Source organism: Chelonia mydas, chromosome 23 (assembly GCF_015237465.2).
Source record: "Chelonia mydas isolate rCheMyd1 chromosome 23, rCheMyd1.pri.v2, whole genome shotgun sequence".
In the NCBI taxonomy this organism is placed as follows: Eukaryota; Metazoa; Chordata; order Testudines; family Cheloniidae; genus Chelonia; species Chelonia mydas.
The window spans coordinates 9465700-9533831 of record NC_051263.2 but is presented as its reverse complement, the minus strand read 5'-3'; the positions used below and the strand labels follow the sequence as shown (position 1 = coordinate 9533831).

Here is a 68132-nt window from a genome sequence, read left to right as displayed (position 1 = left end):
ACCAGACCTGCCAGCTGTCTGCAATGGGAGCGTGTCAAAGCCCAGCTACAGGTGTTGCCTTGCCCCAAGATGAATGCCCCCGACTCCCTGAGGCATTTTGGCTTTCCGAGTATTACCCCTCACTGCAGAGATCCACTGGGACATGCAGTGCAGTGACAGCCTCTGTGCTTCCCCCCACATACACACTGTGTCTAGATGAGAAGCTGGCCTGGAACCTTTCACACATTCAGATAGAGGGCTAGCGCCCTTTTGGCCTCTCGTGCATGCAGCTGTTTGGGGGCTCACACTAGGGGACAACAAGGATCCTTCTGGCCCTGGAATCAATGAATCACTGACCTGGCAGGGGCCCTGGGGAAGAAGCTCTCCAGCTGTCTCTTTGGATCAGGAGGCAGCTCAATCACCCTCCTAGCTGACGTTATGGCTATGATACAAACTGTTTCCATGGAGAAACGATGTCAGGAACATTCTTCCAAGGGCTAAAGCAAGGCCCCATTAACTGGGTTAGAACCACACTAAGGTCCCAAGCAGGAGGCAGATCCCTGCTGGGAGGGTGGGTATTGACGAGACCCTGCAGGAGCCTTTAGCCACAGCGTGGCTAAACACAGGGGTTTTGCTCCACTGGACCATGGGACGGGAATTCCTGCCAAAAGCGCCATTGCTGAGGAAGAGGAGAGCTCTTGGGGTTTGAGACGTAAGAGAGACTCCAGTATGGGCTGCCCTGGAGCCGTGTTTCATCTGCATTCATGTGGATAGCAGCAGCTTGCTGGTAGTGTTCTGGAGTTCAGTGCTGCTTCTTGCACCCTGCTGCACAATCCAGCTCCAATGCAGGTAGATTCCCACAGCCCAGGCTGCGAGATGGAGTGGGTCCGAGTCTGGGTGCTGGATGCAACCCCTCCTTGGAGTGAGATGGTCTGAAGGCAGGGAGCTTCCTGAATACCACTGCTGTCAGGCCCAGGAAGGGCTGCTAATATTAACTAGGAGGGTGATGGAGCTGCCTTCTGACCCAAAGAGACAGCTGACTAGTTTCTTCCCCAGAGCTCCCTCCCGGCCTGGAGAGGCTCCAGGGCAGCGATTCATAGATCCCAGGGCCAGAAGGACCCTTGTGACCATCTAGCCTGACCCTACTAAAGCACCAAGTACATATATTCCTGGTCTGGACTTTATTAATGCTTGCACATTATAAACCTGATCAAGTCATGATCACTTGTACCCAAGTTACCATTAGTCGGCTTGTGTTGGGTGTGTGTGTTAGTGTCTGTGTGTAACAGGTGCATGTGTTAGCATGTATGTGTCTCTCTCTGTGGGAGCATGTTAGCACCCAAATCTGACAAGCTCAGGGAAAACAAATATAACTCTCTCCTCCCAGTGGGGTGACCCAGAGAGAGACCTATTTACCAGGGAACACAAATGGTGGAAAGACTGCCTGAGAGCGGGGATGGACAACAGGGTCCATCTCGGAGACACACATGCTCAACTGGTGTAAGGGCTTCTTTCTGCCTCCCGCTGCTTCCTCTAATCCACTGAGCCCAGAAGAAAACCCCACTGGACCAAGCTACCGTACATAAGAATGGCCATATTTGGTCAGACCAATGGTCCATCTAGCTCAGTGTCCTGTCTTCCGACAGTGGCCAATGCCAGGTGCCCCAGAGGGAATGAACAGAACAGGTGATCATCAAGTGATGCATCCCGTCACCCATTCCCAGCTTCTGGCAAACAGAGGCTTAGGAACACTTCAGAGCATGGGGTTCCCTCCCTGACGATCCTGGCTAATAGCCATTGATGCAGCTATTTTCCATGAACTTATCTAGTTCTTTTTTGAACTCTGTTATAGTTTTGGCCTTTGCAGCATCCCCTGGCAAGAACTTACACAAGTTGAGTGTGCGCTGTGTGAAGAAATGCTTCCTTGTGTTTTAAACCTGCTGCCTATTAATTTCATTGAGTGACTCCTAATTGTGTTATGAGTAAATAACACCTCTTATTCACTTTCTTCACACCCCTCAAGATTTTATAGACCTCTATCATTTCCCCTCTTAGTCATCTCTTTTCCGAGCTGAAAAGTCCCAGTCATTTTAATCTCTCCTCATACGGAAGCTGTTCTATACCCCTAATCATTTCTATTGCCCGCCCCTCCCCCCCGGACGTTCTGGTTAAACTTGGATTTATGCTGGAAATGGCCCACCTTGATTGTCATGCACATTATGGGGAGAGTGGTCAGTTTGGATGAGCTATTGCCAGCAGGAGAATGAGTTTGTGTGTTGGGGGGGCGGGGGGTGAGAAAACCTGGATTTGTGCTGGAAATGGCCCAACTTGATGATCACTTTAGATAAGCTATTACCAGCAGGAGAGTGGGGTGGGAGGAGGTATTGTTTCATGGTCTCTGTGTATATAATGTCTTCTGCAGTTTCCACAGTATGCATCCGATGAAGTGAGCTGTAGCTCACGAAAGCTCATGCTCAAATAAATTGGTTAGTCTCTAAGGTGCCACAAGTACTCCTTTTCTTTTTGCGAATACAGCCTAACACGGCTGTTACTCTGAAATCTGTATCTTTTCCAATTCTAATATATCTTTTCTGAGATGGAGCAACCAGAACTGCGTGCAGTATGCAAGGTGTGGGCGTACCATGGATTTATATAGTGGCATTGTGATATTTTCCATCTTATCTATCCTTTTCCTAATGGTTCCTAACACTCTGTTAGCTTTTTTGACCACTGCTGCACATTGAGCAGATGTTTTTAGAGAACTATCTACAATGACTCCAAGATCTCTTTCTTGAGTAAGAACAGCTAATTTAGACCCCATCATTTTGTACATATAGTTCTTATGGGCAAGCAGAATAAAGTCCAGACCAGAAATATATATATGCACTTGGTGATTTAATAATGACTGGTGCTAGGTGCTTTAGAGGGAATGAACTGAACTTGAATGATCATCAAGTGATCCATCCCCTGTCATCCAGTCCCAGCTTCTGACAACAGGGGCTAGGGACACTCAGAGCATGGAGTTGCACACCGGCCAGTCTTGGCTAATAGCCATCGATGGACTATCCACCATGATGGGAAATGACTACCTAGGAAGGAGTACTGCAGAAAGGGATCTGGGAGTCAAAGTGGACCATAAGCTAAAAATGAGTCAACAGTGTAACACTGTTGCAAAAAAGCAAACATCATTCTGGGATGTATTAGCAGGAGTGTTGTAGGCAAGACATGAGCAGTAATTCTTCTGCTCTAGCTGAGGCCTAATCAGCGCAGAGTAAAGTCTTGTGTCCAGTTCTGGGTGCCACATTTCAGGAAAGATGTGGACAAACTGGAGAAAGTCCAGAGAAGAGCAACAAAAATGATTAAAGGTCTAGAAAACATGACATATGAGAGAAGATTGAAAAAATTGGGTTTGTTTAGTCTGGAAAGGAGAAGACTGAGCAGGGACATAACACTTTTCAAGTACATAAAAAGTTGTTAATAAGGATGAGGGAGAAAAGTTATTGTTCTTAACCTCTGAGGCTAGGATAAGAAGCCATGGGCTTAAATTGCAGTAAGGGAGGTTTAGGTTAGACATTAGGAAAAAATTCTTAACTGTTAGAGTGGTTAAGCACTGGATTAAATTGCCTAGGGAGGTTGTGGAATCTCCATCATTGGAGATTTTTTAAGAGCAGGTTAGACAAACACCTGCCAGGAATGGTCTAGATCAGGGGTGGGCTAACTACAGGCTGCAGGCCATTTCTGGCCTGCCAGCCATTTTAATCCAGTCCTCGAGCTCCTGCTGGGGAGCAGGGTCTGGGACTTGCCCCACTAGGGCACTCCAACTGGGGAGCAGGGTCAGGGGCCGCTCCACACGGCTCCCGGAAGCAGCAGCATGGCTCTCCTCTGGCTCCTATGCGTAGAGGCAGCCAGGGGGCTCTGCTCGGCACGCTGCCCCCGCCGCTCCCATTAGCTGTGCACCACAGCCATGGGATCTGCAGGGGCTGTGCCTGTGTATGGGGCAGCGTGCAGAGCTGTCTGGCTGTGCCTCCATGTAGGAGCCAGAGAAGGGACATGCCGCTGCTTCCGAGAGCCACTTGAGATAAGTGCCGCCTGGAGCCTGTGCCCCAATACCCTGATCCTTCCCTCCGAAGGGCTCAGTCCCAGTGCAGAGCACCCTCTTACACCCTAAACTCTTCATCCCCATCCCAGCCTGCACCCCCAACCACAGCCCTCAACCCCTCCTGATCCCCAATCTTTGAGCATTCATGGCCTGCCATACAATTTTTATTCCCAGATGTTGCCCATGGGCCAAAAAGTTCACCCACCACTGGTCTAGATAGTACTTAGTCCTGCCATGAGTGCAGGGGACTGGACTAGGTGACCTCTCGAGGTCCCTTCCAGTCCTATGATTCTATGACCTTATCAGTTCTTTTTTGAACCCCACTTACAGTTTTGGCCTTCGCAACATCCCTGGCAAGGAGTTCTACATGTTGACTGTGTGTTATGTGAACAAATACTTATTTATGTTGGTTTTAAACCTTCTGCATATTAATTTCATTGGGTCACTCCTGGTTCGTGTGTTACATGAAAGAGTAAATAATTCCTTATTCACTTTCTCCACACCACTCAAAGTTATAGACCTCTGTAGCCCCAAACACACCTCCCTTCTCCCAGAGAGCAAATGCAACCCCCCCCCCCCCCCCCCGCCCTTCAGCTGCCAACTTCCTGCCTTTATAAATCCAGCCCAGTTCACTCCTCCACAGCTGGGCTCCTGCATTATTCAGTCCTGGGATTACTTAAGACACCCAATTCCCTGCAACTGTGGCCTGTCTGGTTAGTTGGCCTCTGTAATGGCATGGCACACACCTCTCATGAGCACCTTCCTCTGGTTAGGTGTGTCTGCAGTCTTTTAAAGCAGCCCTGTCCCTGGCATCAGGCTGTACCCCCAGAGTTTCCTCCCCAGAGGCAATGGTTTCACCCTCTTGGTCTGTTTTGGCCAGTGTTCAGCTGGGCCTCCTGACAGTTAAGTCCCCTTCTGCAGGTTTACGGATATCCAATTGTAGGCCCTTCCCCAGTGGCCTATGTGGGAGAATCCAGGCCCACCCAGAGACCCTAAGAATAGCAGCTGCTTGCTGCCATGTCCCTTTAGAAAATCAGCTTCACTTCCCTGGGCCACTTCTCCTGAACCCCAGCCTTCACCAATGCCTTACTCTTAGCTCAGGGCTCTTCCAAGTTCAGGCCCAGCAGCCAGCTCTTTCTTGCTACACCAGTCCCTACTGGCATTAAGCTCACCAATCTCCTGCAGTTCCCTTTAGCCAGCCAGGAGCACCACCTTCACTCTTCTAACTCCAGCAAGGAACTGCCTATTGCTGGCTCTGTGTCCCTTTTTATAGGGCCCTCCTGGGCCCTGATTGGCTGCTCCCTGCAGCCTCTATGATTGGCTGCTTCCCCTGCAGCTATTCTAGCCCGCTTAGAGGACCTCTCCACTGCTCCTTTCCTGAGACAAGTATGGCAGGACCTTGAGGCCTTCAGCAGGGGGCCTCTGGGCCTAGCCCACCCTATCACAGCCCCCTTCTTATCCTACATGAACCCATTCAGGGCAAGTGTGGGGTGAACACCCCATCACAGGTGGTAGATAATGAAGAGGATACGTCACTAATACAGAGCTATCTGGATCACTTGGTAAGTTGAGTGCAAACAAACAATATGCATTTTAATTCAGCTAAATGTAAATGTATCCATCTAGGAACACAGAACACAGGCCGTACTTACAGGATGGGGAAGCAGTGACTCTGAAAAAGACTTCATAGAATCATAGAATGAAGATTAGGGTTGGAAGAGACCTCTGGAGACCCCCTGCTCAAAGCAGGACCAACACCAACTAAATCATCCCCGCCAGGCCTTTGTCAAACCAGGCCTTAAAAACCTCTAAGGATGGAGATTCCACCACCTCCCTAGGTAACCCATTCCAGTGCTTCACCACCCTCCTAGTGAAATAGTGTTTCCTAATATCCCACCTAGACCTCCCCCACTGCAACTTGAGACCATTGCTCCTTGTTCTGTCATCTGCCACCACTGAGAACAGCTGAGCTCCATCCTCTTTGGAACCCCCCTTCAGGGAGTTGAAGGCTGCTATCCAATCCCCCCTCACTCGTCTCTTCTGCAGACTAAATAACCCCAGTTTTCCTCGTGTGTCATGTGTCCCAGGCCCCTAATCATTTTCGTTGCCCTCCGCTGGACTCCCTCCAATTTTTCCACATCCTTTCTGTAGTGGGGGGCCCAAAACTGGACGCAGTACTCCAGATGTGGCCTCACCAGTGGCAAATAGAGGGGAATAATCACTTCCCTCAATCTGCTGGCAGTGCTCCTACTAATGCAGCCCAATATGCCGTTAGCCTTCCTGGCAACAAGGGCACACTATTGACTCATATCCAGCTTCTCATCCACTGTAATCCCCAGGTCCTTTTCTGTGAACTGCTGCTTAGCCAGTCAGTCCTCAGCCTGTAGCGGTGCATGGGATTCTTCCGTCCTAAGTGCAGGACTCTGCACTTGTCCTTATTGAACCTCATCTGATTTCTTTTGGGCCAATCCTCCAACTTGTCTAGGTCACTCTGGACCCTATCCCTACCCTCCAGTGTAGCTATCTCTACCCCAGCCTCGTGTCATCTGCGAACTTGCTGAGGGTGCAATTCATCCCATCCTCCAGATCATTAATAAAGATGTTGAACAAAACCGGCCCCAGGACCGACCCATGGAGCACTCTGCTTGATACTGGTTGCCAGCTAGACATTGGGCCATTGATCACTACCTGTTGAGACAGCTTTCTATCCACCTTATAGTCCATTCATCCAATCCATACTTTTTTAACTTGCTGGCAAGAATACTGTGGGGGACCCTATCAAAAGCTTTGCTAAAGTCAAGATATATCACATCCACTGCTTTCCCCATATCCACAGAGCCAGTTATCTCGTTATAGAAAGCTATCAGGTTGGTCAGGCATGACTTGCCCTTGGTGAATCCATGTTGACTGTTCCTGATCACCTTCCTTTCCTCCAAGTGCTTCAAAATGGATTCCTTGAGAACCTGCTCCATGATTTTTCCAGGGACTGAGGTGAGGCTGACCGGTCTGTAGTTCCCCAGGTTCTCCTTCCCTTTTTTAAAGATGGGCAATATATTTGCCTTTTTCCAATTGTCCGGGACCTCCCCCAATCGCCACATGACCTATCTTGGATAAAATACATCAGAATTATGCCATAATCATATTGTAATAATATCACTGTGAAGAATATGGGGTGCAGTGTCACAATGGGCATGTCGGACGGTATCAAAGTGCCAAATAAAGAGGTAAAATAACCTCTCTACATGTACTCAAGATTCCCATTTATGCATCCCAGGATCACATTATCCTTCTTGACCACAGTGTTGCACTAGGAGCTCATGTTCACCACCACTCCCACATCTTTTTCAGTCACTGCTTTCCAGCATAGAGTCCCCCCTCCGGTAAGTATGGCCTGCGTTCTTTGTTACTAGATGTGTACCTTTACATTTACCATATGAAAATGCATATTGTTTGCTTGCGCCCAGCTTATGAAGTGTTCCAGATTGCTCTGAACTAGTGCCCAGTCCTCTTCATTATGTACCACTCCCCCAATGTGTGTGTCATCTGCAAACTTCATCAGTGACAACTTCATGTTTTCTTCCAGGTCATTGATAAAAATGCTAAGAAACATTGAGCCAGAAACCTGTGAGACCCCACTAGAAACACTCACTCAATGATTCCCCATTTACAATTATATTTTGAGATCAGTTAGCTGCTTTTTAATCTACTTAGTATGTGCCATGTTAATTTTATATCGTTCTAGATTTAAATCAAAATGTCCTGTACCAAGTCAAAGGCCTTAGAGATGTCTAAGTATATTACATCGACACTATTACCTTTATGAATCAAACTTGTAATTGCAACAAAACCAATACCAAGTTAGTTTGACAGGATCTATTTTCCATCAACCCATATTGACTGGCATCAATTACATTACCATTGTTTAATTCTTCATTAATCAAATCCCATATCAACTTCTCCCTTATCTACCCTGGGATCTATGTCAGAATGACAGGCCTATAATTACCTAAGTCATCTCTTTTACCGTTTTTAAATATTGTCACAACATTAGCTTTCTTCCAATCTTCTGGTACTTCCACACTGCTCCAGGACTTACTGAAAACCAACATTAATGGTCCAGGAAGCTCCTCAGCCGGCTCTTTTAAAACTCTTGGATGCCAGTTACCTGGACCTGCTGATTTTAAAATGTCTAACTTTAGTAGTTGCTGTTTAACATCTTCCTGAGATACTAGTGGAATGGAAAGAATGTTATCATATGATATGACTTCATTATCTGTTTTTATAGCTAGGTTTAGGGAAAGGCTAGAATTAGGGTGAAGGGCAGTTTTCAGATTAGATTTAAGGTTAGTTGTCTAAACTGAATGTATTTCCAATATAAAGTTCACAAAATTGTTTAGTTTATTATTTTAAATAGATTTTGCCTTAAATGGTGAGATTTAGCCACCATTTGCAGATAGCGCACACACACACATACACCCACCATACTCTCTAACACACACCTAGTACACCTAACACGTACACAGTCCCACTAACACTCTCTCACTCCCACTTGACCAGTCCTGGCGTCCTGCCCTTTACATGATCCAGTTCTGATGCTGTCATGCAACTCCCATCTCTTCCCTGGATCTGCTGCTCCTCAGGGCTTGTACAGAGTGTGGCAGGGGTGGTGGCGGGGGCAATCAGATCCCCCCAGAGCTAACACTAAGCAATGAACAAGGCTTCACATCCAACCACCCTTGTCTATATTAGGGTGTGAAATGGGTCAGGGCCCACAGTGCCAAACCTAACCTACATCCTCGCGCCCATACCCTGAGGGGTTAGGGCTAGAGTTAGGGATGGGTTATAGTTACGGATATGATTTTGTCACGGTAAAATTAAACAAAATTCCTGGTGCAGTCACGGGAAAACTGTACAAAATCAGGGTCTGGTGACGGCGGGGCTGAAGCGGAGCCCCGCCGCCCAGGGCTGAAGCCCGAGCCCGAGCGGGGCTGAAGCTGACGGAAGAAGTCACAGAGACCTGCGACCAGGTCAGCTCCTTCGCTGGGGTTCGGCCTCGGAGGGGATTCGGATCAGGGTGCGGGCCAGGGCCGGGTGCAGGTTTAAGGCGAGAGCTCGTTCTGGGTTAGCCGGATAAACGAGTGGGTTTCCCACAGGAAAAGTCCCAAACCTTCGAGTTGATTAAACAGATTTTTGGGTGGAATGGCCAGATCTGGCCACCGTTTGGTGAGAGCACCCTCACCCCCACCGGCCGCACACCCACGGACACCCGCCGGGCACACCCACGAGTACCCGCGTGTGCACAACGCACAACCCCGGGCACACGCGGACACAGCCCCACAACTCCCCCGCCCCCCCAGTCCTGCCGCCCGGCCCGCTCCGGGGTGCAGTCCAGACGCTGCCCCCCGCCCGCTCCGAGCCCCCGGCCCCCGGCCCCGCACGGCCACGGAGAGCCTCCCCCGCCCCCGGGCCACGCGCGCTGCACGCTGGGACACCGAGGCATTGTCCTGTCCCGGCTCCCAGCCGCCGCGCGCGCGGTGCATTGTGGGGGAGGAGCCCCGGTGCCCGGGCCCCCGGGACGGGAGGGAGCTCGGCAGGTACCGGGGGCCGGGCCCGTTGCACCGGGAGCGTCGGGGGTTGGGGCCATGGCAAGGGGGGCGCGTTGGAGGGGCCGGGCCCATTGCCCGGAGGGGGGCCCGGGGAGCGTCGGGGGGGCCGGGCCCATTGCCCGGAGGGGGGCCCGGGGAGCGTCGGGGGGGCCGGGCCCATTGCCCGGAGGGGGGCCCATTGCCCGGAGGGGGGCCCGGGGAGCGTCGGGGGGGCCGGGCCCATTGCCCGGAGCGGGGCCCGGGGAGCGTCGGGGTGTCCGGGCCCATTGCCCGGAGCGGGGCCCGGGGAGCGTCGGGGGGGCCGGGCCCATTGCCCGGAGCGGGGCCCGGGGAGCGTCGGGGGGGCCGGGCCCATTGCCCGGAGCGGGGCCCGGGGAGCGTCGGGGGGGGCCGGGCCCATTGCCCGGAGGGGGGCCCGGGGAGCGTCGGGGGGGCGGGGCCCATTGCCCGGAGCGGGGCCCGGGGAGCGTCGGGGGGGCGGGGCCCATTGCCCGGAGCGGGGCCCGGGGAGCGTCGGGGGGGCGGGGCCCATTGCCCGGAGGGGGGCCCGGGGAGCGTCGGGGGGGCGGGGCCCATTGCCCGGAGGGGGGCCCGGGGAGCGTCGGGGGGGCGGGGCCCATTGCCCGGAGGGGGGCCCGGGGAGCGTCGGGGGGGCGGGGCCCATTGCCCGGAGGGGGCCCGGGGAGCGTCGGGAGGCTGGGACCCGGCAGCAGGAAGGGGCCAGGCAGGGCAGGCTGGTTCAGGGTGGACGGGAGGCTGCATTTCCCCCCTGCCCAGCTGACGCTGCCTTGTGTCCCCTGCAGCGGTGGCAGTGGCTCCCCACGCCCACCCTCTGCCCGCAGGGCCATGGGGGACCTGGGCCTGGGCCAGGAGTTCCACACGTGGCATCAGTTCAGCAGCTTCTTCGACGACTGGTGCGAGAAGCACAAGGTGCTATTCATCATCGCCAGCCTCAAGCCGCTGATCTCGCTGCGCCAGAACCCGCTGCACTATCAGCCCAGCCTGGCCGCCACCCTGCGCTTCCGCTTCGTCCGCCTCATCTGCAAGCACAGCGGCACCTACGTGGGCCAGAGCACCGTGCAGCGCAACCGGCTGTGAGTGGGGCGCCCTAGGGCTCGCTGCGGCGCTGTGCCCCCCAGCTAAGTCCATACTCTGCAGCATTTAGGTTCTGCTGGCAGATCTTGCCTGCCGCTATCTTGTCTCTGCTGTTACATGGCGCTCTGCTCTCCCCCAGTGAGGCTGGGGGCCTGTCATGTTCCCCCGGCTGTGGTGGTGGAGGGGGCCCTGCCTGGGCCTGGGGGAGCTGCCATTAGCCTTGCCAGGGGATTGCTGCGCATTACTGGGTTGCGTTTGGCCTCACCAGTAGGTCTCCAGGGTGGGCCATGACCAGTGTTAATTGTGCTGGTGATGGGGCTCCCTGGCATGCCCTGGAGGCAGCAGTTTGCAGCCTGAGCCCCTCTCCCTGGTTCTGTGCTCTGTGGCACCTGGCAACACCGCCCCATGGGGCCACGGCCCCTCTCCATTTACTCCCCTCAGGTCAAGGGATGGGTTGGGCACAAGGTGCCAACGTGGGTGGCTTGCCGGAGTGACTTCCACTGCTCACATCATTGGCAACAGCGGGTGATGTCTATCTGCTTCAGACTCACCCCTTCTGCCAGACCCTAGAGGCTGTCCCTCCCCCCTCTCCCCCCCTCCTCGTATGGCTGCCCCATGCTGACCCCTCTGTTTCCCCTCCCCAGCAGCGAGAAGATCGACTGCCCGGCCTCCATCACACTGCGACTGGGCCCCAAGAAGGACCGGCTGGTGGTGATTGAGGCCAGCCTGGAGCACAACCACAAGTTGTCAGAGGTGGAGTTTGCTCACTACTTCAAGCGTCACCAGCTGGAGGCCAGCATGGGGCTGCCCATCCGCATCACCAACAGCGTGTCCAAGCGGTTCCTGGCGCCCGACCTGATCTGGAACCTGGAGGACTACAGCAAGGCCAAGGACAAGGGCATGTGCGAGCTGCTGAGCCAGCTGGATGGCCTCTTCAAGAGTGACCCGGGCGCCAAGGTCAAGCTGGTCTTTCAGGAGGACGTGGCCGTGCTCAACAGCATCTTCCTGGCCACGTCGCACATGCGGGGGCTGGTGCAGCGCTTCCCCCGCTGCCTCTACATGGACAAGGCGGCCTGCATCAACAGCGAGTTCGAGCTCTACTCGGTGCTCTGCCAGGACGGCAACGGGCGGGGCCGCGAGTGCGCCTACTGCGTGGCCCGCCGGGGTGTGCCCGATCTGGTCATCTTCATCGTGGCCTCCCTGGTGCAGAGCGCGCCTGACATCAAGCTGAAGGTGAAGTGTCTGACTGTGGGGGCGGGCATCACGGATGTGGACGCGGTGGAGGAGGTGCTGCCTTGTGCTCGGGTACAGATCTGCCGGCTGCAGGTGCTGGAGGCGCTGTACCGCAAGGCGCGCGAGCTGGCCGTGCCCAAGGAGGACAAGGTGCGCAACCTGCTGCACAACATGGCCAACGCCAGCTCGCCTCGCGTCTACAGCCAGTACCTGAGCGACCTGGAGGACGTGGCGCCGCTGCCCTTCCTGCAGTACTACCTGGAGCACTGGCACCATAACAAGGGCACGTGGGCGGAGTGCTGGGCCTTCGAGCGCAACTGCGACTGCCCTTTCCTGGAGCACATGAGCTTCCACCAGCAGAAGCTGCGCTCGGTGCTGAGCCCGCCCCTGGGGCTGGCGGCCTGCGTGCGGGGGCTGCTGGAGCTTCAGGCGCTGCGGGTGGAGATGGCGGCGCTCAATGAAGAGCGGGTGTCGGAGCTGTACCGGGCCGTGTGTCCGCCCGACAGTGCTGCGCTCATCGCTGAGGAGCTTGGCCTGGCCAAGCACGCCAACTACCACGTCAAGGAGGTGCCCGAGGGCTTCTTGCTGGATGGCGGCATCTGCTCCTTCCTGGTGAGCCGCGACCTGGCCGCCTGCTCCTGCTCCATATACGTCTCAAGCCGCCGGCCCTGCCGCCACCTTTTCGCCACCCGCCTCTGGACTGGGCAGCCCCTCTACGACCCCGGCTTGCTGCACGCCTCATCGGGCAGCGAGGGGCAGGACACCTAGCGCCAGAGGCGCAGCCCAGACTGGCACCTCCTAGCCCTGGGGCATGGCATGGCCCCACTCAGCTGCCTCCTAGTGCTGGGAGTGCTGCACAGACTGGCACCTTCTAGCACAGGGGTGCTGTACCCCCCGCCAGCGACTTCCTAGCCCCTGGGTGCCACGTGGACTGACAGCCTCAGAGCTGCTCCCACAGCACCGCTCTGGGGGTGGAGAGGAGGAGGTTCCTGTGGGCGGAGGAGAGAACTGTCTGCCCACAGGTCCAGGGTACAGGACTGGGGGGGACATGTGGGAAGGGCAAGTCCCCACGGCACAAGGCTGGGGAAGCGAGGCCTCAGGACAGTGAGAAGGGGCATGGGGGTGCCTGGGAGGGTCAGGGAATGGGGGGTGGATCTGGTTGTGGAGGTGACTCTTTATAAACTTCCCATCAATAAAATGCCTTTGGGAAAGCGCTGTCTGTGACACGGTCCAGCCAGGGTTGGGGTGGGGGCTCCCTGCGCTGTCCTCAGAGCCCCGCCCCTGCCCAGGGAAACAGACTCCTGGGAGAGAGAGGTTCCCTCTGCAGGGGCAGTGCACCTCAGCTGGGATTGACAGCGACACTGGCCAGGGTTGTGAAAGCTGTCGGGTTTGTTACTCAGCGGCACACAGCACAGGCCATCCTTGGCTCAGAACAGAGAGCTGGAGGTTAAAGCAGAGCCCATTCTGGTCAGCCCAGAGCTCAGCCGAGCCGTAGGGAACCCCATTGTTTCAGCTCTGTCTCCCCCCGTCTGACTGCCTTGGTCAGTTCCCAGGGGAGAGTCCCGATTCATTCCAGCAGCCAGCCCTTATCCCCCACCTCCCCAGTCTGTGCCCAGCTTCCCTCTGGGGCGTTGGGTGCTAGGTGTCCATGTCCTGGGGCCTGGGTTTGCCATTGTCTGCACGGGCGATTGGCCTTTCAGTGACCCATCTCAGCTCAAGCAGCTGGATGCCTTCCTACCTATGTCTCTTAGGGCATGTCTACACTGCAGTTGGACACCCGCAACTGGCCTGTGCCAGCTGACTCCAGCTACGTGCCTGTTCAATTGTAGTGTAGGCTTCTGGGCTTGGGTGAGCTCTGGGCCCCTCCCACCCTGCAGGGTAATAGAGCCTGTGTGCCAGCCTGAGCGCGGAAGCCTGCGCTGCAGTTCAACAGCTGAGTCAGCTGGCAGGGGCCAGACGTGGGGGTGTCGTGTGGACATACTCTTAGTAGGCCCTGAGAGCAAACAATCCCCACCATAATGATGTGACAGAGAGGGGAAACTGAGGCCCATATTGTGGTCAAATATTACAGGACATTCCCACTTTGTCTCAGGAACTTCACCATGGCCCCCTGTCCAGCCAGAGGCCAGCCCCACATTCAGCCTGTGGTGCCAGCGGGGGCAGCCTGACAGCCCTTCAGCATACCCCATGGATGAGCCCTGAGCTCTTGTCATTGCAGTACAGACCCAGGTTTTGTCTTGGTCCCAGAGTGCCCTGGGGCCTGCAGAGGGAGCAGGAGCAAGGAGTGGGAGCCCTCAGCTGTCACAGAATCATAGAATCATAGAATATCAGGGTTGGAAGGGACCCCAGAAGGTCATCTAGTCCAACCCCCTGCTCGAAGCAGGACCAAGTCCCAGTTAAATCATCCCAGCCAGGGCTTTGTCAAGCCTGACCTTAAAAACCTCTAAGGAAGGAGATTCTACCACCTCCCTAGGTAACGCATTCCAGTGTTTCACCACCCTCTTAGTGAAAAAGTTTTTCCTAATATCCAATCTAAACCTCCCCCGTTGCAACTTGAGACCATTACTCCTCGTTCTGTCATCTGCTACCATTGAGAGTGGTGGTACCCAAGGGGAGAGCCCCTGCCCACAGGGCCTGCTCTGTGTGTGGCCAGGGAACGAGAGGAGCCCCATTTGCCAGAGGGGGAATGGGATGGGAGCAGGTCATGGGGTCACTATCACTGTGACCTTGCACCCCTCTCATGCCCAAGATCTGCAAGTACCACTCAATCGTGACCCAAGCCCAACTGACCCAGTGCCTCCCACCCCACTAGATAACCACTCCCATTCCACAGCCAGCAATAGAACCGGGGAGTCCTGGCTCTCTCCCCCCCCCCGCCCCATAATTGACAGCAATGAGCGCAAGGCAATCATTGTGCTATAGGGACAATTGATAAAGGGGGACTAGTCACTCCTGGGGGGTGTCCCCTGGGCTCTGGTCTAAACCCAGGGTTGGGCAATGGCTGTATTGTTGAGCTGGAAGGAAAGATAGGCCCGTTGCTGGTGAAGCATACAAGTGAGACAGTGCGGGAGTGGTGAGCAGGGGACACACAGTACTGCAGGGTGAGCTGCATCGTTGGTACAGTGTGTGCATCCAAACAGCATGCACCTCAACATGGCCAGGGGCAAGGGCACACATCTAGGAACCAAGAGGAGGGGTCGCGTGCCGGATGTGGGGCTTGTGTCCTGGAGAGCAGGGACACTGCAAAGGATGGCAGGGTCCTGTTGGAATTGAACTGCCCAAGGCTCCCAGCGTGGGCTGTGGCTAAGAGAGTGAGTGCGTGGCTGGGCTGGATCAGCAGGGGGAGGGGATCATGTTAGTGAGACTGGTACTGGGTACAGCGTATATTCTGCTGAGAACAGTCTAGAGCCATCCTCTTTGGAACCCCCTTTCAGGTAGTTGAAAGCAGCACTCTTCTGTCTCTGCCGTCTGTGAGGGAAGCACGGAGCCTGCAGCGCTCTGCACTGTTCTCATGAACATTACAAACCCAGGATGTGCAGTTCTGTATGTGCAGACCGGCAGGAAGAGCCGCAATAATGGGGGACGTGAGATTTCTTCAAGGACACTTTGCTGAGGGACAGCAACAAACGGTTCAGGATTGCCTGTGGCATTCACAGTGGAGCACTGCTTCCAGGCCCGAGAAATGAGCACCGACTGGTGGCATCGCATCGTAATGCAGGTTGGGACGACGAGCAGTGGCTGCAGAACTTTCAGATGGGAAAGGCCACGTTCCTGGATCTATGTGTTGAGCGTGCCCCAGCCCCCCCGTGCAGGGACACCAGAATGAGGGCTGCACTGACAATGGAGAAGTGTATGGAGATCACGCTCTGGACGCTTGCAATGCTGGATTGCTGCCGGTCAGTGGGAATCATTCTGGAGTTGGAAAATCCACTCTGGGGGTGTGATGGGCCTCAGGGTCCTGCTGCACCCATCCCAGAAAAGGAGCAGTAGAGGAGTCCTCCAAGCAAGGTACCAATTTAAAGACTGCAGACACACCCAACCAGGAAGGGAGGTGGGCGCCACGTCATTACATGGGGCCATTGTCATGTGGCGTGTAGGGCTGTTACTCGTCTCCTGCTGCACAGGACTGTGGCTCTCAGCAATGTGCGGGACATAGAGGATGGATTTACAGCAATGGGGTTCCCAAACTGCAGTGGGGTGATAGACAACATGTACATCCCTATTTTGGCACCAGCCCGCCTCGTCACAGAGGACATCAACAGAAAGGGCTTTTTTATGATCATGCAAGTGTTGGGTGGATCATCAGTGTAGGCTGGTCAGGGAAGGTGCATGACGCACATGTCTTTAAGAACACAAGACTGTTCAGAAAGCTGCGAGCAGGGACTTTCTTTCCTGAGTGGCAGATTACCATTGGCGATCTTGAAATGCCGATAGTGATCCTGGGGGACCAGCCTGTCGGAGAGAGAGAGAGCCTGAAGTTCTGGGCCAGGTATAAGATTTGAGGCCTGAACCAGAGGCTGAGTCAAAGTTAGTCCCCATGTTAAAGTAGCTGTTTACAAGTTTACTGTATGATCTTGGCAAAAATATCACTAGTGTTGCTAAAATACAGGCCCCCCCTGAGAAGCAACAGATACGAGGTATGTGTGAAAACACTCCAGACGATTAGTCCAGGGCCATCCTGAGCTAACACCAGACAAGGATGTTTTGTCCCAGGAACCTGGAGCATGATACCAGGGGAGGTAACAAGCAGATGTCCTGAACCAGGGAGAGTTGTTTGTCTCAGTCTATAAATACTGGGGTGCCTCGCTTTCTCTCTTTGTGCGGCCTGTGGGACAGCAGAAATTCCTGCAACTGACTGAATCGCTCCTTGCCACAGGGCACTCGTGTTAGCATGCCTGTAGCTCCTCTGGGGTGCTAGGATTGTGTCTTGAGGGCACTAAACCTGGCCGAGTGCCTTTGTCAAAGAGCAGTGCCGGTAGTCATTCTTGAATAACACCGAGGTCTGTGGAATTAGCTAGGGGGAGTTTATGCTTGCATTGAGAACACTGGCTTTTTTACGGCAAAGACATGGAGCAGCTGTAACAACTCAAAGCAGCCCTGGACTGAGTCACCACAGCAACGACACTTCAGCCTTCTGCATTTGACAACACAGCCTAGCCCCGGCTCATAAAGCCGTACAGCGGCCACATCGACAGTGCCAAGGAAGGGTTCAACTTCTTCCGGCTCAGCAGTTGCAGAATGACAGCTGAATGTGCTTTTGGTAGATAGACAGGGCGCTGGCATTGTTTACTCAGTAAGTTGGATCTCCGTGCAAAAAATATCCCTGTGGCTTACAGCTGCCTGCTGTGTCCTGTGAGGTGAAGGGGGGAAAGCTGCCGGCAGGGTGAAGGGCAGAGCTGGGGTGGCTCTCTGCTGAGCTTGAACAGCCAGACACAAGGGCCAGTACAAGAGCCCAGCGTGGAGCTGTGCAGTTGAGGGAGGCTTTGAAAGCACTGTAACGGTTAGCCACAGCAGCGTTCTGTGTGGAGCGTTTTCGGGCCTAGCGCTTTGAGTGCTGCTAGGACCTGCATCATGCTTGCTGGACATGTAGAGATGTGGCTAGGTGCCTTTCTGGAGCTGTGAACTCGGCGGCGCTTGCTGCATGTGCCCAAGTCCTGCTTGCTTTGAGGGCCATTCTGCAATAAGTGTCATGAACTAATAAAGAAAACTTGATTTTCCAAAATTAGAACTTTATCGAGTGGGTAAAAAACAGTGCAGAAAATCAATGGGCAAGGAAACCCGCAGGCCATGTTAGACCCATTTTTAACATAACTTAATGGGGTGAAAATGTAAAATTAGAAAGGAAGTAAACATTACTGTCCATTTGAGTGCACATATGCTGCCCGTTGTGGGTACGCATACAGCAGCTGGGGCAAGCCGTGGTTTTCCTCCCTGTCCCCCAGCGTGGCGTAGTAGGGGTAAGGATGCGGCCTGTGGTGCCCCATGGTATGGTGAGGGGTGTAGGGAGCAGTGACTGGAGGTCTCCAAGGACTGCAAAGGGTGGAGAGTCAGATTGTTGGACCTGTAGGTCCGCCAGGATCTGCAGTGTTTGGTTTGTTACCTACCTGAGAAGTCCCATTATGTCCTGGTGCAGTTCCCTCTCCTTGTCTTGCTGGCACTCCTGGGCTGCTGTTCTGTCTGCTCTTTCCTTCTCTAGGCTGTCTGTCAAGTGGGCCATCCAGGGCCTTTGTTCACAGTCCAAGGCAGCAGTGGCTGCAGAGTCTCAGTGAATGTGTCCTCGCTAGTCCTCTTCTTCCTTTGCCTCAAGGATGCAATGGCAGCAGCTATGATGAAAACAATCACCGTACCCCTGGATTTACAGTCACAAGGGAACTATATGTTTCCAACCTCCCTTCTCTTACTCCCATAAACCCTTTTAACAAGACATGCCTATTGACACTTGAGCTTTGGAACGCCTCGGCACAGCACTGCTCTCCAGCCCCAGCCGTAGTGAGTATGGCCGGGTGGGGGGGAGGATTTTCTCTGACATGATGATGTAAAATTTTGGTCCCTATTCCGCAGGTATGAGTACAGGGCAATGGCACTGAATATTGGCACTGTTTTCCACAGGCGGTGGTGATCTTAGCTGATCTCTCACTCCTGAGGGTCACAAAGCACAGAGATCTCAGCTGCTACTGGTGTCCTGAAGCCGCCCAGGCCCGTATGCCAGTAGCCTGTGTACTGCGATGGTGCCAGGCGAACGCATTGCAGAGTGGCATGGGATAGTGTCCTACGGTGGGGGAAGAAATAAGGCAGCCCTCTCTAGAAACCTTTGGGAGAGGATTGCAGAGAATCTGCATGAACCTTTCCTGGAGATCTCTCAGGAGGATCCAAGGGTCATAAAGCTTTCCTCGTGACCCCACCTACAACCCAACAGGAGAATGAAAAGCAGATGCCAGCCCAACCTCTGTTTGTTGCACCACTACCTCTTCTCGTAAGAGTCAAACAAGGAAACATCAATAGATATGTCAGGTTAACTTGGGGAAGGGCCGGGCACCATCTTTAAATTTAAACACTGTAAGGGAAAATGCATGCACGTGCTTCCCTGCGTTCCCCTCCCCTCATCCGTGCTTGACTGGCGGGACTGGCTAGACTGTGGTCCTGGCTTGCAGCTTGGCTGGAGTCCTCCGGTGCGTCTCCCCCTCCTCCTCACTCTTCTCTGTCCGGGCTCCTCCAAAGTAACCCCAGCATGCTGGTGGGGTCTCCGCCATGGTTCCCTACAGAAGTGGCAGGTGGGCAGCACTAGATCGACTGTTGGCCTCCCTGGTCTTGTGGTATCCCTGGCGAAATTCCTTTGATTTCACGTTGCACTGCTGCTGATCCCTGTCGTACCACTGTGCAATCTGGGTGTAGATGTCCATGTTTCTGCAGCTGTTCCGTAGCTATGTATGCACAGTCTCTTCTCCCCACAGGCCCAGGAGATCCACTATCTCCTGTCTGCTCCAGGCAGGAGCGTGGAGCTGGTGTAATTCACCTCTGGCATGGCTCGTTGTGCACCTGCACGTAACAACGGTGAGCTGAGAAGCGTGCTTGCCAAGCTGGGCTGTCAGGAAAAGGCATTTCAAAACCGGAAGTGGGGAGATGGCTTCCGGTCTCTGTGAGCCCAGGTCCTGGGCAGTGGAGTTCACAGTTGTGAGCAGGGCAGTCACTGTCACAGGGAATTGGACATGGTGGGGCAGCTCCTAGAGGACTGCTGGAGTCAACAAGCATCATGTAGTGTGTATGTTCGCACTGCATCAGCCTCAGCAGGTCTGCTCCATGCTGTTGGGGGACAAGGGTTGGCTACTCACAGTAACAGGGCACACATGTCGGCGGGGGACACACGTGCAAAAATGGGTTGACGCAAGGCATCTTCTGTCAGCCTAACTTTGTAGTGCAGACCAGGCCTCAGAGGGCACGTGCATTTCCTCACTCCACCCCAGCATTGTGTAGCCTCGGGGTGCCTTCCGTCCAGCCTCAGTGCCCGTATTCCCCCGACAAGGAGAGGTTGCAAGCCAGCCGATCTCTGCCCACAGGTGTTATGCTAGTCTCTAAATCCCAACTCTTTCTTTAGGCCTTTCCCATGGGTCCCTGGCGCTGCGCTCTCAGCACGGCCATACACTTGCTGTGTTGTCACGCCTTACGGCAGTGCCCAGATGGGAACGATACAGAGCTCCTGGTATGGGCCCCACAACGGGACTGGGGGAACCAGCTTTCTACCCACTAGCCCTGCTCTCCCCTCGGCACTGGGCCAGTGTCACGACTTATCAGCCAGCCCAGTCCACAGATGCTGTCTGCTCTATGCAGGGATGGCAATGCCAGGACACACACTGTTACCCCTCTGTGGTGCTGCATCCACACTAGAGTTGGCCTCTCAGTACCAGACAAGGAGGGTAAAAGCTGTACAGTCTGTGGGCAGAGGCTTCCAACTCCCTAGAGACCCTCCTGCAGCTTTTCCCACCCTGTCATTGCTCCCTAGAGGGTTAGGAGTACTTGTGGCACCTTAGAGACTAACAAATTCATTTGAGGATAAGCTTTCATGAGCTTAGTAACACCCGTTGTTTCATGTTCTCTGTGTATATAAAATCCCCCTACTGTATTTTCCACTGCATGCATCCGATGAAGTGGGCTGTAGCTCACAAAAGCTCATGCTCTAATAAATTTGTTAGTCTCTAAGGTGCCACAAGTACTCCTTTTCTTTTTGCAGATACAGACTAATAAGACTGCTACTCTGAAACCTAGAGGGTTTGGGGGCTACACTGCATTGGGGGAGCTGGGGGGAGGGCTGGGGGAGGGCTACAGCAGTGCATTGTGGGAACTGGGGCTGGATGACAGCTTGTAGTGTATCCTGGAGACTGGCAGGGGGTGAGGGCTGCAGTGCCTTGTGGGGAGTTTAAGGCTGCATGGCATTGTGGGAAGAGGGGGCTGGGCGAGGGCTGCAGAGCATTGTGGGGCGGGTTAGGGGGCTGGGTCTGCAGTGCAGTGGTGGGACCCTTGAAAGGAGGGGAGGGCTGCGGTGCATTGTGGGAAGCGGGGGCTGGGCGAGGGCTGCAGAGCACTGTGGGGCGGGTTAGGGGGCTGGGTCGGCAGTGCAGTAGGGGACCCTTGAGGGCAGGGGAGGGCTGCGGTGCATTGTGGGAAGAGGGGGCTGGGCGAGGGCTGCAGTGCATTGTGGGGCGGGTTAGGGGGCTGGGTCGGCAGTGCAGTGGGGGACCCTTGAGGGCAGGGGAGGGCTGCGGTGCATTGTGGGAAGAGGGGGCTGGGCGAGGGCTGCAGTGCATTGTGGGGTGGGTTAGGGGGCTGGGTCGGCAGTGTAGTGGGGGACCCTTGAGGGCAGGGGAGGGCTGCGGTGCATTGTGGGAAGAGGGGGCTGGGCGAGGGCTGCAGTGCATCGTGGGGCGGGTTAGGGGGCTGGGTCGGCAGTGCAGTGGGGGACCCTGGAGGGGAGGGCTGCGGTGCATTGTGGGAAGCGGGGGCTGGGCGAGGGCTGCAGTGCATTGTGGGGCGGGTTAGGGGGCTGGGTCGGCAGTGCAGTGGTGGGACCCTTGAGGGGAGGGGAGGGCTGCGGTGCATTGTGGGAAGCGGGGGCTGGGCGAGGGCTGCAGAGCACTGTGGGGCGGGTTAGGGGGCTGGGTCTGCAGTGCAGTGGTGGGACCCTTGAGGGGAGGGGAGGGCTGCGGTGCATTGTGGGAAGCGGGGGCTGGGCGAGGGCTGCAGTGCATTGTGGGGCGGGTTAGGGGGCTGGGTCGGCAGTGCAGTGGGGGACCCTTGAGGGGAGGGGAGGGCTGCGGTGCATTGTGGGAAGCGGGGGCTGGGCGAGGGCTGCAGTGCATTGTGGGGCGGGTTAGGGGGCTGGGTCGGCAGTGCAGTGGGGGACCCTTGAGGGCAGGGGAGGGCTGCGGTGCATTGTGGGAAGAGGGGGCTGGGCGAGGGCTGCAGTGCATTGTGGGGCGGGTTAGGGGGCTGGGTCGGCAGTGCAGTGGGGGACCCTTGAGGGCAGGGGAGGGCTGCGGTGCATTGTGGGAAGAGGGGGCTGGGCGAGGGCTGCAGTGCATTGTGGGGCGGGTTAGGGGGCTGGGTCGGCAGTGCAGTGGGGGACCCTTGAGGGCAGGGGAGGGCTGCGGTGCATTGTGGGAAGCGGGGGCTGGGCGAGGGCTGCAGTGCATTGTGGGGCGGGTTAGGGGGCTGGGTCGGCAGTGCAGTGGGGGACCCTTGCGGGGAGGGGAGGGCTGCGGTGAATTGTGGGAAGCGGGGGCTGGGCGAGGGCTGCAGTGCATTGTGGGGCGGGTTAGGGGGCTGGGTCGGCAGTGCAGTGGGGGACCCTGGAGAGGAGGGGAGGGCTGCGGTGCATTGTGGGAAGCGGGGGCTGGGCGAGGGCTGCAGTGCATTGTGGGGCGGGTTAGGGGGCTGGGTCGGCAGTGCAGTGGGGGACCCTTGCGGGGAGGGGAGGGCTGCGGTGCATTGTGGGAAGCGGGGGCTGGGCGAGGGCTGCAGTGCATTGTGGGGCGGGTTAGGGGGCTGGGTCGGCAGTGCAGTGGGGGGACCCTTGAGAGGAGGGGAGGGCTGCGGTGCATTGTGGGAAGAGGGGGCTGGGCGAGGGCTGCAGTGCATTGTGGGGCGGGTTAGGGGGCTGGGTCGGCAGTGCAGTGGGGGACCCTTGAGGGGAGGGGAGGGCTGCGGTGCATTGTGGGAAGCGGGGGCTGGGCGAGGGCTGCAGAGCACTGTGGGGGCTGGGTGCTCTAGTCTCGGCTATTGCTGCTTGTGGAGCATCCTGGTGCTGCCGGGCTGGTGAGCTGGGCGGGACCCGCAGCGGGCTGCAGCTCGGGGCTGGCCGGGGCGGGGGTTGACCTGCGCGGGGGGCTGGTGCTCAGGGCTGGACCCACACAGGGCAGAAGCTGGTGCTCGGGGCTGTCTGTGGGTCCCTCCTGGTCCGATCCCAGCTCCGTGCAGGGCTGGGCAGAGGCGCTGGGGCTGGCTGCGGGGTTGGGAATCGATGGGGCTGGGCGAGCAGCTCGGGGGAGTGCAGCTCAAGGGGTGGACAAGGGAGCGGGTGTGTGAGAGAGAGCTGGCTGAGGAGCTCGCTGGACCGTTCATGTTGATTTTTTAATACGTCCTGGAGCACTGGGATAATTCCAGAAGACTGGAAGAAAGCTGACGTTGTGCCAATATTTAAAAAGGGGGTAACCTGCGTAGTTATAGCCGTGTCAGCCTGACATCAATTCCAGGCAAGATAATGGAGCAGCTGATACAGGACTTGATTAATAAAGAAGGGTACTATAATTAATGCCAATCAACATGAAAAATTAACTTGATTTTTGTGGATGAGATTACAAGTTTGGTTGTTATAGGTAATAAAGTTGATGTAACAGACTTAGACTTCTGTAAGAGGTTTGACTTGGTACCACATGACATTGTGATTAAAAAACTAGAACAGTATAAAATGAACATGGTCCACATTGAATGGATTAAAAACTGGTTGATAGGGCTCAAAGTGTAATTGTAAACGGGGAATGGTCATCGGTTGGGTATGATTCCGGTGTGTGCCGCAGGGACCAGTTCTTGGACCTTTGCTGTTTAACATAAAATATCACTCATAAAGTTTGAAGTTGATACAAAAATTGGGGGAGTAGCAAATAATGAAGAGGACAGGTCACTGATACAGAGTGATCTGATTCGCTTAGTAAACTGGGCACAAGCAAACAATGTGCATTTTAATACAGCTAAATGTAAATGTATACATCTAGCGACAAAGAATGCAGGTCATATTTACATGGTGAACTCTCTCTGGGGAAGCAGTGACTCTGAAAAAGATTTGGGGATCATGATGGACAGTCAGGTGAATATGAGCTCCCAGTGTGACACTGTAGTTAAAAGAGCTAATGCAATCCTGGGATGCATAAATGGGAGTCTTGAGTAGGAGTAGAGAGTATTTTACCCCTATATTTTGCACTGGTGTCCACTTCTGGTGTCCACCATTCAAGAAGGATATTGATCAATTGCTGTGGGTTCAGAGAAGAGCCACAAGAATGATTAAAAGATTGGATAACCTGCCTTATAGTGGGAGACTCAGGGAGCTCAATCCGTTTAGTGTAACAAAGAGGAGGTTAAGGGGGGTTGATCACAGACTATGAGTACCTAGATGGGGAACAAATAGCTGATAATGGGCTCTTCAGTCTAGCAGAGGGAGGTCTAACACGATCCAATGGGTGGACGTTGAAGCTAGACAAATTCAGACCGGAAATAAGGTGTACATTTTAACTGAGAGTAATGAACCATTGGAAGAATTTCCCAAGGGTCATGGTGGATTCTCCATCACTGGCCATTTTTGACTCAAGAGTGGATGTTTTTGCAATAGATCTGCTCTAGGAATTATTTTGGGGAAGGTCTCTGGCCTGTGCTATACAGGAGGTCAGAGTAGATGAACAAAGTGGTCCCTTCTGGATTTGGAATCTATGGTGTGGGGGAGGGACTGTGTGTGTGACACAGAGGGGTATGATATGGGAGGGTGTGACACAATAAGGGCTCTGTGTGTGATACAGGAGGTGTGTGACATGGGGATTTGACACTAAAAGGGGGCTGAATTTGTGTGACAGGAGCATATGATTGGGACCCCAGGGTATATGACTCAGGGTGTATGACAAGGTGTGTGACACAGTGGAGGCTGTGAAACATGAGGGGTGTGTGACATGGGAATGTGACACACAATGAGGCAGTGTGATTGTGACATGGGGGGATGGGAAGTTCATTATGATATGCCGTGGCTGTAGGGTACCTGAGAGCACTGTGCCATAGAAACTTTCCCAAGCGGGGAAATGGCGGCTCCTGGCCGATACAGCCTGTGAAATTTGCCAGAGCTGCTAGTCTGTCTGTGGAATCTCATGGGGTGGGGTTAGTTCCAGAAAACCTGAGATGCCACCAGCACAGAACTCAGCCTATGGAGACAATGACAGGTGCCACCCGCCCTTCTGTATAACACAGCCCGAGAGTTCAGCTAGTTACCCTCCTCTGCTGGGCCCAATAACTTGTATCTGACTAAAACAGCTTCCAGAAGAGCATTCAGCCTGGACCTGAATCCAGCGAGCGATGGGGATGCATCCGCAACAATTATTCAACATCCTTTATAAACATGGACACCAGAACAGCATGCAGAAATCCAAGGCCTGCCCCACCAATGCCGTACCCAGAGGGAAAACTGCCTCCTACCTCCCTATCCAGCTAAAGGTCACTTTAGTCCTTGTTGCCACAGCATTGCCTTAGGAGCCCCTGTTGAGGTGTTTGTCCCCTGTGAGCCCTAAATCCCTTTTCGGGTCCCTGCTTTCTAGGGGCCAGCCCCTGTGCGGTCAGTGTGACCTGCATCCCTTGTTCCTAGACGCATGACCTTGCGTCAGGCAGCATTAAACACACTCTGTTTGAATGGGCCCAGCTGACCAAGCTGTGCAGTTTGCCTGGTCTGGCTGCCCTGGCCTCGTTGCTGATTACTGCTCGCTGGTCTGTGTGTCAGCCGTGAATGCTCTTCTCAGCTGGGAGTTTGTATTTCCTGCCTGATCGCTGATGAAAATGCAGACTAGCATCAGGCCGGGAGCTGGTCCCTGCAGAGCCCACTTGATGACTGTGCTCGGAGAGCTGTCATGTAGCCAGCTGTTAATCTGCTGAACGTGTGTGTGAGAGAGAGAGACAGACAATGGGCATGTGTGATAACAGGCTGCTGGTGTGGGGTGCCCCACGGGCTGAGGGGTTTGTGAAGCTGCATGGGAACATGATCTATAAACAGTGGGGGTTCGATACATACCCCAGCTCCCTCCTGCCCCTCTCTCAGTGTCACACCAGAGCTGCCCTGAGGCTGAGGGATGCGGATACTGGGGAGTCACAGCAGTTACTGGGGGGCAGCACTGGTTGGGCTGAACAGCAAGAGCAGGTGCTCAGAGGACGTGGGCTGGGGGGCTGAGTCTGTGCAGCTATGAGCCCCTTCCTGGTGCCCCTCTGCTCCGTCCCTGGTCAGGAGGCTGGCTGAGGGGTGCCTGGTGTGCTGTGGGTCTCCAGCACTGAGCTCTGTACCCTGCCTGTCCTGGTGCTGACCCCAGCTGTCCCCAGCAGGCCCAGCCACCCCGCGGGATGGAGGAGGACGAGCTGCAGGAGAAGGAGTTCTTCTCGTGGGAGGAGTTCAGCGCCTTCTTCGACGCCTGGTGCGAGCGCAGGAAGGTCCTGTTCTTTGTGAAGAACTCGGTGCCGCTCAGCAAGTGCAAGTGGGCAACGGCGCCCCCACGGCCCGACGTGGTGGAGGCCCTCAAGTACAGCTCCGTGCGCCTGGTCTGCAAGGACTTTCGTGGCTCCAGCAAGCCCGACCAGGGGTGAGGACCCACTGTGGGCGGGCCATGGGGGGTGGGCAGTTCGGCAGAGGGGTAGCACACGCAGAAGGCCTGGGGGAGGCACAGGGACACAGCTGGGAAGGACGGTTAAGCGCCAAACTGGGCATGTACCATCTCCCCCGTGGGGCTCCTGTGCATTGTGGTGTCCACCAGAGCCCACCTGCAAAGCAGAGTCTAACTGGGCCAGGGCTTGGAACCCATATCCTTGCTGTGTGGGTCTCAGTAGGGAGCACTCTCCCCTGACAGTAAGTGCTGGCCCCGATGCCCAGGCCGGTGCTAGGGGGTCTGTGCTGAAGGGAGCTGAGTGGCTGATCTAGATGTAAAATTGTAGTCTTCCTCGCTTGTAGTTAAAACAATCCCATGGAGACTTCCCTTAAGAGCTGGGGTGAGAACCCAGGTATCCTGTTGAAACACTAAGATGGCTACAACCCCCATTTCTGTTCTCTGTCTGACTCCCCTTCCTGCTCTCAACTGTTGTGCATTGGTTCTGTGTGACTTTTAAACAGCCCTCATGTCCCACCCCAGAGGCAGTTGCATCACAGTACCGGGCAAGGAATCCCTGTATAAAAAGCCTCCACACCCCAGGCACGGGATCCCTCTCTAGCCTTTTCCTATGTCCCATTGGGGCTGAGAGGTGCGTGGCTGCTGTCAGTGCGTGTTACCCTAGGCAGGAGCGCGGTCTGATGTGGGTGAGGCTGTGATGGGACAAAGCTTACATCCCCTGGCACTGCCAGACTGGAACAGCCCCAGGCTGCCTAGCTCCATATCCGAGGGTGGCAGCACCTGCTGCTGCGGGAGCTGCCTGAATCCCCGCAGTGGAGAGTGCTGGCATAGCCTGCCCCAGGGAACTCCCCCTGGCTCCTGTCAATCTGTGGCTGGCTGGGAGGTGGGTCATCTCCCTGCCCCATTTAATCCTGACTAATAATTAACAACAGTCCCCAGCTCTTATCTAGTCCTTTCCCTTGTAGAGCTCACAGCGCTTTACCCACTGTACAGAGGGGAAACTGAGGCACAGAGAAGGGACAGGACTTGCCCAAGGGCATACACCAGGCAGAGCTGAGAACAGAACCCAGCTCTTCTGTGGCCTAGTGCAGAGCTCTATCCAGCAGGCCACACTGCCTCAGTAATGCTGGGTGTTCTTGTTATCCAGACAAAGGCGCAGCTCCACTCTGAGCCCTGCTCGGCCCTGGCCCCGCGCTTCCTTGTGGTAGTGAGTTCCCCAGGCCTATAGCACTGTGAGGGAAGGATTTCTGCCTGTCTCATTGCCCATGTCCTGGTTCCTGCCTCATGAGAGAGGGGTGCAGAGGTACCCGTTTCTTGTCTCTGTCCCAATCGATGCTGTAGGTCCCTCTGTCCCATCCTTTCCCTGCAGTAACCTGCTTGGGCTCTTCAGCCCCCCAGTTGGGAGCCCTGCCCGCACAATATCTGAGCTCCAGCTGGCATGGCTCTGGGGTCTCCCCAGGAGACCTGCAGTGGAGTGCCCTCACCCCAGGGCAGTGAGCCGGTGAGCCAGGCCCCTACTACTAGAGCTAATGGAGGCTCCATGCACACAGGTATATGCTGGACAGGCCCCTTTGCAGCCCTGCACTGGTACCCGCCAGGCATGGGGTGAGCATAGGCCCCGCTCTGCAAGCTCCCACAGCTGCCTCCTGGCCCATGGGTGAGGCGTGTGCTGGGGTCCCAGCGTGCTCAGCCTCTCTCTCTGCCCACAGGGGGCAGCAGAAGGGCTGCTGCGCCAGCATTGTGCTGAAGATGAGCCCCAAGAAGGACCGGCTGATCGTCACCGAGTGCCAGCTGGCCCACAACCACGCCCTGTGCCCCATCGAGTTTGCCTACTACTTCAAGAAGGGCTACCTGATGGCCAACTCGTGCCTGCCGGTGCGCACCACAAACAAGATCTCCAAGCAGTTTGTGGGGGGGCCGGACGTGCGGCGCCTGCTCTCCTACTGTAAGAGCCGTGACCATGGGGTGCTGGACGTGCTGACAGTGCTGGACGGGCTCTTTGCCAGTGACCCCAGCGCCAAGGTCAAGCTGGTCTTCATGGAGGACAAGGTCATCGTCCAGACTATCTTCTTCCTGAGCTCGCGCATGATGGCGCTGAGCCGGCGCTTCCCGCTCATGCTGTTCTTCGACCGCATGGTGGGGCTGAACGAGGAGTTTGACCTGTATTCGGTGCTGTGCGTGGACGGGGCGGGGCGCGGCCGCGAGGTGGCCTACTGCCTGACGCAACGGGAGACGCCCGACCTGCTACGCTTCACGCTGGCCTCACTGGTGCAGAGCGTGCCTGAGGTCAAGCTGCAGGTGCGGTGCATCACGCTGGGCGTGGAGATCGCCCACCTGGAGGCGGTGAAGGAGCTGCTGCCCAACGCCCGCGTGCAGATCTGTCGCTCCCAGGTGCTGGAGACGCTCTTTAGCAAGGCGCAGGAGCTGGGCGCCGCCGAAGACGAGCGCATCTGGCCCCTGCTCTGCCGGCTGGCTGCGGCCAAGTCGCCGGCCGCCTACCAGCAGGCAGTGCAGGAGATGAAGGCCATTCTCCCCCCGCGCTTTGTGCGCTACTTCCGGCGCCATTGGCAGCCGCGCAGCGAGATGTGGGTGCAGTTCTGGGCCTTTGAGACAGCCCGCAACGTCAACGCCTGCGAGCTGCTCAAGCAGCACCAGCGCCGGCTGCTGGCAGCCCTCAGCCCCTCGCCCACCGTAGCCCAGTGCATGCTGGACCTGCTGGCCATGCAGGTGGGCAGCGAGGCCCACGAGCTGGACGAGGGAGAGCTGGCCACGCACTACCGTGCCATCTGCAAGCCGGAGCCGGCTGGCCTGATTGAGGAGGAGCTGGGCTTTGCACGGCACGGCCGCTACCACTTCCAGGAGACAGCCGAGGGCTATCTGCTCCATGACGGCCTGTCTGAGTTCGCTATGGACCAGGCCCTGACGCGCTGCTCCTGCTCCATCTACACCTCCAGCCTGCTGCCCTGCCGCCACCTCTTCGCCACGCGTCTGCGCACTGGGCTGGCGCTCTTCGACCCTGGCCTGCTACACAGGAACCGGGCAGCACTTCTGGGCGCATGCTAGGTCCGTGGGGCATGGACCCCAGCTGCTCCGGGTGCTTACTGTGTAAGTTAGGGGGACAGGCACTGGTGCAGGGCTGGCTGCACATCTGCAGCTCACACAGCAGGGGAGAAGCCAGCCCATTGCCATGATGGCGGTGCCCCGCGATGACGTCAGGATGGATGGGATACCTGGGTGCTGGTCCTGTTTGACTTGTTTTCACAAAAAAGAGAAAGTGGCGGGTGGTGCTGTCCTGTAGCTGAGAACACCTACAGCCAGTGCCGGGCAGGGACCGCAGTGGGTTGGGTGCCTATCATGGGCCTGATGCTGCTTTCCCGTAGCTCAGAGCACCTGCAGCCCAGGCCGGGTAGAGATCCCGAGGTGTCTGTGTACCCATGGTGGGCTGGGCACTGCTGGCCCATAGCTGAGAGCACCCTGATCCCGCTGGCAGAGGTGGGTGGGCGGATGTTGCCATGTGGGGTGTGATGCTTTGGGGTGTGTGCACTGGCAGAGGTGGGTGGGAGGATAGTGCCATGCGGGGTGTGATGCTCTGGGGTTTCTGCGCTGGCAGAGGATGGTGGGTGTATGATGCCATGCTTGGTGTGACACTTTGGGGTGTCTGCGCTGGCAGAGGTTGGTGGGTGGACAATGCCACGTGGGGTGTGATGCTCTGGGGTGTCAGTGCTGGCAGTGGCGGGTGGGAGGATGGTGCCATGTGGGGTTTGACGCTCGGGGGTGTCTGTGCTGACAGTGGTGGGTGGGCGGATGGTGCCATGCGGGGTGTGATGCTCTGGGGTGTCAGTGCTGGCAGTGGCGGGTGGGAGGATGGTGCCATGTGGGCTGTGATGCTCTGGACTGTCTGCGCTGACAGTGGCGGGTGGGCGGATGGTGCCATTTGGGGTGTGATGCTCGGGAGTGTCTACGCTGGCAGGAGCGGGCGGATGGTGCCATGTGGGGTGTGACACTTCAAGGGTGTCTGCGCTGGCAGTGGTGGGTGGACGGATGGTGCCATGCGGGGTGTGATGCTCTGGGGTGTCAGTGCTGGCAGTGGCGGGTGGGAGGATGGTGCCATTTGGGATGTGATGCTCAGGAGTGTCTACGCTGGCAGGAGCGGGCGGATGGTGCCATGTGGGGTGTGACACTTCAAGGGTGTCTGTGCTGGCACTGGCGGGTGGGACGATGGTGCCATGAGGGGTGTGACGCTCTGGGGTGTCAGTGCTGGCAGAGGTGGTTGGATGGATGATGCCACGCAGGGTTTGACACTTTAGGGGTGTCTGCGGTGGCAGACACGGGTGGGTAGATGATGCCATGTGGGATGTGACACTCTGGGGTGTCTGCTCTGACAGTGGCGGGTGGGCAGATGGTGCCATGTGGGGTGTGATGCTCTGGGGTGTCTGTGCTGGCAGTGGCATGTGGGCGGATGATGCCATATGGGGTGTGACGCTCGGGGTGTCTACGCTGGCAAGAGCGGATTGGTGGATGGTGCCATGCGGGGTGTGATGCTCTGGGGTGTCTGTGCTGTCAGAGGTGGGTCTGTGGATGATGTCAGGTAACGCTCTTTGTACAGAGAATACACTTTATTCAATAAACGTATATTTTCCTTTTTGACCCTTCCTGGCTTACAGCTCCTCCCTCAATTCCCTTGTGCTCTGATGGCTCTGTGGTTTCCTTCAGGGCCCAATCTGGGGCTGCCCATCTTGGTGCCCATTGCTGTGGTGCCAGGGCTCTGAGTCAACTGGTGCCATGCCCCCACCTCTCTCCAGCTGCTGGCTCTTGTCACGGTCTCAGCTTTCATTGCTTTAAAAAGTCCGTCTCTAGCAGCCTGGGTGTGTGGAAAAGATCCCAAAGTGCCCATAGCGTAACCAGTGCAGGGACGTTTGCCTGGGCAGCTGGAGAGCTTGGCCCCACTCAGCTAGGGGAGGTGTGACCTGCCCTGCTCAGCTCCAAGATGTGCTAACTTTGCTGCTCAGTGCCGATGCTGATTTCGATGTCAGCTCTGGCAACTGATTCATGCCATGGGACAGTGGCAGGGTCATGTCTGCGCCTTGTCCTGGCAGTGACAGAGGGCACTGCTCTGCCACCCCCAGGAAGAAGCCAGTAGAGTCCCTGGCACCTTCAGTGCCCACCAAGGGGCTGAGCCTGGAGAGCCACACAGTCCTGGACTGGACCTCTGCCCTGGGCAGCGTGCGCAGGTGGCTTGGCCTGGTGCTAGCTCCGGGCAGAGCGGGAGGGGAGCAGCCCTGTGACCCCGGCCCAGCACCGTGGCCAAGGCAGCACCATGGGGACTCCAGGAGCTGGGCAGACGGGCCATGCGGGGGGGAGGGGAGTGCAGGGACGCCATAGGGCACCATGGGGGAGTGCCCCAGGGGCAGGGCAGGAGTAACAGGGCCAGGCCAGGCTGTAGATTGGGCAGGTGTGGGTTGGACAATGGCAGGAGTGAGGCTATATTTCCCAGCATGCCCCTGGGTATGTTTGGCGAGCCCCGAGAGTCAGATGCTACCAAGACTACGTTTCCCAGCGGGCGTAGCGCGTTCGTTTTTGGGTTGCGCGCGCAGCGCACGTCGGCTGTTGTGACGTCAGGAGCTCGGTGCCTGTCGGAACGCGACGGGTTGGATATTCCCCGCGAAAGGGCGCTGGGAGGCGCGAGCTCCGGGTTGGAATTGGGCGCGAGACCCGCAGGTAGCCGCGCGCGCGCACGCGCGCGCCCCCCCTCTCGCGGCCAGTAGAGTGGGGACTGTTGAACATAGACCGTTGGGGGCCAAGGACCGCGCGCAGCCCCTGTGGGGCAGAAATGGCGGGAAAAGGGGCTGCTGCTCACCTGCCCCATCCCCTCTTCCAACGCCCCCTGCTCTTCTCTGCCGACTGCCCCTCCCCTTTCATCCACCTTCCCCTCCAGCCACCTGCCCCTTCCCAGCCGTGCACCCACACCTGGCCCTCAATCCGGCCACCTGCTCCCCCAGCCATCTAACTCCCCCGCTGCCAGGCCAACTCCCAGTCTGGTCCAGGGAATCCAGTCCCTAGCCATGACCCTGGTGCTTCCCAGGGGGCAGCTGCCCCCTCTGCTCTGTGCCCTGGACTCTGGCTTGGGGCTGAGCAGTGGGAACTGGGCTCAATGCCTAGGCAGATGGTTTCGCTTTCCTGTCTGTGTTGCTTGCCCTGCTCTGCCCCAGGTTCAGTTCTTGGGCCAGCTCGGGGGCCTCTCACCTCTCTCCCCTTTTCTGCCTGCAGCTGGAGCCGCCATGGTAGAGGGGCGCTGAGTGATCCCTGGTGCTTGGCTCACAGGTCCCGGAGCAGCTGACGTGCCAGAAGAGCTTTGCGTCTGCCTGGCCTGCAGTGACAGCTCCCCCTACACCGCCCATGATGCAGCGCCCCATCACGTGAGTAATGCCCACCGGGGGCCTGGAGCCTCGGCACTCCCTTGCTGCCCCACTAGCGACAGGGGAGCGGTGAAGGAGCAGGGGATGGGGAGAGGCTGGTTGTTCCTTGCCAGCCCGCTGCCCTCGCCCCTCCATCCCTGTGGCAGCAGAACCCGCCTGTGCCATGGCTGTTTCCCTGCCCCCCCGCAATGTGTCTCAGCCCACTGGGGAAGGCACAGGCCCTGCCTGCACTGTTTGATGCGTTGCCTTTCAGAGCTGAGGCTGGTCCCTGGGTCTCCTGGCCTGTCTCTCTTGCTGTTAGCCTGTGCTCAGTGCTGTGGGCACGAGTACCTGAGTGTCTCAGAGCGCCTGCCTTGCAGGAGGGCCTTGCAGAGACTTACCGCCCCACAGAGCTCTGGCCACATGTGCTCCCTTCAAGGATATAACACGGCTTGTAGCTAAGTGAGGCACAGACAAGAGCTGCTTCATTGCATGTGTGGGATGATGCAGTGAGCCCACAGGTGGGGCAATGCAGCAGTTGTTCTGGGTATTGCTGGAACACTCCAGGCCCTTCTATTGGATCTCCATGCAGTTAGAGAGCCTGGGGCTGCCAATGCAAGGCTTTCTCTCATTGGACTGTAGCTTGTTGCCTGGATGACTAAGTATATCAAGTGGCTGGTGGGAGCCTTGATGGGCTCCTATGCTGGGACAAAGGGATTTCCTTTCCTCAAGAGACTGTCTAGTCTGCCCATGCAGGGGTGTTAGTCAGGCATTTCTGTCTGTTGCTTTGGCCAGGTCATTTTTCCAGCCCATGAAGGCAGTGAAGGAGGAGGAGAAGATCAGACTGCCAGCAGAAGGGGACTCAGCCAGCCAGTGAGTTACTGCCGGGCTCCGATACGCACCATGGGGGGCAGTTGGAGCGAGGTCTTGCTGGTGTTGGTTCCGGGGCCATCCTTTCTGACCCACAGCTTTGTTACAGGTTGTCAGAGGCAGCTGTGATACAGAGAAATGGCGTAAGCCTCTCTGTGGACTCCCCAGTGAAATCCGCTGCCAAGAGGCCCCTGCGCCGGGTCTTGGAGAGCGACAGTGACGAGGAGGAGGCCGTGCTGACAGCCCAAGCAGAGGTGGATCCCATACAGGAAAAAAGCTTAGAGAAAGCCAGCAGCAAGGAGGTATCATTTGCGCACCACCCATCTCTCTCCTGGAATCCCCATGGGGCTAGCCTGGGATCCTGCATCCCCTCAGCACCAACTGGAGTGTAGGCTGCCCCATGGTGCCCTTCACTCGGCCTGCACCAGCCCAGTGCCTCCTCCATGCCTTGCCTTAGTGCCCTTCACTCCAGCGAGGCTCTGGGCTCCCTCTTGTACGTGTCCCCTAATGCTAGTCCTGCAGTGTGTCCTGGGCAGAGTGCCTTCTGCTGGTGGGAGAGGTACATACAGTACAGTGTCCTCTGTGCTGCTACAGAGACCTGCCTGTGTGTGCCCCCTCCCTCCACTTGGAGCTCTCCTGAAGGTGGCTGTTTTGCCCCCTATATCTCTCACAGGCCTCCTTGGAACTCCCGCCCAAATTTCTTCCAGAAGTCTGCTGGCCCCTCTCTTGGGGCTGAATGCTGCTCCCACCCCACCTTTCCCAGTGCTAGTGATACAGCCAGGTGGGCTGTGGTTTGTGCTCTATGTCTCTGTCCTGCCTGTAGCACTCTTGGGGGGTTGTCTTTCAGGAGCCTATGCAGACTCCTCAGTCTGATCTTTCTGCGGATAGCCCCTCGCCAAGCAGTAGCCACTCCGCTGGAGACAGCCCGGCCCTTTCTGACTCCCCTGCCATTGGCCGTGCTGGCATCCCCAGACGCAGGACGGGTAAGGACCCTGCCCGGATGTGATCATGCCCTCACTCTGTCCTTGGGCACTCTTTCCAAATGGCAGGCCTCTACCTGCACTCTCCCAGAGTGGGCCTCCATGGTTCAGCCCACTTTAGGATGGATCACCTGGCTACCAGGCCCTTATTTCCATTGTCAGGGTTCTTGAGCAGGTGTCTTAGGCCCCGTGCAATCAGGCAGAATAATAGTCCATTATAGATGACTCCTTGGTTCTTCTCCCCAGGGCTCTGGGTAGGACAGCCACAGGAGACAGGCTGGACCCCATGGGTCACTGCTCCTGTGGGACAGGACAAGTGAGCTGGGGCTGGGGCTCTGTCTCAGCCCTCAGCCTGACTCCACACCAGCAGGGAGCCTTGCCTGCATGCACCCTAAATGGCCCGTAGGACTTCCCATGTTATTGCCCTGAGCAGCCCCTCTTTTGTGTTTCCTGTCACAGTGCAGGGCAACTGTTCCTGTATTCCTCCTTGTGGTGCAGCAAGGGCACCAACTCTCGGCTCCCAGCTCTCCAGCCATTGCTTTTCTTGGACAGAGACATGCATCTCTCTCCCGCCTGACCACTGTTTTTCCAGGCTGCAGATGATCCCTGCCTGCCCTGTGTTGTTCCCAGCAAATCAGTCTAACCAGTGTCTGTGTTTTGCTTGCTCTTTGAAGGCTATGAACAATGTAATTGCCAGCAGTTAATGTGTTGCGCTCTCCCTGGGCCATGCTTTGTTGAGCTCTCCTCATTAAATCCTATCCATGCTGCTTGTTTGCCTTTTCTCCCTTGGGCCCTGACAGAGACCTGCCCATGTGTGCGTTCACTGTTGGGGTCCTGGGCTTCAGGAGATGTTTCTCTGATTGCTGCTCCTCTCCCTTCCTTTTGGCTTTCTGCTGGCTTGGGCTTCTGTCTTTCTGAACTCTTAAGTCTTGGGGAAGGTTGGAGCTGCTAGAACAGTGTAGAGCGAGATGCAGTGTCGGTGCCTCTCTGCAGTACAGCTGTATTATGGCTGCCACGTTCCCTCTGCCCACCAAGTCACTCAGGCCTCAGTGTTCACGAGGGGCCTGATCTGGGGTGCCTAGCTGTGCCCCATTTTCAGAGGGGCTGAGCACCCAAACTCCACTGAAGTCAGCTGGAGAATTGAGGGTCAGACAGGCACCTAAAGCCAGAGGGGCCTCTGGATGAGTTTGGCCTCATTGGGCGCTGTAGGTTACTATGCTGGCCTGGCATGTTCTCTGTAACCCAGTGCTGCTCCTGCTTCTGCACCGTGGCAATTGTGCACCTCTGGACTCTGCACCCCCCGTTTTTCCCACAACTTGTCCCGGTCCAAAGGCTCGGGGCTGGCTCCAGACACCCCTCCCAGTAGTTTGAAGGAGGCTGACTCTAAACTCTGCTCTTCAGCTCGCAAGCAGATCCCCAAACGCAAAATAGAGCTGCCAACTAGCAGGGAGAACAACAGGGATGAGGAGCCAAGTGCCAAGAGATGCCGGGAAGAGCAAGGTGAGAGTGTGCCAGCAGCTGCTCTGGGAATGCAGAGCCTCTGGCTTCCCTTCCCTGGATATCTCCTGCTGCTTCCCAGAGGGTCCTGCTGCCAGTGACACTCCCAAGGGGATCTGTCTCTTTCGGCTGGGGGCTCATTTGCGTGGCCTTTCCTTGGGGTGCTCAAGACCTGAGTATTCCCCCGACACAGGGGCCTGTATTGCACTACCATACCTGCAGCCAGGAGGTGGCAGCAGTGAGCTTGCTGTAGGCATCCTGTGTAGAGCAGTGGCTCCCAACCTTTCCAGACTACTATACCCCTTTCAGGAGTCTGATTTGTCTTGTGTACCCCCAAGTTTCACCTCACTTAAAAACTACTTGCTTACAAAATCAGACATAGAAATACAAAAGTGTCCCAGCACACTGTTACTGAAAAATGGCTTACTTTCTCATTTTTACCATGTAATTATAAAATCAATTGGAATACAAACATTGTACTTACATCTCAGTATATAGTATATAGAGCAGTATAAACAAGTCATTGTATGAAATTTTAGTTTGTACTGACTTTGCTAGTGCTTTTTATATAGCCTGTTGTGAAACTAGGCAAATATCTAGATGAGTTGATGTACCCCCTGGAATATCTCTGCATACCCCCAGGGGTATGTGTATCCCTGGTTGAGAACCACTGTTGTAGAACCTATCCTCTGGGACTGGCTCTCACCCTTCATCCCCAGCTGCATGGGTCAGCCAGCTGCCAGAGCATGGGGTCCCTGTGTGCCTGATCGGCTGTGGGCTTCTGTTCTGCTGCAGGCCCAGGAGATGAGGTAGGCAGGGGAGCAAAGGAAGAAGCAGCCATGGACATGCAAGAGGTGAAAGGTCAGCATTCGGAGATAGAACTGGCTGAAGTTAATGGCACTTTGGAGGAGGGGGCTGTGAACAAGGGAGAAGAGGACTGCACTAAAGGGGGAGCCCAGGAGAAGCCTGAGCCACCCAAGCCCAGCAGAGCCATCTCCAGCTTCTTTGGTGAGTGTGGGGGCAGTGTAGCCCCACTGGTTCAGGGACCCCTGGGCTGGGGTGGGGGCTGGGCTTGGGGAGCCGGTTTCCAGCATGAGGCATAATCCATCGCTTGTGTGTGGGGTCAGACTGTCCCCAACTGAGCTCTCCAATCTGGAGCTGCCATGTAGGAAACCGCCTCATAAACATAACAAATGTGGCCAGCAAGGCTCAGTGCCACTGTCCTCGGCACTCTCCAGAGCAGAACTGCGCCCAGGTGGAGGGTGACCTCCCAATAGTGGGGAGAGCAGTCCTGGCCCAGGACAGGCAGATCCAGGGGAGGGGACAGGAAGACATCCTGGCCCCCAAGATGGGTGGATCCGGGGGAGGGGCATGGGAGCTGGGTGGATCTGGAGATGGGTGTTGAGGCCTGCTAAACCCAGGGTTGTGAGTTCAATCCTTGAGGGGGCCATTTAGTCATCTGGAGCAAAAATTGGGGATTGGTCCTGCTTTGAGCAGGGGGTTGGACTAGATGATCTCCTGAGGTCCCTTCCAACCCTGATGATCTATGAGCAGGAGCTGATGTGTGCAGATCCCGGGGAGGGGGACTTAGTGTTAAAGGCAGTGGGGTTCCCCTGTGGGTATCTCTCCTGCAGGCAGGTGGGCCTGCTCTCCTCCAGTGAATAATGTGCTGTGTGTTGGCCCTTTAAATCCCACATAGCCCCCAAGAAGGTGACAGTGGCAAGGGCAGGGAAGGCAGATGAACATGCAGCAGTGGAGATACCACCTGCCCCAACTGGCTCAGCCACAGCGAGCAGCAATGGGAGTGATGGCACAGCTGGCAGGTAGGGAGCTGTGGGCATGGAGCATCTCCTGTGCCTGGTGCTATGCCCCACCCACGCAGTGGGGGAACAAACACACTGTAGGGCAGTACCTGTGTGGGGTGGCACTCCTCTATCAGGGGCGGTAGCCTTCCCCTCACCCCCGCCCCTCTCCCAGGCAAGCATGGCCCTTTTTGGGGGTGGCAGGAGGCAGTGTCAGCTTAAGTCCTCCCCCTCGCCCTCCTGCGAGGTACAATTCCTGCAAGGGCTGCACATTCCATCCAACACACCCCTGGGCTGCACCCAGGCCTATGTGCACACACAACTTCCTGTGACACTGCAGCTTCCCCCATGGGGGCATTGGTGCAGGGGGTGCTGTCTCATCCATTCTATAATGGTGCCTGTTGCTACCTGTGCTGGGATCCCCTCGTTGGGGGTGCTAGTGCAAGTGAATTGTTGGGAGACTCCCAGAAACACTAGTGCAGTGGGGCCTTTGTACTGGGCTTGGTGGCTTCCTATCTCTCTTTGGCTTTGTGATCCCTCCAGTTTCTCCAAGCCAGTTGTGCCACTGGACCCTATGGAGTACAATCCTTCGAAGAGCAGCTACCACCCCATCCAGGATGCCTGCTGGGGGCATGGTCAGAGGTGAGGGGGCCATGAAGAGGCAGTGCTCCCTTATGAAGCCTGCAAACCCTGCCCCATCTGGGGGTGGGGGGGAAGGAGGGGTGTAATGGGAGGTACACACCAAGGTGCTTCCCCTGCTATCAGGGATCTTGTCATATCACAGAGCTGTCACCATTCTCCTTTGTGGCACATCTGGTCCCAGAAGAGCAGCAGGGTGCTCTGCACTGGCAGTGGGGGAAAGCACCTGGCTGGGCCTAAAAAGCTTCCTGAGGAGTGACGGGGCAGGGGGGCTTGGAAATGGGGAAGCATGAGGGCTTGGGCTGCCCTGGGGATTCATGTGTGAGATTCCCTAGTGCAGACAGAGCTGCGGTGTGAGCCTTGGGTGTGGAGCCATGGGTCTGTTGGCCTGGCCCAAGGCTCTGAGTTTCAGTGATATGCTTGCAGCTGGAGATACAGCAAGTTCCTTGGGATGTGCGCAGGAGGGCTGCAGGACTAGGTGGTGGGCCTAGGAACATGCAGTGAGCTGGCAGGAGAGCAGGCAATAGAACCCAGGAGTCCTGACTCCCAGCTGTCCCTGGTCCAACCACTAGAACCCATTCCCCTGCCGCGATCAGGAATAGAACCCATAAGTCGTGGCTCCCGCCATGCTGTTCTCCCCACTAGCCTGTGGTTGCAGGGAGAGGAAATGTGCTGGGGTGGTGGTTCTGACAGATCTGTGTCTGTCTCTGCAGGGTCCCCTACCTGGCTGTGGCTCGGACCTTTGAGCGGATCGAGGAGGTGTCTGCCCGGTAAGGCCCCGTTGTGCTGCTTGCGCCTGGACTACTAGGTTGCATTAGCGGTGGCTGATGCCCTTCCCTCATTATGTGTGTGTTCCAGGCTGAAGAACATTGAGACCCTGAGCAACCTCTTCCGCTCGGTGATCGCCCTGTCGCCATCCGACATTCTGCCCTGCATCTACCTCTGCCTGAACCGCCTGGGCCCTGCCTACAAGGGGCTGGAGCTGGGCATCGGCGAGACCATCCTCATGAAGGCTGTCGCACAGGCAACGGGTAGGGACCAGGCAAGAGGTCCCTGGCTGTGCTATGGCCTTCATCCCTGCTGACTCTGGGTGTCGGGTGTGCGGCTCCTGGGCAGTGGGACCCTGGCCATGCTGCTGCTTTCCATCCACTTATAGGTGTGGTGGTGCTGGCATAGGGTGTGCCCCCTTTGAGTTACCAAAGTAGCCGATAGCATCCGAGGGCCAAGGCTGTCTCCCTGTGACCATTCCCCCTTCCCAGAGTGTATGACTGCAGGTGCTGGTCTCTGTCTCGAGGCTCAGTCTCCCCTTGGGGTATTAGGGCTGAGCTGCCCAGAGTTTCCCAGCATGCCCTGGTACATGCACAGGCAGCACTGTGGTTGCAGGTGAACTGACTTGAGAGTTGGGAGAGACGCTGGTGTGTGTAACAGGTTTGGGGGTGTCACAGCCTGGGGGGTTGGCCCCAAAAGACTGGGCCCCAAGAGGCTGCTCCCATCTCCTAGAACTGCCTGCCTGGCCTGGGTCTGGCCGTTGCCTGCTTTGCGCCCACCCAGAGGGGAATAGCCTTCAGCCCCAGCAGCGGGGGGGGGGGGGGGGGGGCGGATCTGGGCCCTAAGCCTCACAGTGCAACAGCTGATGTGCCCCTCCCTGGTGCCTGGGCACCCCGACTTGCACTGAGCAGCAGGCCCGCTTGTTTGGGGAATGGCAAAGGGGTGGGGGAAGCTGGTCAGGCCACTCATGTGCTGGGGGCATTGTGGTGTGCTGGGTAAGCTGCCAGCTTGGGTACCTCCCTCCCTCCCTGTCGTCTGCAGGCCGCCAGCTGGATCAGATCAAAGCCGAGGCCCAGGAGAAGGGGGATCTGGGCTTGGTAGCAGAGAGCAGCCGCAGCAACCAACGCACCATGTTTACGCCGCCCAAGCTGAGTGCTGCTGGGGTTTTCAGCAAGCTACAGGAGATTGCCAGGATGACAGGCAGTGCTGTGAGTGGGATGGGTCTGCTCGCATAGGTGGAGCTGGTGGGCTTGGCCCTGTCTGACCTAGCTCCGTGTCCCTCTGACAGGGTTGTAGGCAGCTTGGCCTTGGGCATGCAGAGCGCTCAAGCTTTTCGCAGCTACTGGCTGCCTAGAGGGGTTGGCCCCCAAGAGGGGTGGAGAAGTGCCTCTGGCTCTGGGGCTGGCATGGCCACCTCTTGGCTGGCTCCTCAGGATGACAGGGCTTTCTGCGCCATTGCTCCCATGCTAGGGTGTTGGCCTGCAGCCCCTGTAATAAACATGGAAGGGTGGTGCAAGGAGGGGGGAGTTTACATTTGTGATGCAGCCCTTCGCCAAGGGCCTAAGCTACTGCATGGGGCCAGGTTGGCCTGGGGAGGAGGGCCTGGGGGCACAGGCAATGGGAGTGGAGACCATGTGGGAGAAGACAAGGCAGGGGTGCAGCAGTCAGCCAGGCTGGTGGATGCTGCAGCCCCTTCCTGGCCCAGTGTGTATTTAGCCCAGGCTTGGCTCAGCTGGGCTGTCTGTCCTCCCCCCACACAGTCCATGAACAAGAAGATCGACATCATCAAAGGGCTGTTTGTGGCCTGCCGGCACTCGGAAGCTCGCTACATCACTCGGTGAGACATGCTATCCCTCCTGCATCCCAAGGCCTGGTGAGGCCTGTGTCAGTATCACCATGCTGCTGCTCCAGCCGGAGCCGCTCTCCTGCTCCACCATGGCTCTGCCAGAACCTTCCAGTCCAGCCCTGAGCTCCCCATAGCTCTGCTGTTGCCTCTCGATCCTGATCTGCTGCATGCTGCTACCCCAGCCCTGTGCTCCGACCACCTGCAGGTCTGCCGCTGCCCCTCAATCCTGACCTGCAGCCCCCTGCTGTCCCAGCCCTGGGGCCCCCCCGCCCCCCAGCTCTTTCTGTGCTCCTCAATCCTGACCTGCAGCCTCCTGCTGTCCCAGCCCTGGGCTTTGCACTCCCAGCCCACCTCTGCTGGGGCCCTCAATCCCCATCCACAGCCCACTGCTATCCCAGCTCTGGGCTCCCCTCTACCCCCCTGCCAGGTCAGCCAATGCCCCTCAATCCTGACCCACAGCCTTATGATTTGTCTCTGTCTTCCCTTGTGTATTCCAGGTCCCTGGGCGGGAAGCTTCGGATTGGGCTGGCAGAGCAGTCAGCGCTGTCAGCCATTGCCCATGCCGTGTCTCTTACTCCCCCAGCACAAGGCGAGTCCATGGGGCAGGGTGCTGTGGGGCCAGGTGCCCTGGTGGGAGTTGTACACATCACTTCCCATTCACATACTTCTCTTGCAGGGTTTCCCCCAGAGGTACTGGATGCTGGCCAGGGCAAGTCTGCAGAGGCACGCAAAACCTGGCTGGAGGAGCAGACCCAGATCCTCAAGCAGACCTTCTGGTGAGTGCTGCCTTTGCCCATACCAGGGTGGGGGCAGAGCCACAGCCACACAGATTTCCTTATGCTAGGACAGCTGTCAGAGCATGACCAGCAGGATCCCCAGCCTTCCATCTGCAGGACTCCCCAGAGGATAGGGGATAGGGGCTGGCCATCATGCCCTGGGGATGGCATGCAGGGTGGGCTGGGGGCCTGGCTCTCTGGGGGCTCTGCTGCTCTTGAGGGTAGGTCAGCATGGCCTTGCTTGGAGAGCTAGTCTGTATCTCCAGCACTGTTGGTGTGGGGGCTGTAGCAGGGCAATGTCCTCCTGCCCTTGCAGCGCTAAGTAAGATCTGTTGTCTCGGGGCTCATGCTGAGGATCAGTCCCCCCCTTCTCCCCAAAATCGGCAATACATGCTGCCACTCCGCCCTGATCCCTGCCAGCTGGTTTCCCCAGGGCAGAGGCAGTGGCAAAGAGCAGCATTCTTCCATCTCTGTATTGCCTTGGGCTGACAAATCCCTTTGAATCCTTCCTGGAAGCTGGGCTCTTCCTGGGGTAGTGCTGGCTGGCGGATGACGGGCATGGGATCCACACACATCCTTGGCTGGCAGGGTCTGTTCCAGGGAGTGCCAGCTTGTGTCCGAATTCCCTCCAGAAGCGCTAAGTGCACCGTCTCCTCTGGCTTTCAGTGCTGAGGGGTGCGTGGCTGCACATGGGGCTCTCTGGGGGTGGGTTGTATCCTGCTGCATCGTGCTCCCAGCTCCTTTTAATATACGTTTAGCTCCTGTGTAATTTGCAGCTCATGCACCCCTTTGATCATCTGTATGTGCAAACTGCTCTCTCCTGTGGCTCTTTCACCATCTCCCGGTGGGTCTGTCCTTGTGAGGGGAGACCAGTGCTGCTTTGCCAAAGGGGCTCATTGTGAGCCTGCTATACAAAACGCACCCTGTTGTGGACTTGAGTCCACTCACTGTTGAGAGGTTACACTCTGCTCCAGGGCTGCTGTGCGTTCATTCTCCCATGTTACCAACTGGAACCTCATTTCATCCATTCAGAGAAACCCCACGGTGAGCCCTGCTCTGTAGCCTCCTCCCCTGGGAGCTTCTCTTCTGCACTTGCCTTGCAGTGTAGTTTGTGTTTGTTACCTGGCTGCTTTGAGTGGCATGCAGTACTTCTGCAAAGTGCTTCCTTGGTTTGCTGACTGACCTCTCTGGATGCCTTTGCATTGGGGGTAGTTGCTTCCATGAACAAACCTGGTCTCTGCTGTTCACTTTCTCTTGTTTTCTCTTTCTCCATGCAGAATTACCTGCACTCGAGCTTGCTACCTGGCTGTTAGGGGAGCACAGATAAATTGGTCCCCAGCTAGCCTGATTCCCAGTAGTTAGCTTTCTCACTTTGCTCTACAGCACAGAGCCTGGCAGCTGGGTCCTATTGGAGAAAACAGGCCTCTCCCGAGTGACAGTCCCACCTGCATCCCAGTGTGGTGTGATGTGTGAATGGATGTGTGTGGCGGTTTCCATCCTCCTTCTGGAAGGCAATGTCAATGTCCTGCTGACTGGGGAGAATGCTCCTTGCCCCAGGGAGGGAAGTGCACAGTGTCTGTAACCCCAAGGAAATAACTGAAGAGCTCCAGCTGATGCTGGCTCTAGGGAAGGGGTTCTCAAACTGGGGGTTGGGACCCCTCAGGGGGTTGTGAGGTTATTATATGGGGAGTCACGAGCTGTCAGCTTCCGCCCCAAACCCGCTTTGTTTCCAGCACTTATAATGTGTTAAATGTAGAAAAATGTGTTTTTAGTTTATAAGGGGGGTTGCACTCAGAGGCTTGCTATGCGAAAGGGGTAACTGATAAAAAAAGTTTGAGAACCACTGCTCTAGGGTGCATTCTCTGTGATGCTCCAGGAGAGAGAGCTACAAAGCAGGGAGTCTTCAGAGATGCATGAGCCTGGTGGCCTATCCCAGAAGGGCTGCCCTGGGCTGTCTCACAGTGGTGCCCAAGGGCAGCGGTGGGTGAGATAAGGGAGGTTGTCTCAGAAGCACCATCTCCAAGCCATCCAGAGAGCTCTGTTGACCCCAGCTCCGGTGGACTGGGGCTGTGTGAGGTCCTGGTGCTTCCCCATGGGACAGAGTGCGGGGAGTGAGTGCACCGGAGACTGGCAGGAGGCCTCCTCTATGTTTGTGTTTCAGTGAGTTGCCTAGCTATGACATCATAGTGCCCATCCTGCTGGAGCACGGAGTGGAGAGCCTGCCACAGCACTGCAAGATCACCCCAGGTACTGTCAGCTCCCTGGCATCGGAGCCCCCCACCTAGCACCTCCTGCACCTGCATAGCCTTCTGCACTATGGCATAGCCCCGCTCTTCCCATCTGCGCCCCTCCTTGTGTGTAACGGGCCTGTTTTGATTGTACTGTGCGGCAGGGACAGGTGCTATGATAGTGTGCAGTGCCCATTTGGATTGGGGAGGGACTGGATTAGAGTCAGTGTGTGCTCTGGGGCAGCACACAGTTGGCATGTTGGGGGTGAGTCAGACTGCTGTGGGGCAGTGCCCAGTGTTGTGCTGTGGGGGAGCAGGACAGACAGACTGTGCTGTGGGGCAGGGCCTGGCGTGATGTGTGTGTGCAGGGTCCACCTGGCATGGGGGGCGGGGGTTAAGCAGACTGCTGTGGGGCAGTGCCCAATGCTGTGATGATTGTCTGCAGGGCCCACCTGGAATGGGGAGAGAGAGGGTGGGGTCAGACACTGTGCTGTGGGGCGGTGCCCATCCTGTGATGTGTGTGCAGTACCTGGTGCAGGGGGTCCGGCTCCTGGCCACGGCCCCTGGCTGCTGCTATCATCCACATGCTGAGGATCCTGATGCCCCAGTGCGTGGCCTCCCTAGGGATCCCCCTGAAGCCCATGCTGGCCCAGCCCACCAAGGGCATTGGGGAGGTGCTGAAGCGCTTTGAGGAGGCTGCCTTCACCTGCGAGTACAAGTATGACGGGGAGCGAGCCCAGGTAACAATGCCACACCTGGAAACCAGGGGGGACCCCCGCCACCCCCTGCAGCCTCCACTGTTTCTCATTGTGCCCCTTCCCCTGCCCAGATCCACATCCTGGAGAATGGCGATGTGCACATCTACAGCCGCAACCAGGAGGACAACACCTCCAAATACCCTGACATCATCAGCCGCATCCCCAAGGTAAGGGAGTTGGGACATAGAGTGCTGGGGGGTGCCAACAGGCAGGAACACTTAAGGGGAGGGTGCTCCCCCGAGCAGCAGGAAACGGAAGGAGATGGGGCAGAGATACAGGCTGGGGGCTGCAGTGCTATTGGCACCGTGAGCCAGCCCTCTGTCCTTTCATGCATTGACACCCCCCTGTGCAGGTGAAGAAGGGCAGTGTGCGGTCGTGTATCCTGGATGCTGAGGCCGTAGCCTGGGACCCTGAGAAGAGGCAGATTCAACCCTTCCAGGTCCTGACCACGCGGAAGCGCAAGGTGAGGGGGCAGTTCCTCTGGAGAGGGGTGTGGGGCTGGTCCCTGGGAGGGCAGGTGAAGCGGGGAGGAGAGTGGGGCTGGTGGTAGAGTGGGTGGGGTGGGGAAGAGAGCAGGGCTTATGGGGTGGACAAAGCAGGGCAGTAACCCCTGCTGCTGGCTGTCTCCTCAGGATGTGGAAGCTGCTGAGATTAAAGTGCAGGTGTGTCTGTATGCCTTCGACATTCTGTACCTCAATGGGGAGGTGAGTTCCTGCCTGTGCTCCCTAACCCCATTGGCCTCACCGCAACCCCCCACATGCTATCTGCCCCATCCCTTATGTCCCCACACTTGCCTGTGACCGAGCATGGTGCCCCTCTGTCCCCGCAGTCCCTAGTGAAGAAGCCATTTTCCAGGCGCCGTCAGCTGCTGCACGAGTCTTTTGTGGAGACGGAGGGGGAGTTCCTGTTTGCCACCTCCATGGACACCTCCAGCCTGGACGAGATCTCTGAATTTCTTGACCAGTCCATCAAAGGTGAGCTGGAGGGGGTGGGGATGCACTGCCCTGCCTGTTAGGGAGAATGGATTAAGCCCTGGCAATGGGTGAGGGGAGATGGGGCACTCCACTCTGCTTTTCAGGCCTTGGTAACCAGCCTCTCTCGCAGACTCCTGCGAGGGCCTCATGGTCAAGTCCCTGGAGGTGGATGCCACGTACGAGATCGCCAAGAGATCCCACAAGTGGCTGAAGGTGAGAAAGCCCTTGCTGGTGGAGTGGGGACCATATGTCCCACTTCGCTGGCGGTCAAGTCAGTGGCACACAGCACAGGAAGTTCTTAGTGTCACACAGAAAGAGGAAGGCTCAAGCAGAGCCCATTCTGGTCAGCCCTGAGCCCAGCAGCGGTGAATGATCTGAAACCGATCTTTTCAGGCTCTCTTTTCCATAGTAAGTTCCCAGGAGAGAGCAAGAGAAACTTCTTCTTCCAGAGCCCACAGTTATCCCTGCTGGTCACCTCCTAGTCTCCTGCTGATCTTGTCAATCCAGGAGTCGCTAGAACTGAGCCTCCTGTCCTTTCACGCATTGACACACCTCCTCCACTCCCTGCAGGTGAAGGCAGCCTCATTAGGCTGATGCGATTAAGGCAGGTCAGTTTCTCAGCCAGTGGCACACAAGGGAGTGATGTGGCCAGTATCATATCTGACCACCATAGGCAACCCTAACCCAATGGATCAGGTACCCATTTTGCAGCTGGGTGAACTGGAGGTGGCCTTTCAGTGTGAGATTAAGTGCAACTCAAACCTTCAGGTTTGTAGTTGAGCACCGTAACCACTCAGCCACCACCCCTCTATTGCTACCCCACTGGGTTTCTGGCACTGGGAGGAGACATGCTGTTCCAGATGTGGAGGGGGGTCCAGGAAGTTCTGGCAGTAGGAAGGGGACAGGCTATCCCACAGTGGGGAGTGGGGGGGCCCGTTGCTCTGACTTGGCAGTGGGGAGAGGAATCGGAGTGGGTTGGAGGCAGCTAACCATACTCTGGGCCCCTGGATGCTGCCCGGTGCCAAGGCACATCCATCTAGGACAATGGCGGCAGGGCGAGGAGCCCCAGCTCTGGGGACACAGGTTGGCATCAACTGAGAGATCCACATCCTGCCTCCTTCAGTTGCACTTGCTCCAGCCAGAGTTCCCTCTCCCATGACATGAGGACAGCAAACCATCATTGCATGGAAGTGGCTTTGCATTACGCTGCTGTCCTGGGGCTGCATGATCGCTGTTGACCCCTGGAGGAGAGAGGCCCTGTGTTCCATTCCCCACCCCTCTGAACCAGCCAGTCCTCCCCACCTGTGGCTGGATTGGAGCAGGCAGCCCTTTGAGGAGAAAGGCCCTATGTCCCACATATACTGTTGCTGAGGCTGGCTCTGCTGTTGCAGCTGAAGAAGGATTACCTGGAAGGTGTTGGTGACACTCTGGACTTGGTGGTGATTGGTGCCTACCTGGGCAAGGGCAAGCGAGTAGGCATGTATGGCGGCTTCCTGCTGGCCTGCTACGATGAGGAGAGTGAAGAATACCAGAGCATCTGCAAGGTAGGGAGCATGGGCTCTTCGCACAGGGCTGGGAGCCTTCAGGCTGGCACAGCCACAGGGGCCCCTGGGAGATGGGCTCCCTTACAATCCCAGGCTCCCATGCTGTTCTGTGCCCCATGGATGGGGCTGTGATTTGGGATTACACTAAGCACTCTTGGTGAGAAAGCAGAGCAGCACTGCCCTCTCTAGTGCCCCCTTCTGGGCTGCTGCCTGTGGGCAGGAGCAGGGGAAGGAAAGCAGCTCCCTTCCTGGATTAGGGGGATGTTTATAAGTGGGGGTAGTTGGGGGATGGCTGTTAGGTGCAGTGTTTCCCCTCAGGTGTCAGTGTGTCAGGCCCATCTGAGGGCAGTGGAACAGGCCAGAGAGAAGAGAATGGTTTTCATGGCAGGGGGAACCCCAGTGGGCCAAGAGTGGGAGGAGGTGGGTATGCCAGGGAGAGTAAGGGTGAGCATGAGCATGCTGGGGCATGGAGATGAGCAGGCTGGGGGGCGGGGATGAGTGGCGGGGTTGTGCAGGAGGTGCAAGTGAGCATGCTGAGGGGGAATGTGAGTATGGGGTCGTGCAGGGAGGCAATGGCAGAGATAAGCAGGCTTGGCGGAGGAGGGTCATGCGCAGGGGCGGTGGCGAGCAGCCTTGGCGGAGGGGGATTGTGTGTGGTGGGGTGGCAGGGGTGAGCAGGGCAGGGGGGTGCCACGGTCGAGCAGGGCAGGGGGGCGCCACGGTCAGGGTGAGTAGGGGCGGTGGTGGGAGTGAGCAGGCCAGGTTGTTGGGGAGGGCTGTTATAACAGTAACGCCCCTCTCTCTCCACCAGATTGGGACTGGCTTCACAGAGGAGATCCTGGAGAAGCATTACAGCTTCCTGAAGGTAGGAGGCTTTGCCCAGAGCTAGCTTGCAGGGCTGTTCACAGGGAGCTCCCCCATTGCTAGCTCAGCCCAGCTGCTGGGTGCTCTTGAGGGGCATGAGCATTGCCCTCTTGGGCCCTGGCTCCCTGCCCTGAGCCTGCTTCTCAGAACCCCCTGCTGGTCGCTAGAGGTAACCCTCAAGCTCTGGGAAGATCTTTAACCCCTCTGCATGCAGTGAGAGACTTGTCCAGAGGCACTCAACCAATCAGTGGCAGAGCCTTTGGTGGAACCCAGTTCTAGCTCCCAGCCCCCTGCTGTAACCATCAGACCCCACTCCCTTCCCAGAGTCTTGGCTCCCAGGGCATAAGGTCTCTTACAGTTGTGTAGCAGCTGTTCTGGAGTCCGCTTGGAGTTAGATGTGCACCTCCAGAGAACAGCTGGGCCTGTAACCCTTCCCTTCTGACTGTGGCAGGACCATGTGCTAGAGAAGCCACGGCCCTATTACCGCTGGGATAGCAGCACTGAGCCCAACCACTGGCTGGCAGCTGTGCAGGTGTGGGAAGTGAAGTGCGCTGACCTGTCCATCTCTCCTGTGCACAAGGCAGCTATAGGTCTGGTGAGTCTGGGGCAGGGTCTGCAGTGAGAGGAGGGAGAGGCTGGAGCAGGACCTGCAACCAGCCTGCAGTATGGGACCAGCCTCAGGCCTTCCCTAATGGACCATCTGGGGCTGCTGTCTATGCATTGGGAGGAGTGGAACCCCTCATAAGTAATCCTGGGCTGCTGGCCCAGTCAGTCCCAGCACCCCTGTAACCCTGGGCTCTACCCTGTCCCTCATAGCTTGAGAGCATCCTCCCAACCTTCCCCCAGGTGCCCGGCTGGCCCCATCCATGTCTCATAGGCCCTTTCTGGCCCCCAGGTGGATGAGGAGAAGGGCATCTCCCTGCGCTTTCCCCGGTTCCTGCGCGTGCGTGATGACAAGAAGCCTGAGGAAGCCACCACCAGTTCCCAGGTAGCACATGGGGCAAGGGTAGGAAACAAGTGGCTTAAGTCTGCAGAGCACCTTCCTCTCTTCTCAGCTGGACTTGGGGCTACTGCTCTGTTGGGAACTAGTGCTAGAGGCCTGTGCCCAGGGCAGCCCTAGACTGGCATGCACATGGCACAGAGGAGGGCGTCCACCTTTCCTTCACAAGCAGTGCCTGAGGGTGACCTCCAGGACAAAGGCTGGGCCCAACAGAAATTGCTCACTGTGCAGTGTTGACTGACACTGTGCTAGGGGTGCTGTGCTACAAGGAGCAGGGTGGCGGGAAAATAGGGGGCATGAGCCCCTCAGTGTTGGCCGTAATGCCCCAGCATGGAACTAAGGGGCTCTTTCCAAGATGCTAAGCTGATGTCCCCACAGCACTTTAGCCCAGTCAGGGTGCTGATCCCAGCATCCTGGCTAAATCCCTCCTATGGCCAGGCCCCTGTGCCAGGGGTGAGCTAACCTCACTGCAAGCGTGGGGTTGTCGCTCCCAATAGCAGGGCACATTGCTCAGCTTGGTACGGACCTATAGGTTGTTACTGCCCTTGTCTCTGGGGGCAGCAGGACCTGGCTGAGCTTCTCCGGTGAGTTGATGGGCACAGTTCTAGATGAGCATCTTCCTGTATGTAGGGGCAGCAATGGAGATGAAGCCTCTGAGTTAGGCCTGCCTCCTTTTCCAGCACAGCTCCAATGGGGCTTCTCCAAGCCATGTGGTTGGCACTGTATGGGACAGGGTTGGCAGCTTCCATCCCTTTCTCTTGGCTGCAGGTAGCTGAGCTCTACAAGCAGCAGCAGCAGATTCAGAACCAGCAGCCTGTGGAGAAGGCTGAGGAGGAGGACTTCTACTAGTGCTGGTGTGGGGAGCCCTGGAGGGGGTAGGAGACACCAGTGGCTGCCAGGGCAAGGATGAGTGAGTGCCATAGGCTCCCTGCTGCCTCCTCTGTGCTTGGCGCCAAGGCCCAGAGCTCTTGTTGTCCTTCCCTAGGTGCACTGAGCCCCTGGAGGGAAGGGAAATGCTGGCCTAAGGCAGCAGCATCTGTTCAGTTGTAATGAGCATTGTTGTGTACAATAAACCTTAATCTCCTTCTTAGCACCCAGCCTTTGTGTGCAGGGAAAGCCAGGTGTGGACACTGTCAGCCCTGTGATGCAACGGGGAGCTCTGCTTCTAGCAGTGATGGCAGAAGTGGGGTGGGGAAGTCTGCTCCCTTGAGGCTGAGTGCAGGGGGAGCCCCAACCCCCAGGGAAGAGGGAGTGCTCTCACACACTACCCAGCCTGAAGGCAGGAACAGCCTTTATTGGCTTTTATGCTCTATAAAGGAAGCTACAAAAAAGTCTATACAAATGTTTTTGTACATAACTCTGCCTGTCTCATGCACCCTCACTGTACCCCTCCAGCACCCTCCCACACCTTTCTTACACATCCCTTCTCTGCCACAGCAGCACCCTGCTCCTGCCATTGTTCGGCTCCAGCCCCACTCCCCCAACATCCCTCTCTCAAGGCAGGGTAGGCTGGCACAGGCAATGCTGGTGCTTGGAGAGCTGACATGCCTGGCAGCCTGGTCCCCCTCCCAGGTCAGTGTCACCCAGACTTCCCCACATGTCTAGACACTGCTTCCCTAACCCAGACAGAGCATTGTCTAGCTCACTATCCCCTGAACCCCCCTCTACTGCATTAGGGCGTATTGTGCACCAGGCCTGAAGCTCTGCATCTGCGAGAGCCCCACCCCCACTGACTTGCATGTCATGCTCTAGACCTGGGGTGGAGTTTGGGCTAGCTGGCCCTTGCCCTAGCTGGCACGGAGCCTCTGGCTCCGAGCCTTGTAGACCTCAATGAGCAGGTCTTTGACATACTGGATCTCTCGCTCAATGGAGTCTGCCTTCTCCTTGAGCTCACGGTTCCTGGCCTCCAGGCCCTGGCACTCATCATCCAGTGCCTCGTACTCAGCCCGCTTCCGCTGGCGGTACCGCAGTGCTGCTGTCTTGTTCTGGTCCCGCTTCTTTTGCTTACGGTCCCCTTTTTGCTGGGGCAGGGCTGGCCCACAGGGGGCTGCTGGCTGCTCCAAGGGGCTTGGCCTGCTGCGCTTGGCTGCTGGGCTACTGGCACACTCCTCCTGCAGGCCCTGGCCAGGGCACTCCCCAGGCACCCCTGCCCCATACAGGCTGAGGAGCTCCAGGCATCCCGAATCCAGGGTCTGCAGTGGCATGGGGTTATCAGAGCTGAAGGGTGGGAAGGACCCTGCTGGCCCACTCCCATCCCCGAAGGGGAAGTGGAAGGCAGGCTGGTGCGAAGGTGGTGTGCTTGGGGCTACCTGGTCCAGGCCCAGTCCGGGGGACAGTGACTCCTCCAGGAAGTAGTCCTCCATCTGCTCCAGCTCTTTCTTCAGGAGGGAGGCCATGGCCTCCAGGTCGGGCAGCGGGGGTGAGGGTAGCGATGGGTCCCCTGACTCCATCAGGAGAGAGGAGAAGTCCACCCTCTCCGTCATCCAGTCTGAGAAGCCATCGCCTGTGTGGAGAGAGCAGGCTCAGAGGCTGCACTGGGGAGCCCTGTCAGGAAGTGAGCAGCACAGAGCATGCTGCCCCCATGAAGGGAACCTGGCTGCAGCTGGCCTGGAGAAGGGAGGGCTAGGTAGGCAGGTACCAGGCCTAGCCAAGCCCCCTAAGGCTTTACAGCTTGCCTTCTGCTGTCCTGGCCTCAGCCTAACCTAGGAGCCAGGTGCCCCATGGGCATTGAGACACCTGAGCAGACATCCTAACCCCTCAGCAACGCCATCTCCATCAATGGGGAAGGGCTGGGATCTCCCAGCCTGGCAATGTCCTAATGAGGCAAACTCACTGGAGGCAGCACAACCAGTATCCCCCATCTTCTCCCCCCACCCCTGGTACTTCCCACTCCTGCCAGTACTGTACCTGCCAGCATCATTGCCTCTGTGCCATGGGCATAGCACCCATCCGTGGCCCCTGGCATGGGCTCATAGTGGCCAGGGATCTTGAGGAACTCGGCCCTCCAGGAGAGGGCACTAGCTGGGAGCGGAGTCTTCTCCAGGTCCAGGGTCAGCGCTGCCAGCATTGACATGGTGGGGCAGGTGCGGGTTCACGCAGGCCACAGCACAATAGGGCAAGGGGCCAGAGCGTGGCGGGCGGGGGCCGCGATTCCTGCTGGCAAGAATGGTGGCAGGTAAGGAGATGGGGGCAGAGCAGGAAGACCTGTTGGGGGGAGAAGAGAGGGTGAGCAAGGCCCCTGGCATAGAGGAGGGCACCCCTACACCCATGGCAGGGCTCAGGCCCCCCCCTTCTGCACAGCAGCACCCCATAACAGCGAAAGGACAACCCTGGCCAGCTTCCCTCCACTCATCAAACCACATCGCGCTGCCCGGGCTGGGGGCTCAGCTCCCGTCCCTTCGCGCAGGCTCAAGCCCCCGGCAGGGCTAGGAGACGGCGGGCCAGCCCGCCCCGTCCGCTCTGCCCGTGTGGGGAGGAGCGAGTCCATGGGGAGACACCTCCAGGCTGCAGCGTGATCCAGGCAGCGCCCCCGCCTTGGGAGCCAGCCAGCCCCGACCCCCGGAGACACCCCGTGTGCATCGCCCGTGCAACAGTGCGCGCGCCCCCGGGGGTCCCGGCCCCACCCGCGCCCACCGCGGGGCTCCCCCCCCCGGGGTCCCCGCCCAGGGAGCCCCCCATTCCCCGCCGGGGCGCCGCACTCACTCCATGGCGGCGGCGGCGGGGCGGCGCGGCGCGGCGCTCGCTGGTCCGGGGTCGGGCAGGGCTAGAGAGCCATGGCGCGCGGCGCTCGGGTCCGGAGTCTGCGTGTGCGGAGAGAGGCGGAGTGAGGGGGCGGCGAGGAGGGGCCGCTATCTATACCGCCTACCCCCTCCCGGGCCGCATTACAGCCCGTGTCCCTCCGCCCCGCCAGCGGGGCCGTGCGTCCACCAGTCCCCACCCCCCAACCCGGCCCGCCCCCCTGCTGTGCCTCAGGGCTGCGCGGCTCCGGCTCCCCGTCCCCCGCTGCGGCGCCCCCGGGGCAGGAGCCAGGGGCCTATTTTGCGGGAGGGGCGCAGGACCCGGGGGGGCCCGATTGCAGCAGGGTTGCATCAGCTGTGGGGAGGGGGGGGCAGAGCTCGCCGATGATTGGCTGCAGTGCGTTGGGAGCGGGGTAGTGATTGGCTGCAGGGAAAGCTGGGCGGCCCCCTCCTCCTCCCAACTTAAGTGGTAGGTGTTGTCAGACGTCACCTGGGACAAAGTGTCTGTCTGGTTCTCCAACCCCCCCTTTCCCGAGTGGCCAGCTCTTAGCATCCCCAGCTCCCCCGAGCACCCCCCAAACCTCATCTCCCTGAGCATCCAGTTTGCTGCAGCTCCCCCCCCCCAGCACCTCTCTGGGGCACCCTGTGCTCCCCATACAGCTGCCATAGCATGCAGCTCCCCCACCCCCAGAACCACTCCCCACTCACCCCCAACGCCCATGATGAGCACACTGTACCCCCCAAACTCCAGCACCCACGGTCTGCCCTCTCTGACTCAGGAGGGTTCTGAGCTGAGGCCAGTGTCAGCTCTGTGCTGCCATGGCCCCAATCCCAGTGGGGAGCAGGGCCTGCCAGCCAGTCTTGGGCAACCCTGCCCTGCAGCACTGCCAGGTGCTACCCTGCTCTGTGCTCCTGGCCAGTCGGGTGCGGGGCTGGGGGAGACACGACGAGGCGCATCCAGCACTGGAGCCCCCATACGGGCCATAGGCTGGGTGCGTGGCTGGGGGCCTCCCTCAGGTCCTGGGCTGCTGAGATGGGCACACGGCACTCAGCAGCCTGTGACCTGAACCAGGGCATTGTGTCTCCAGGCAAATACCAGGCTCAGGGGATAGGGCTGGGGCTTGCCTGCATGTCCCACCCCACCCTGGGCTGATTCTGGTCTGTGGACTCTCATGTGTCCAGGGGAACAAAAGTCCAGCTGAGCCTGCTGTGTGATAACAGTGATTAGTGCCAGGAGACAGGGGCATGGATTAGTGCGAAACATTCTCCTCAGCCCACCCCAGCAGCATGGGAGAGCACAATGGGTAAGCAATGAGGCATGGGATCAGGGCATCAACAAGTGTGTCGGAAACTAGACCTAATTGGTGGGCAAAATACCTGCCCCGCCTTGGGGGTCCGCAGGAAAAGACTTTGGGGGGATCAAAATGGTGAAGTGTGGTCTGCGAGGAGGGAGTTTCCCCATCCAGGCTGCCCCCCACCCATCTCCTGGGACCCCAGGATCCAACATGGCACCATTGCATCTTCATCATCCTGACATGTCCTGACTGTGCCCCCACTAAGATCTCCGCTGGCGTGCCGCCGGCAAAATCCTTATCCCCACTTGGGATGTGAGAGTTGGGTGCCTGCTGACACCCTCTGTCCATCCTGTGTCACTTTTCTTCCCCGCTCCCTTCCTGCTTAATGAGCATCTCCGTCCTTTCCAAGCTGGGTGCTGAGCGCCCTGCCTGAGGGGCAGTTCCAGCAAGGGTCTACCCCGCCTGGCGCTGGTACGAGTTTGCCAGTTCTCCAAGTGGCTGATCCACCTGGGCCAGGCTGGGTTCCTGGGGCAGGAAGGCTGCACATGAGAGCCAGCCCTGGAGACAGCCTCTGCATTGGCTTTTCTCCCCACTGTGCGTTTGTCTTGTTTTATCTTCTAGGAAGCGGGATCGCACATTAACAGCAGCGACGCCCCCAGCCCAGCTCACTGCGTCTCTTCTCCCCGAAAGGGCTGTTAGTTCCATCTTTGGTATAACCCTTGCGGGAGGGGGTCCCTAGGAAAACTCTCTCCTGCTAACGGGAGGGGAAACAGGGGCTGTGGGCACCCTGACAGCCCGACAGGTGCTGTGCTTCCCTTCCGTTCTGCGCTGTATCCTCAGGAACAGGTTAAGCAGGTTGTCAGTGCCCGTTTTTGCTGGAGGACCAGGCAGGCCAAGGTCTCTGTGCTCTCACCCCATTTATTCCAATGAAACTAACCCACCTCCACCTCATGCTCCCCCCCCCAGCCCCCGAAGACCCATGCAGGGTATGGGGGGAGGTCGTGGAGGAGCAGAGCAGCCCGGGCCATGCTGCCACCTGCCCAGTCTGGCTTCGACCGGCTTCCCTGGCCCCAGGCTGGCGCCGCGGCCCTTGTCCCCTGGCTCTTTCTACCACGGATCAATAGCCCAGAGGTCGCTGTGTGGCGCCAGCACAGGAGGGAGCAGGGACATCCATCCCTCCCCCGACTTTCCCCCCCAGGCTCCTACCTAACCTCCTGCCCTGCATCCTGCCCCCGCCTGACTAAGCCTGGTGGTGCCCAGCCCAGAGCGAGGTGCCCACTGGAGTGAGGGGCAGCCCTGCCAGTGATGGGGATGGGGGGCAGCTGTTACTGCGGGTGTTGGGGAAGTTAGACAGTGCAGGGTTGGGCTAGGGGGGTTGACACTGCCCCCCATGAGCTGCAGGGTCAGGCTGTGCCTCTTAGGCCGTGGAGCAGGTATGTGGAGGTCTCTTTGCCCCTGTGTCCAGGGCCACCTCTGGGTTTGGTGACCCCCTCTTCCCTTGCCGGGCCCGGCCTGGTCCCTGTGGGAGGAGACAGGCTGGTATCCCTTAGGGATGGGGTGAGGGGGCTGAACTGGAGCTGCAGGGCCAGCCCCACCCCACAGCCGGCCCTACTTCCCTCACACCAGGACATGCGGGAGACAGGTGGGTGCTCACTGGCCCTGGTGTGGAGCCCAGCCAGACTAGACATGGCCCTTGCCCTGGAGCCACCTGGCACCACACTGCAGCCATGGCAGGAGGAGCCAGTGGTGTGTCCCCTGGGCCTGGGGTGCGGGGGGCATGGAGCTTGGGGAGCCCTGCCAACCCCAGGCCACTGTCCTGGGGAACATCCAGGAGGGGGAGCATCTGCTGACATGGCTGTGGTCTGGGCACCGGGAGAGATGCCCCTGCCTGGCTAAGGCCTGCTTAGGGCTGGGGCAGAGCCAGGGTGGAGCTGGGACAGGGCCAGGTCACTGCTGGGGGCCGGGGCAGAGCCAAGTCATTGCTGGGGGTCAGGACAGGGCTGGGTCACAGATCCACAGGATCGGTACTACGCCCCCAACTTTGGAAAAGTCTCTCGGAGGAACCCTTTAGTGTGCCAGAGCCCCAAGGGGTCTCGCTCTTCTCCAGGGCAGGCCACGGGTCCTCACCACCTCCTAGACTGAACCTCTGGGTTCCAGCCTCCTGCTCTACCCCGCAAGCTCTGCCCAGCGCGTCCAACAGGGAGAGCCTTCACCACCCTGCAGGGATCCATGCACCTCAGCCAGGATTGACAATGACACCCAGTGGCGTCTTCAAAGCAGTCGGGTTTGTTGGCATGCAGCGCAGAGAGAGGAAGGGTCAAGCAGAGCCCATTCTGGTCAGCCCCGAACCCAGGCGAGCTGGGGTAAACGCCATTTTCAGGCTCAGTCTCTTCCTTTGTCAGTTCCCAGGAGAGGGCAAGAGAAGCTTCTTCCAGAGCCCACACTTATCCCTGCTGGTCACCTCCTCGTCTCCTGCTGGGGTCTGTGCCCCGCTCCCTGCTGAGAGCGTTGAGCCTGGAGTCACTGGAGCTGGCATCGTCTCTCTGGCCCTGGGCTCACCTGGGTCAGTTTCAGCCGTTCCTTAACGACTCTTGGTTCCACCCAGACAGGGAGGTGACTGACACACATGGACACGCAGCCCCTCTCCCCGCCCCCTGACACTGTACTGTCTGGGGGTACGCTGGCTAGCCATGCAAAGTACAGGGAAAACTGAGGCACACACTGGACTCATAAAAATACTACAGAAAATTCCCATTTCATCACAGCTGGGTCATTGCTAGATGTGGGGCCGGGGCAGGGATGACTGCCAGCCATAGAGCAGAGCTCAGGAGGGTAACTGTGGAGGGGTGAGATCCTGCCCTCCCAGACACAACCCCGGCCAGCCAGGCATTGCCAGTCCCCCACCTGCAAGGCTGCGCCAGCCTGGCTGGTAGGAGAGACTAATGGTTCAACCAGGCCCCAGGGGAGAATATGGCCCTGGCTCTAGACCCCTCCAGCCCCCCCACATACACACTCTGGTCCCTGCTGAGCAAGACACCTGTCCCTAGGGTGTATTGTGTTGCCAGATAGCAGCACCGTATCCACAGCAACCTGCTGGTATCCAAATGTGAGCTCTGGGTGGGGCAGGTTGCCATGGAGACCTCCATAGGGGGGTTGAGAGCTAACAGGAGCCTGCTCCCCACCCTTCCCTCCCAGGTGCCATAGGGCCAGCACATCAGGGGCCTGGAGACTGCCCCAGCATGCACCAGGCTCACAGCATCCTCACCTCCGCATGGGGGTGGGTGGGGGCTAGTGGGTTAGAGCTGGGGATCTGGGAGTCAGGATGACTGGGTTCTATTCCCAGCCCTGGGAAGGAGGGGGGTCTAGTAGTTAGAGCTGGGAGGGGCTGAGAGCCCGGACACCTGGGTTCTCTCCCTGGCTGTGGCACTCTAGCTGAGCTGCTGTCCAGTTAGACTGTGAATCTGGTGGGCAGGGGCTGTCTCTTGTGTATCCGTCCTGCCTGGCCCAACAGCAGCACAGATGAGACCTTCCTCATGGGAATGAAGCCCCCTGTCTTGCCCCCTCCCGCCTCAGCTCTAGGGGGATACCTGCCCCTCCACCCCCTTCAATGGGGGGCCATCCCCACACCCCCAATATGGGCACAGTGGAGGGATACATCGAGCGATAGCTCGATCCCAGCTGCCCATAACAGGACCCACCCGCTTGCCCCCCGCCTGGCCTGCGGCAGGGCGGTATCTGGGAGTGGCTCGAAGCACCCGCTCCTGGAGCTCTGCAGTGGGGTGAAGATGCCAGCTGGCGTCACGCTGGCTCAGGACGGAGCTGGGTTCTGCGGCCCCATGGCGCCGAGACAGCCCCACAGCCTCCCCTGCTGGCCGAGCATTCGGGGCATGTGCTGGTGCTGGGGGGCAGACGCACACTCCCCATCCCCCTGCCCTCCCTCCTGCCAGGCACCAGGTGGGTGAGGGGTGCTGGTCACATGCAAGCACAGGCGATGGTTTGGGGGTGGGGTATCTATGGCCCTTCCCCCAGAGGCCCGTCTCACTCGTTACATCCAGCGGGGCTCACTGCAGGCCCTGCCTGTGCGGAGGGGGGTTACGTGTTGGCAGCCATTCCCATCGCTCCTGGGACTCCGGCCCCATTGCTTCACAGTCCCCCGGGGTTAAACTCGGGCCAGCAGCAATGGAGCTGCCCTGCCCGCACCGCTGCCCACCCCTCTGCTGAGCTGTGCCATGTCTCATTGGTACCGTAGCCGTAGCAACCGCCACAGTCTCCACAGCAGCCCCCACCTGGTTTCCATGGAGGCAGCATCGCCTGGGAGGGTTTAGGGACAAAAGACAAGTTGGCAGGGGAGCCTGGGGAGGGACCAGCAGAGCCCAGCTCTGCACCCCCAACAGCCCAGCCTGCCAAATGAGATCGCCCCGGCAGGGACCCCAGACCACCGCCCGGCTCCACAGCGATCGCCCCCTCATCTGCCGGGCAAGAGTGGTGCTGGGTGTCACCTCTGCAGTGTCATGGTCTGGGCCCGGGGGAGCCATTTGTGATGGTTAGGGGCCCTGTCACCATCTGCCACCCCTGTGAAATCTCTCTTTTAATTCTGGACACAAATAAAAGCAGATTTCTCCCACTTAGAACATTTATTACTGTAATAAGGTGATGCTGTCCGGGATCCACTGGGGCTGGGCTATGGCCCGTAACCAACCAGCCCCTTGGAGATGACCCCTGGAGTGTGCCAGACCACGCCATGGTCAGGCCTGCGCCCTCCAGGACTCCCGGACTGGGCCTTCAGGTGTTCTCCCTCCGTGTGCAGCCCAACGAGATATCTGCAGATATCCTGAGCCCCTCCATGGCGTAAGGTAACTAATGATCAGTGCCCGCAGCATGGAATCTGACCGTCCTTGGGTTAGCTGAGGTGAGGGTTCCTGGTGGTGGAAGCCAGGGCGTTGCCATGTCCTGAGCTCCACACTCCCCCCGCCATCCCAACAGAGCCGCTGCGTGTGCACCTGTGATTCCTGCTCTTATCAGGGGCTCCTGTCCCCTCCAGGCCCCAGCCTCTGCTGCCAGCCACGCAGCGTTCACATGGTCAGAGCCAGTCCTTGGCTCAGCAGGGCTCCCGCTGCCTCTCTGGATCCTCCCTTGGTACGTGCTGATCCCAGCCAGCTCCTGCTGGCTCATCGCTGCTGCTGCGGCCAGTCGTGCCTTCGCCCCGTCACACCAGCCCCCTGCCCCAGGAGAAGCATGGCTTTGGCACAAGGCGGGAATCCTTTGTCTCTCTGGGTCCCACACCCCCCCCCCCCCCCCCCCATGGAAAAGCACCAGGTTTAAGATGGATTTCAGTACCAGGTGACATGGTCACATGTCACTGTAAGACCCCAAGCCTTCATTCCTTCCAGCCTGACTCACAGGAAGGCCTGCCTGCAAACAGAGCCATCCACAGTCAATTGTCCTGGCTGATGGGAGCCATCAAGGTTCCAAACCACCACTCCCAGCCCTTCTGCACAATCCCCAACCTGGCCTGTTGGTCACCAATATCACAGCGGATTCCCGCTTCCCTCACGGGGTAACGAGGGCAACATTCTGGGCACATTTCAAAAACCAGCATCCAGTTCTCATCCTGAAACCAGATTTAACCCTTCGTTATTCTTCACCCGTTCAACCAGCGCCGACCGAGGGGCTCAGGAACGTCTGCTGAAGCCACTGCCCTCACCTGCTGTCGTCCTCGGCTATAACCCGACAATTAGTGGGTTAATTAGCACCAGCGGCAGTTCTCGCCCGCGGGGCAGGCCCCTGCCTACAGCTGCTTCTTCGGGGAGCAGGCTGGTTTGTTTCTTTGGATCCACAAAGGGACTTAGGTGCTGTGATGCTCTGTATCACCCCCCTGCCCCAACTTTTGGGCATCGAGAACGTTAGCAGACCAACGATGGGATCCAGGCAGCCTGCATTGGAGGGGCCCGGGTCCCGGCACAACGGATGGGGTGAGACAGACTCTCGCGGATGGGACCCCAAAAGCCAGCACACCAGGTAGGGAGCTGCCTATGCCAGCCAATGGACAATGCTGAGCCAAAGGGATGTGTGCGAAGCCCTGCCCCACGCATGGAGTTAGACGCCTAAGGCGGCACCCAGCTCTGCTTGTGGCCCATGTGCGGGAACCCCTCTCTGGAGCCAGGTAGCTGAGATGGGGGTGTCTTGTGTGAATGAGTGGGGCGCCTGCCTCGTTCCACACAAAAGGGGCTGAAACAGAGGCCCCCCTTCTTTGCCCCAGAGCACTCAGCTGGGCTGTGGGAGACCCCAGTTCAACTCCCCTCCCGCACCTGCAGGGCAGCCCGTATCCGAGCAGAGGTCTCCCACGCCTCAAGACAAAGCCCTGCCTGCTGGGCGAGGGCATATTCAGGGGCCTCCTTCACTCCTGCCCATTGAAGCTGCTCCATTTTGGATTACGAAGGAATGAGTCTGTGGGCCGTACCAGCCCGTTCCTACACGCCACCCCACTGTCATGGGGAAGGCGCCTGTACATACAGCTCAGAGCACTTCCGTGGGTCAGACCTGTCTTACAGGGATCAGGCGCAAACCAACGCGAGTGGGGAGCGCGGCTATTCGAAGCTCGGGCTCATTAAAACAGATCTTTGATTGACGATGGCCAATGAGAGACTGACATTGCTTGCTAATTTATTGTTTGAACGTGCCATTGGCCAGTCTTTGGCTCTCTCTGATGCTGTGACTCACTTCACAAGGGCAAAGGCGAGAAGAGACCTTGTGAACTGAAGGATTAGGGTTAACATTCGAACACTGTCACCAACTGAAACATTGTGTAATACGGGTCCACCCAGTGTTGGTGCACAGTTCAATTCATAATGTTAGCACATTTCAGTTGTTCTTAAAATTAAAGGTTTCAGAGTAACAGCCGTGTTAGTCTGTATTCGCAAAAAGAAAAGGAGGACTTGTGGCACCTAAGAGACTAACCAATTTATTTGAGCATAAGCTTTCGTGAGCTACAGCTCACTTCATCAGATGCATACTATGGAAAGTGTAGAAGATCTTTTTATACACACAAACCCATTCTCCTGCTGGTAATAGCTTATCTAAAGTGACCACTCTCCTTACAATGTGTATGATAATCAAGGTGAGCCATTTCCAGCACAAATCCAGGGTTTAACAAGAACGTCGCGGGGGGGGGAGTAGGAAAAAACAAGGGGAAATAGGTTTCAATAGATTGAAATGTTCTCCGACTGGTTTATGAATGTTATAATTCTTGACATCTGATTTGTGTCCATTTATTCTTTTACGTAGAGACTGTCCAGTTTGACCAATGTACATGGCAGAGGGGCATTGCTGGCACATGATGGCATATATCACATTGGTGGATGTGCAGGTGAACGAGCCTCTGATAGTGTGGCTGATGTTATTAGGCCCTGTGATGGTGTCCCCTGAATAGATATGTGGGCACAGTTGGCAACGGGCTTTGTTGCAAGGATAGGTTCCTGGGTTAGTGGTTCTGTTGTGTGGTATGTGGTTGCTGGTGAGTATTTGCTTCAGGTTGGGGGGCCGTCTGTAGGCAAGGACTAGAACACTTCAATCTCTCTGGTCACGCGATTACAGACATGAAAGTTGCGATATTACAACAAAAAAACTTCAAATCCAGACTCCAGCGAGAAACTGTTGAATTGGAATTCATTTGCAAATTGGATACAATTAACTTAGGCTTGAATAGAGACTGGGAGTGGCTAAGTTGTTATGCAAGGTAACCTATTTCCCCTTGTTTTTTCCTACCCCCCCCCCCCCCCCAGACGTTCTTGTTAAACCCTGGATTTGTGCTGGAAATGGCTCACCTTGATTATCATACACATTGTAAGGAGAGTGGTAACTTTAGATAAGCTATTACCAGCAGGAGAATGGGTTTGTGTGTGTGTGTGGGGGGGGTGTGTGTGAGAAAATCTGGATTTGTGCTGGAAATGACCCAACTTGATTATCATACACATTGTAAGGAGAGTGATCACTTTAGATAAGCTATTACCAGCAGGAGAGTGGGGTGGGGGGAGGTATTTTTTCATGCTTTGTGTGTATAAAAAGATCTTCTACACTTTCCACAGTATGCATCCGATGAAGTGAGCTGTAGCTCACGAAAGCTTATGCTCAAATAAATTGGTTAGTCTCTAAGGTGCCACAAGTACTCCTTTTCTTTTTTCTTAAAATTAAAAAGTTTCTATAAGCTTAGAGGAAACAATTCATTTTTATTTGCTTATACATGGCATGAATCAATACATGCCACCAATACATCTTTTTTAAAGATCCTAGCATGGAAATTTATCATCTTATATCACAGGGATAAATCACGCATGCAAATCTTGCATCAAAGTCCTGAAACAGGCTACAAATGCCATAAACAATAAGGTATTCAAAAGTTTAACAAATGGAGGGGGGCGGAGAGCACTTAAAATCAAAAAGGCCGTAGAGCAGCTTTTAAACTGAGGGCTAGGGGAGAGCCAACAGGTGCGAAGGAGCACGTGGTTTGGACAGAGACCTCCCTTCGGGGAGGATCTGGAGATTCTCTGTCCTCATAAGGAGGAGAGGAGGGAAGATGACGAAATACAGGTAGCAGTGGTGGATTTAGAGTTGGTGGGGCCCTGTGCTCAGCTTCATTTTTGGGGCCTCCCCTTGGGACCCAGCTAAGAAAAAGCACATTCTCTCTGATCTTCCCCCATCCCTGTTCTTCCTTCTTTTTTTCTTCATCCTCCTCCTATATTGTAAGTAATAGGAAGTAAATGAAAATACTGTGAGGTACCTTGATTGTTTTTGTAGTCTAACTTTTTTTTTCCCCACAGACCACTTAAAAATCGCTACGGGTCGAGGCAGACCACTTAATGATCTTTCCAAATATTGTTTGTACCGTTAGCTAACTAGTGTAAAGGGCTTTGGAGAAGAGTGCTTTATATATATAATTAAAAAAAACAACCCAAATATTGGGGTGCGGGGTCTGCCCAGGACTTGGAGAGAGAGTGTGTGTGGGGGGGCCTCAGGGCTGGGAGTGCAGGGCCTAGGAGGGAGTTAGGGTGTAGGAGTGGGCGGGGGTTTGGGGTCTGGCCAGGAGTTAGGGTGCAGGAGGGGGCTCAGGGCTGGGACAGAGGGTTGGGGTGTGGAGCGCTTACCTGGGGCAGCTTCTGTTTGGTGCAAGGGATGCAGGTGGGGGAGGGTGCAGGAGTCAGGGCAGGGAATGTGTGGGGGGTGCAGGGGTCAGGGAGGTCGGGGGCTGAGGGTGGATGAGGGGGGTGCAGGAGTCAGGTCTGGGGTTGTGGGGGGGTGCAGGAGTGAAGGCAGGGGGGTGGGCTGGGTGTGTGTGGGGGCCACCCCAGCTCGCTGCCCTGTGTGTATAGGTGTTTGGGGGGGGAGAAGCTCAGGGCTGGGGCAGTCCCAGTCACGGCTGCTGCGTTACCAGACCTGGCTGGCTGATGGATGCGTCCCTGCCCTGCCGCTGCTCCTGTTCGCTGCCAAAGGGAGCTGTGGTGGCAGCAGCGTGCGAGAGCTGAGACCCCCTGGCCTGCTGCTACCTTCCCTAGGCTTTTTTCCAGGGGCCGCCAGCTGCAGTGCACCTGCGCTGCCCGGAATCCAGAGGCCAGGCGCGGACGGACACCCCACCAGGGGAACACGCATGCCTCCCCTACAGCGCGCCCCCAGCCGGCCCTTCGCCTGCCTGCCATGGTGCGTGGGGGCGCCAGCCTGCAGCAGGGGTCCCGGGAGCCAGCAGGAGCCCGGCTTCCTGGCTGGGAGAACACGCCTCTTAAATGGCTCCCTCCCTGCTCTCCCCCACAGCTTCTGCCCCCCCCCCCCCCGCAGGGGGTGCTGGACGGTGCTGGGTTGCCCGGCCCTGGGGGCCCCTATAGTTGGGGGGGGCCCCGTGCCAGGGCACTGTGTGTTTCATTGTAAATCCGCCTCTGACGGGTAAGATCTGATGAGAAACAGTCAAATGAAAAAAAAAGCCCCATTCAATTACACCATGTACTGTAAAAGCTAAAAAGTGACAAAGTGCTTATATACCAATGCTGGAAGTCTAAATAATACGATGGGTGAACTAGAGTGTCTCATTAGATTAGGCTATTGATATAATAGGCATCACAGAAACTTGGTGGAATGAGGACAATCAATGGGGGACGGTAATACCATGGTATACAATATATTGGAAGGACAGAACAGGTCATGCTGGTGGGGGAGTGGCACTATATGTGAAAGAAAGTGTAAAATCAAATGAAGTAAAAATCTTAAATGAACCAAACTGTACCATAGAATCTCTATGGATAGAATTTCCATGCCCTAATAATAAGGCTGTATTACTGACCAGGATGGTGATAGTGACTGTGAAATGCTCAGGGAGATTAGAGAGGCTATTAATATTAAAAACTCAATAATAATGGGGGATTTCATCTATCCCCATATTGACTGGGTCACCTCAGGACAGGATGCAGAGGTAAAGTTTCTTGACACCTTAAATGACTGCTTCTTGGTGCAGCTGGTCCTGGAACCCACCGGAGGAGAGGCAATTCTTCATTTAGTCCGAAGTGGAGCACAGGATCAGGTCCAAGAGGTGAATATAGCTGGACCGCTTGGTAATAGTGACCACAATAAAATTAAATTTAACATCCCTGTGGCAGGGAAGACACCACAGCAGCCCAGCACAGTAGCATTTAATTTCAGAAATGGAGACTACACAGAAATGAGGAGGTTAGTGAAACCGAAATTAAAAGGTTCAGTGTCAAAAGTGAAATCCCTGCAAGCTGCGTGGAAACTTTTTAAAGACACCATAATGGAGCCTCAACTTAAATGTATACCCCAAATTAAAAAACATAGTAAGAGACCCAAAAAAGAGCCACTGTGGTTAACCAACGAAGTAAAAGAAGCAGCGAGAGGCAAAAAGGCATCCTTTAAAAAGTGGAAGTTAAATCCTAGTGAGGAAAATAGAAAGGAGCATAAACTCTGGCAAATGAAGTGTAAAAATATAGTTAGGAAGACCAAAAAAGAATGTGAAGAACAGTTAGCCAAAGACTCCAAAAGTAATAGCTATTTTTTTTAAAGTACGTCAGAAGCAGGAAGCTGCTAAACACCCAGTGAGGCCACTGGACAATCGAGATGCTAAAGGAGCACTCAAGGACGATAAGGCCATTGTGGAGAAATGAATTCTTTGCATCGGTCTTCATGGCTGAGGATGTGAGGGAGTAGGGTGACCAGATATCCCGATAAAATCGGGACTGTCCCAATTTTTAGTTCTTTGTCCTGTGTCCGTTGTGGTGTGTGGTTTTTTTTTTTTTTGCTTCCCCCATGTCATCTGGTCACCCTATGAGGGAGATTCCCAAACCTGAGCCATTCTTTTTAGGTGACAAATCTGAGGAACTGTCCCAGATTGAGGCATCATTAGAGGAGGTTTTGGAACAAACTGATAAACAGTATTTAGTCACCAGGACCAGACGGTATTCACCCAAAACTTCTGAAGGACCTCAAATGTGAAATTGCAGGACTACTAACTGTCGCCTGTAGCCTGTCATTTAAATCAGCTTCTGTACCAGATGACTGGAGGATAGCTAATGTGATGCCAATTTATAAAAAGGGCTCCAGAGGTGATCCCGGCAATTACAGGCCGGTAAGCCTGACTTCAGTACCAGGCAAACTGGTTGAAACTATTGTAAAGAACAGAATCTTGTTGGGGAAGAGTCAACATGGTTTTTGTAAAGGGAAATCATGCCTCACCAATCTCCTAGAATTCTTTGAGGGGATCAACCAGCATGTGGACAAGGGGGATCCAGTGGATATAGTGTACTTAGATTTTCAGAAAGCCTTGACAAGGTCTCTCACCAAAAGCTCTTAACAGTAGCGGATTTGCCAGGGCGCCAGGCCCATGCTCCAAAGGGGCCCCGGCCAGGCGCTCTTCTCCACCCCCTGCTCTGTCCTGCATGGCAGGCTCTGCTGGCAACCAAGCTCCCGCGTCCCCGGCCTCTTCCCCCAGCTTGCTACTTCCATCCCTCTCCCTGCTGCCGATCAGCTGTTTGCCAGAGCCAGGGAGCAGGAGGAAGTGGAGAAGAGGCCTTGGGGAAGGGGGTGGAATCGGGGCATACCCCCTCCAGCCCCCTGCCATGAGCCACTGAGGGCAGGGGGCTGGGACCACCCCCATGACCCCAGCCCCCCGCAGACCCCTGCCCTGACTCCTGCACTCCCCACACACATACCCAGCCTCTGCCATGCCCGGACTCCTGCACCCTCACACATCACTACCCCCACCCTGAGCACCAAACGGGAGCTTCTGCACCCTCCCCCCCACATTCCCACCTGCACCCCTCACAGCGAATGGGAGCTGCCCCAGGTAAGCGCTCCACACCCCAACCCTGAGCCCCCTCCCTCATTCTACCTCCTGTTCAGACCCTGCACCCCAACCCCCAGCCTGTTCCTGCACCCTAACTCCCTCCCAGACCTTGCACCCCCAGCCCTGTGCTCAGAGCACCCCCACCCTCAGCTCAGTGCAGAGCGAGACGAAGAGAATGGGCTAGAACCAGGCAAAGGTAGGTACCCCCTCTATGTGGACAGGGGTGGGGGGGACCCTGTTTACCCCCTCCCCAGCCCTGCTGCGCTTGCAGTTTACCCCCAGTCCCTCTCTTGCTCCAAGAACCAATCCTAGCACCCACCCCTCTGTGCTTTTGCCCTAAGCCCCTGCCTTGCTCCAGTCAACAGGGACTAATCCTCCCCCCCCCATTCCCCGCTGTGTTATTGTTGCCCCCTGGCCCCTGCCTCGCTCCAGCTGGGGACCAATCCTCCCCCCCCCCACCATGCCCAACTGTCAGGGTGGATAAAACTCAATGACTTTTTTAAAAAATTCAAATCAGATTTTTTTAAAATTTAAATTGGATTTTTGAGGAAAAAATATCTAAAGATAGTTTTAATTAAGGTACATTACATCTCGTCATGGAATAGGGATTATAAATTCTAATTCTATAGTATGAGACAATATATTCATGTAATGTTTTAAGAAAAGTTTTGTAAATGAGTTCTAATAATTCATGGATTAGGGACTCAATCTTATGGGGTTCCACAGGCTTCTGTATAGATTATTTAGGTTAATTTTTCTATCTACCCAATGGGACTCAGTGCTCAGTCTAGAAGATACCATCAGAGATGCTTAGTTTTGCAGTTCTCAAATGGTGGATTTGTGTCTCCAGAGGTAACATGCTTGTTAACAGCAAAAATGTTTTAAATAAACAATACATAGAAGTGAGAAATAACAGCCCTCAATTCTATTGTCCCTCTGCAAATTTGTGTACACAGGGTCAACTCCTTACCTCTCTTTAAAAGTGAAAAGTTTTAAAAAGTACAATGAATATAAGATTGTTGGGGGCAGACTAGATCTGGACAAGGAAAAGAAGTCTGGAGATAAATGTGAGAAGTGAGGGACATATGCTTTTTTGTTAAACTATTATGTTTGCTGTTAAAGAAAAATATCCAGAATACTTAACGTTGTTGTTTTAAATAAAAAAATTTAAATATCTGTCTGGTGATGTTCTCCTCCTAATACAGCCTGGCAAGAAAATCCTCCAACTATTAATGATTAACCTGTTGAATTGGAGATAGTTCACTTCCCAATAACTTCATAAATATCTGCTTCAGCTACCTTTGGTAAATGAAATAACCAAACACTCATTCATTTTGTGATATAGCTGTAAAACTAGTCTGAAAAATTTTCAAAATAAATCACTGTTTAAAAATGTATCGTGTTTATCTTCTAAAAATGAAAC

General features: G+C 56.8%; 3 protein-coding genes across 6 annotated transcripts; 2 read left to right on the top strand and 1 right to left on the bottom strand.

The window, feature by feature from the left end:
* The first annotated feature begins 9529 nt into the window (after positions 1–9529).
* ZSWIM9 (zinc finger SWIM-type containing 9) lies at positions 9530–31051 on the top strand. The gene is made up of 9 exons (XM_043534868.1): positions 9530–9672; positions 10488–10778; positions 11424–12779; positions 15669–15908; positions 16137–16319; positions 22703–22818; positions 26125–26378; positions 26903–27030; positions 28109–31051. Exons 2-9 carry the CDS (start codon positions 10531–10533, stop codon positions 29460–29462), a joined length of 3879 nt encoding a protein of 1292 aa, XP_043390803.1. The 5' UTR covers positions 9530–9672; positions 10488–10530; the 3' UTR covers positions 29463–31051.
* An 896-nt stretch (positions 31052–31947) lies between these two features.
* LIG1 (DNA ligase 1) lies at positions 31948–50430 on the top strand. 4 transcript variants are annotated; one of them, XM_043534843.1, is made up of 27 exons: positions 31948–32046; positions 32667–32815; positions 33590–33667; positions 33774–33966; positions 34512–34647; positions 36046–36144; positions 36937–37149; positions 37841–37964; positions 38487–38585; positions 39296–39352; positions 39441–39613; positions 40392–40558; positions 41111–41187; positions 41694–41785; positions 41873–41972; positions 44134–44219; positions 44825–44940; positions 45030–45125; positions 45311–45421; positions 45591–45662; positions 45788–45932; positions 46063–46145; positions 47324–47476; positions 48288–48341; positions 48792–48935; positions 49236–49328; positions 50109–50430. In XM_043534843.1, the coding sequence occupies exons 2-27, from the start codon at positions 32796–32798 to the stop codon at positions 50187–50189; spliced, it is 2862 nt and encodes a 953-aa protein (XP_043390778.1). In that variant the 5' UTR covers positions 31948–32046; positions 32667–32795; the 3' UTR covers positions 50190–50430. The 4 variants fall into 4 exon arrangements, with proteins under 4 accessions (XP_043390778.1, XP_037740510.1, XP_037740513.1 ...); XM_037884582.2 differs by having other exon boundaries at positions 31968–32117; XM_037884585.2 differs by lacking the exon at positions 36046–36144 and having other exon boundaries at positions 31968–32117.
* A 184-nt stretch (positions 50431–50614) lies between these two features.
* On the bottom strand, positions 50615–53249 carry ATF5 (activating transcription factor 5). The gene is made up of 3 exons (XM_037884590.2): positions 53043–53249; positions 52248–52544; positions 50615–51843 (listed from the first exon to the last, which is right to left on the bottom strand). Exons 2-3 carry the CDS (start codon positions 52411–52413, stop codon positions 51128–51130), a joined length of 882 nt encoding a protein of 293 aa, XP_037740518.1. The 5' UTR covers positions 52414–52544; positions 53043–53249; the 3' UTR covers positions 50615–51127.
* Positions 53250–68132: the final 14883 nt, after the last annotated feature.

What these genes read in the sequence shown, in the direction of transcription:
- LIG1 (XM_043534843.1), top strand. Translation starts at nt 32,796, where the DNA reads ATGATGCAGCGCCCCATCAC. An exon ending in GAAGCTCGCTACATCACTCG is followed by an intron (nt 41,188 to 41,693) that starts GTGAGACATGCT and finishes TGTGTATTCCAG; the next exon opens with GTCCCTGGGCGGGAAGCTTC. An exon ending in ACAAGGCAGCTATAGGTCTG is followed by an intron (nt 48,936 to 49,235) that starts GTGAGTCTGGGG and finishes TCTGGCCCCCAG; the next exon opens with GTGGATGAGGAGAAGGGCAT.
- ZSWIM9 (XM_043534868.1), top strand. Translation starts at nt 10,531, where the DNA reads ATGGGGGACCTGGGCCTGGGCCAGGAGTTCCACACGTGGCATCAGTTC. An exon ending in TCCAGCAAGCCCGACCAGGG is followed by an intron (nt 26,379 to 26,902) that starts GTGAGGACCCAC and finishes ACTTTTAAACAG; the next exon opens with CCCTCATGTCCCACCCCAGA. An exon ending in TGTCCCATTGGGGCTGAGAG is followed by an intron (nt 27,031 to 28,108) that starts GTGCGTGGCTGC and finishes CTCTGCCCACAG; the next exon opens with GGGGCAGCAGAAGGGCTGCT.
- ATF5 (XM_037884590.2), bottom strand. Translation starts at nt 52,413, where the DNA reads ATGTCAATGCTGGCAGCGCTGACCCTGGACCTGGAGAAGACTCCGCTC. An exon ending in AGAGGCAATGATGCTGGCAG is followed by an intron (nt 51,844 to 52,247) that starts GTACAGTACTGG and finishes CTCTCCACACAG; the next exon opens with GCGATGGCTTCTCAGACTGG.